This window comes from Schistosoma haematobium, chromosome 1, assembly GCF_000699445.3.
Source record: "Schistosoma haematobium chromosome 1, whole genome shotgun sequence".
Taxonomy (NCBI): Eukaryota; Metazoa; Platyhelminthes; class Trematoda; order Strigeidida; family Schistosomatidae; genus Schistosoma; species Schistosoma haematobium.
Window position 1 is genome coordinate 52,828,136 of NC_067196.1, and position 72,089 is coordinate 52,900,224.

At 32.4% G+C, this 72,089-nt stretch overlaps 1 protein-coding gene across 4 annotated transcripts; it reads left to right on the forward strand.

Moving 5' to 3' along the window:
* Window positions 1-13,590: 13,590 nt before the first annotated feature.
* On the forward strand, window positions 13,591-54,907 carry MS3_00001578 (uncharacterized protein; the record flags this gene model as incomplete). Of its 4 annotated transcripts, none has more annotated exons than XM_051209042.1 (6): window positions 13,591-13,767; window positions 20,051-20,141; window positions 39,126-39,239; window positions 47,510-47,666; window positions 48,998-49,099; window positions 50,219-51,390. In XM_051209042.1, the coding sequence occupies 6 exons, from the start codon at window positions 13,748-13,750 to the stop codon at window positions 50,245-50,247; spliced, it is 513 nt and encodes a 170-aa protein (XP_051074464.1). In that variant the 3' UTR covers window positions 50,248-51,390. The 4 variants fall into 4 exon arrangements, with proteins under 4 accessions (XP_051074464.1, XP_051074465.1, XP_012796019.2 ...); XM_012940565.3 differs by lacking the exon at window positions 50,219-51,390 and adding an exon at window positions 54,014-54,907 and having other exon boundaries at window positions 13,748-13,767; XM_051209044.1 differs by lacking the exons at window positions 39,126-39,239; window positions 50,219-51,390 and adding an exon at window positions 54,014-54,907 and having other exon boundaries at window positions 13,605-13,767.
* Between the last annotated feature and the right edge of the window lie 17,182 nt (window positions 54,908-72,089).

Here is a 72,089-nt window from a genome sequence, read left to right on the forward strand (position 1 = left end):
ATATCCGAAGTTCGAGTGGGAAGCAGTAACCAGTGGAGTAAAATTAGTGTTGGATGTGCGACAGTTACCTAACGAAGACGATGAAAGATGATCATACAATGTGGTGAATTAAATGAACATGAACATTAACACTGTTGAACACCAACTCAATGATCTAGATGTTGAGAATTCACATGAGAGACCGAAGTTGTTTTGTTTGATTTCCGGTTGTGGGACCGTGAATGCGCAATTCTGAGAAGTCCTACACTGGGAAAAAACGACAGTGTATTGCTCTCAGATTTTCAACAGTTATTTAACTCATATCAGCTCATGATTTCAGTGAAAGCATTTAAGTCATATTAGATGTTAAATTAACTTAATGCTATTCATTGATTCCCTTAGAAGTATGGATACAAGAGAAAAGTCTTCCTTAATTAGAAAAGTATTGATTACTACGATATTTGAAGAAAATCAATTGAATGCGATTGTAAATCGCACCGTTTTTTTGGAATTAGTTATTGTCGAACACTGAATAATTTGTCTAAATAAGCATAGGTTGACTGGTAGTTCATTTCGAAATGAATTCGTGATTGAAAAACAATTAAAAATGCTATGTTAATGAACTTTTGTCATACAGACGCTTGATAGTACATGTAGGTATCATTACCAAGGTTTGATTTGATAATTTCAAACAAAGTGAGTATTAGGTAGATTGTTATAAATAAATCATATATTTGTAATACCCCTGTTTGTAAAATCTCTATTTACTTTTAACGGGATGTTATGCAAACAAACTTACGGTGTAGCAATGGGATCCCCCTGTCCCCGATTGTACCAAACTTTTTATGACATACATAGAATCAAATATTTTCGTCAACGACGTTAAACCACGAATTTGGCTTAGATATGTATATGATACATTTGTCGTGATAAAAAAGACTCATCTAATATCTTTTTCAAAACGGATGAATACACTTTCATCTCACATCGAATTCACGGACGAGAATGAAAGTGAACATTGTGAGCTACCATTTTTAGATTGTTTAGTGAAAAGAAATCTAAATGGAATTCTAAATCTATCCATCTACCGAAAGCCTACACGCTCTAATATCTATATTGACCTCCATTCAGCACATCCTTTCAGTGCCAAAATCTCGCTGGCCCTAAATCTTTTTAGAAGAGCTAACAAGATCATCACATCAGAAGAAGATAAACAAAAAGAACGAAAGAATGCAATTAGCATCTTAAAAGTTAATAATTTTCCTATGAAGATTATTAGAAGTATATTAAAACAAAATGTTTCAGTGCGTAATAATGATAATTCGAATGAATTGCCATGAAATGGTACTGCAGTTTTACCATACCGTCATGGAACAACAGAAGAACTCCAAAGAATCTCAAAACAACACAGAATTAAATTATATTACAAAACAACGAACACACTTCAGAATACTTTAGTTCGCTCAAAAAAAATCACATTCATGTCAACACAGAACTACGTCTACAAATTAGGTTGTTTCGATTGTGATGCATTCTATATTGGAGAGTCATCTTGCGAAATCTTGACTAGAGTCAAAGAACATATTAGGTACACAAGGAAACCTCCTAACAATCCCGTAGAACTGGATAGACTTCAAATCTAATCGGCAGTGGCAGTTCACGCCATTTTCAACGCCCACCAAATCGATCTCAAAAATATCAAAATATTGCAAAAAGGCTTTACCAATTACAAAGAAAGGAGAGTAGCTGAAGCGTTCCATATAATGCTTAATCCTACTTCTCTCAATAGAAGAGAAGGCCTAACCATACATCCTACTTGGATATCTATCCTAGCCACATAGTCTAATATTATTTACAATTCACACTATTATCTTACAAATTAAACTCTATCCTTTCTCACCCTAAAGGTCACACAATTTTCATCATAAACAGTGCACACATACATACACACAAATTTACATACATGTCGCCCATACATCACCTTGACCGAAATGACATGACATTGGTTTATTCAGACCTGCTTTTTGATTGATCACATAATGTTCGTGTTGTTCTGTTGTACTATTTAAACCTGGATTAATTATAATTTGGCTATTTATTCTCTGAAGAAGTGGCTTACGCTAAGTCATGAAACGTCAGAAAATATAATTTTTTCTACTCATTGAGGTATTGCAAATATATCGTTTATTGATAATACATAGTTGAAAGTGAATAGAATTATTAAATAATTATTTTGAAGGCGAACTATGAAATGACAAGAGAAAAATCAAACATCGTCTACAAAATTAATTGTTCCGATTGTAAGAAACACTAAATCGAATAAAGTGGACGCCTTCTTCATATTCACTCTCAACTATTTGTCAAACTCTGTGACATATCTTCGCTTATATCAAAATACATGGACAATAACAGATGCACATTCGACTGGTAAAGTATTGAAATCTCGGATAAAGGAAGTATTTATAACACCAGAGCATTGTTAGAGGCTTTGGACTCAGGTTAATCAGTAATTAATAGACACATCAAAATCGATCCAATTTATCAATCAGTCAGAAAAATCATACAAAATATAGGATCAGGAATCAGTCCAAATAAGGAGACAGTCAGGATAAATGTGAAGACAATGGCAAGTCAAAGGTCAACAATAAACAACTACAATCAAGGTCGACAGAACAAGCTTATTGTCATAAGTAGAGAAATTTGAATACCTCACAGTTACCTAAATTTGTTGTTATAGAGTTGTTCAGAAGAACAGTAGACGCTTCATGATTCAACTATTCAGATCGAAAAACAAAAATTTCACCGAATACAACATGAAATAAATGTTGAATTATCCAACATAAATGAGAGTTGTTTTTTTCAACCCATAAATAACGAAATTTCTTCTAATGATGAAATAGTGTTAGATACGAAAATGTTTGGTTTTATTTGATTTGATTTTTAGGGTAATAAAATTATTACTAAAAATGAAATCTACTAATTGAACAAAGAATTCTACTTTTTAAAAAAGTAAATCAGAAACAGACGTAAAAAAAATATATTAGCCATCTGTATGTAAAAAGAAAAGATATTGATTTTAGGATAATTCACGGTAATTATTATGATAATCAGATGATATATTTCATTAAATTTGCATTGCTGTTAGATAATATAGTTTATCGATTTTATGACAAATCATTGAACGTTTAATTAGTGATAGTCCATATGATAGTGTGAAATCAGTCAGTGAACAAGTAACAACTTGAGAGCAAAGGATTTTTACATTGTCTTGGTTACAGACCCCACAGAGGTGATCATGCACAGACCACTATGAAATTCAACTCAGGACCTTCAGTACCGATAGCGAGTATATTGTTTATTATGATATAGCAATAATAACCATCCAGTACTGACAATTTCTACTTGTTTGGAAGTATAGATCACTAAATTCCATTTTTAATGACTTAAAGTAACCCTGTAACTTCAGGATCTAAGAGTCATTGATTTAATCTCTAGTAAGTTCGTAGATATGCATTGTTCAGTACTCTTGAACCAGGTATAAATGACGTTGTAGTGTTCACTAACTTAAAATACTTTCCGAGACGATATTAATCAAGAAAAAAAACATTACCAACTTCTAAATCCAAATAACTTACATTAAGCAGTCAACCATAGACATTTTGCAAAATTAGTTGAATGGAAAACTATTATTAATTTGAAGTCTGACAGTACATTTAACTTAAAAAATTTATTCTCTTAATCGAACTAGAAGTTATGGCGAGACTATAGTTTATGGACGAACCAATCACGTACAAGATAACAAGTCTCGGATTTTGGCGCTAAATTCACTCATTCATTCGGCTAAATAGAGTTTCGGTATTATAACTGATGTCAGTTCGGGATGAAAACCCTAAATCTAATTTCTAACCCTAATAATCAACTGCAATTCATAATTCTACTTCCTCACACAGGTTTATAACCCTCATTTGGTCCTGGTTATTAGGTAGACACTCTCAAGGTCAGTTTGACGTCGCTCAAAGGTCGTCCATAAATTATAGTCTCACCGAAGTTATGATTCGTTATATCTACATCTACATATCTATATCACCATACCATTTTTTAACAAGTTATTGATTATTAACTAACATATCCTTTAAAAACGTTTTTCATACTAAGGGGTGAACTATCGATTAATCAATCATAAAGTTCTAATGTTCGTAGGTGTACAAAGTTTTATTGTGGCGTTGTTAAATTTTACTTAGAATTATGGTTTGGATATCAGTGGACTCAAGTGAGAGAAACAAATAAAAGGGATTAAATTTGACCTTAAATCATGATAAAGATTTTAAGATGTCGATGTTATTGGTTAAAATTTGATTCATGTCTCAATCAATAACTTGAATATTCAACCACATTAAAATTAGTATCTGGAAAAAGAAATCTGTTCTCTAAGGTATTTTGACACAGATTTAGTGTTTACATCTAACATTTTATTTATTTATATACTTAAAGTGACAAGGAGAACAGCTCAGAATGAAATTTATGGGCTGAATTTAAAAAATCTCTATGAAATATCCAGGATGTTAACTGTAAATGTTTATTGAAATATACCCATAATTTGTGTAAAGTTCTAGTTAAGACTAGTCCAATACTTAAAGATGTAAGGTGTGGTTCAAAAATACTTTGTTTTATTGATAATATAATGGATGATTGTGTTGATAAGTATAAATTATATACAAAATGACAATAAAAGCTATAAAGATTTGAGTATTTTCCTGAAAAAGGAAATGAAAACATATTAATTTTATATTATTATTATAGCTATTAATGTTAAATTGAAAATTCAGTATGAGTATTTGTGGAGATTGTAATATTTTCACAGTTGAAATTACAAGTTAAAACACGATCGAAAACCTGGAAGCACTGGACGGCCGTTTCCTCCTGGTATAAAATTCAGCAGTGCACACCCACAATCTTTCACTTGGGACTTGGACCAAAGACCTTTGGTCTCGCAAGCGGACGCATAACCTCTAAATCACTGGGCCAGCATCCAACGGCATTAATATCTAATTTCAGTCGATCCATGATCTTGCGCAACCGTTCATCCATTGTCTGAGGTGAATAAGTGTCTCACATCCGTCACGGATTGAACTTCACTGGTCACAGCTTCTCAAAGGAACTCCAGGAGTTACATCTTGGAGCTAGTCACTAGTGAACACATGATTGTTATCGGTATGAAGATTTGTGGCGAATGCAGCGTTTTTACAGTTGTCACAGCCGTCTATTGCTTCGATGTTTCCAATGGTGATCTAACTTGGATCGACTCGTGATTTTAACTGTGGAAAACCTCAAATTTACCAGCTCATTCAATTATAATGCAGTTACAAACTTTTATGTATCAGTAATCCTGTAGTAAAATATTCTGTCCGTTTAATAGGAAATCATTTTAAACACTACAATTTCCAGATTTAATTATAGTTAGCGAATATTATTGAATAGTTTAGATGAAAATAAACGAACGGAAGTCACCATTATTTATTAACATTATTGTTTGTCGATTACTTTTAATACGATGACTAGGATAATTCACTAGTTAGTTTACTAAATTCTATTGAGGTCTCCAAACTTGGGCTAGAAGATACAGATTTAGTAGAAAATTAAGGTAGAACAACTTATCACTGCTAACTAACTGATATCTTGTTGCCGTTAACAAAAAAAGCCGTGAATTAGTATAAAGGGCATTTGATAAGGAACGAACTACAATGTGTTATTTCTATACTCAGCCAGCAAATTTTAAGATACTTAGATCGAAAAATATATTTGATGGGACTCCATGGACTAAAATATCCGTAAACGTCATGTTATCACGCTTGTTGTTTTCATATCTTTTCCAATGCAGTTTCCGCTTATTTAAAATGATGATGGGTTTTAACTGACCCTGGAAATTACATTATGCCAAAACAAAACATCTAAAACAACTTTATTACAGCAGTAACTAAATTCCAAATTATTTGCAATGAAGCAACTATATTTCTTTGTTACCATCATAGAAATTATGATCGTTAAATTGTCATAAATTAAGTTCCTATTTGTATGAATTCATTGGGTACTATTGTCTTTATTTCATTGTTACTTAGCAGGTAATTTGTAATCTTTGTTTTGTCATTGAGCCATGACTCGAGCACAACTCATCGCAGCATTTCAATCAAGTCATCTAGACCGACTAGGCCCTGGTGCGATCGAGAATGGGGAAAGCCAGCTCTCTCTCTTCAAATGCTCTCACATGGCCACGGGCATACAACCACTGTCACGGAAGTCCTACTCTCTGCCTTTTCGTTGCAGTGGTGTTGTTTACGAAATTGAGAGGGCCAAAAGCGAATGTTCGGAGCTTTAACCGGGTTGGTGGATATATGGAATCCTTCTAAGTGAGTTGGAAAACCCTGATCCCGAACCCATGGTGCACATGCGCTCCAGGATCCTGGAGGAACAGATGGTGTATGAATCAATTATCGATCACCGGCTACCATAGGACTACATCTCCTTACGTTGCTATACTGCCTTGTGGATTATACCTGTAGGTCGAAGGCTCTGGGTGTGTCTCTCTAAGAAAACCACATGCTTTAGTTTGGGCACTAGGGCATTATCCCAGCTTTTGCACAAAATCAAATGATTTATATGGCGCATATCTGTGCTGTGCCTCCTTGTAGCAATGTTTTTGTATTTAAATAAATAATAATCTTTATTTTAAATAATAATACCGCATGCAGTTTTGATGACTGATACTTTGTTTCTGCCTGATAATTTCCAACTGAAATATAAGGTAGTGTGAATCTCTTATAGTATACATTCCATAATAAGAAAAAAATTATTTTACTTCAAGTTAAAAATTCAGAACATTTATTGAAAATGCATTTCGAATTGTCTCTGGATACTGGTATTTCATATTTCTTAATGTTTTAATGAATATTTCACATTCAACACAACTATTAATATTTTAAAAAAAAACCGGTATGGTTTAACATGAATTACCAGATATTTTAAGCAACAACATTGTATATAATACTTCAGTATTTATAAATTATTAACATGGTATGGAATGGAATAATTGTTGATGACATAAATAAAACAATAAAAACACCATGCTGACAAGTGTCAAAAACAAGTCGCTTAGGTTCAGAGTTTCCTGGTGACTTTCTTCAACCACCACTTCATCTCAACACAATGCACGCGGTATAGAGTCACCTAGATTTAGCGACCATATTGCAACTTGGTCGATAGAATCCGGTCAAAATTAACAAAGACTGGGTATATATGACATTGGTCATTACCCAGTGGTCAATCAATTGTAACTATAACTCAGTCCTACAATAGGTCAGTTGCGACCCGGATAGCTCAGTGGTAACGTTTGTGACCGTGGATATGGATGACATGTGTTTTAATCCGTCAGGGAGTATCAGTTGCATCGAGGTTACAGGTGTACTTGCTGATGAGTGCCAAAAAACACAAAACCAAGGTCCATGATTCCCTGTTAACTACCCGCAATCACCGCCTCAAAATAAATACAAAAACACAATTAGTTATAAAAACATAAATTCCTGGAGTAGAATACACAGTTAATTAATTCCATTCTAATCAATATTTACAATAATAAAAAAACATTAATGTATTTGAAATCCACAAGAAATGAACCTTAAGAAATAACCCATGATATTATCAGTTAAGAATGATAGACATGGTATTTAAAACATTAATCTACAATGTTGTGTAGGTTTTCGCCTGCGATAACTTTGTAAACAACTTTAAAATGATTTTATCAGAAACAATAAAACACAGTGAATATCCATCTTATATTTATACGGATTATTAATATGGCTTAAAAATATAAATAAGAATGTTTTGTCATATATGTAATGATGAAAGTTTTGCTTACTTGATATTGATAATTGTATGACTTATAGATATTGTAAATGAAAGTTACTGAACTCAAGTTTCAGTTGTAAAGACTAACACTGTGATGAATGTACAACTAAAGATTGAGTCTAAAATTATGTTCTATTGGTCAAAAAAGAAATGGTTTATGTTAAAAATACTTTAAATATTAATTAAGATTATTAATTTTCATTAGACGAGTGAACTATAAATGAGTAAGCTCCTGATATTTGATGTTTTTATTACTAATCAATTAGTTTATCCCATAAACTATAAATGTTTGGGTAATCACAATTTTATCCAAAAGCTGTTTCGTGGATATTATAGTAATTTGATAGTTGAGTTCATGAGTCAATTAAAGATACACCATCATGAAAACCTTGGAGCACTGGACAACCGTTTCGTCTCAGTATGGGACTCCTCAGCAGTGCGCATCCACAATCCCACGTGTAGGACTCGAACCAGAGACCTATCGGTCTAGCGCGCGAACGCTTAACATCTAGACAACCGAGACGGCATCCAATGGTGTTAATGTCTAACTTCAACTAATCCACGAAATTGAGCGACACATCCACCATTATCATCAGTGATTTACTATCTCACAACAGACCCGGTTGAACTCCACTGGTCGCTGCTTCTCACTAGAACTCCAGGAAATACTTCTTGAATCCAGTCACTAGTGAGCATATGATGATTATTATGAGTAAGCAGATTTGTAGTAACTTAATAGTTGAGTTCATGAGTCAATTTTGTAAGAACACAAAAACATTATGCATAACTTTGCTAAAACATTACTTTCATAGTTTTAAAGAATCTTTAAACTATGTGAAATAATTATCATACTTTTCCCTGCTATCTACTGAACGACAGTTATCAAGTCATCACAGAAAAGCTTTGAATGGATATAAATTCAGTGAAAACAATAATACAGAGAATAAAATTAAATAACTTAAACACCAGGGATTCTTTTATTTTCCAGTCTTAACAATTTTTTGTTTTATCATTATTACAAAACAGATCCCTTTTGTACAAGCCATCAAGAAAGAAATACAAACAATAATAATTTATCAAACAAATAATTACATAATAGAAATACTACCAGTCTTTAAAACATTGAATTAGCTTGAAGGTATTTTTTACCTCATAGTCAAGTGTAAAAATCGTAGCGAAAAATATGTCTTAAAGATTTTTACTAGAAAATTACACAGTGATGTGTTCAACGAAATAAAGATGACTGACATTATTCTCAGTTTTATCAGCGATGACATTACAACTTCATCACGGAACATGTACATAAATGTCACAGCTAAGACTAGTTATAGTAACTAGTAAAACAACGCACGAGGTACATAAGACGCAGATCACAGAAGCGATGGACGTTTAAACAATATTCAACATTGTTTACGCGACTGGATTTTGAAGACTTCAACATCTGGGGGAAGCATGGGATACAGTGACAGCTAGGATGCAGCTGGATGATCTAGACTTCGCAGATGATCTAGCTCTTCTGTTGCACACACAACAGAAAATGCAGGAGAAGAAGACCAGTGTAGCAACAGCCTCGGCAGCAGTAGGTTTCAATATAAACAAAGGGAAAAGCAGGATTCTCCGATACAACACAGAATGCACCAATCCAATCACAATTGACGGAGAAGATTTGGAAGATGTAAAAACCTTTACATATTTGGGCAGCATCATTGATGAACAGGGTGGATCTGATGCAGATGTGAAGGCGCGGATCGGCAAAGCAAGAGCAGCATATTTACAACTGAGGAACATCTGGAACTCAAAGCAACTGTCAACCAACACCAAGGTCAGGATTTTCAATACAAATGTCAAGACAGTTCTACTGTATGGGGCAGAAACCTGGAGAACTACGAAAGCCATCATCCAGAGGACACAAGTGTTTATTAACAGTTGCCTACGCAAAATACGTAGGATCCGTTGACCAGACACTATCAGCAACAACCTACTGTGAGAGAGAACAATCCAGATCCCAGTGGAGGAAGAAATCAGGAAGAAACGCTGGAAGTGTATAGGATACACATTGAAGAAAGCACCCAACTGCGTCACAAGACAAGCCCTCACTTGGAACCCTCATGGTCAAAGGAGGAGAGGAAGACCAAAGAACACATTACGCCGAGAAATGGGGACAGATATGAGAAGAATGAACACCGATTGGTTAGGACTAGAAAGGAAGGCTCAGGACAGAGTGGGATGGAGTATGCTGGTCGGCGGCCTATGCTCCATTGGGAGTAACGGGCGTAAGTAAGTAAGTAGCATGTCAGTACTGCTTCAACCATTTTATTTCGTCTCATGAATTTGTTGAGAATGTGAGCTCAAATGAGTAAACAATATGTTCAAAGTGATATTAGAAACAATTTTCATAGATTATAAAATCTGAAAAAAATAATTATGGACTGAATAAACTGAATAAAATAATCAATAAACAATACACACAAAAATCTTTACCTGACATCATACTAGTGCAAAAAATATTATTCCAATCCAGTTGAGAATCCAATCTCTACTTTTTTATTACTCCGATTTAACAGAATAAATGTAGACATGATGCTGGTTCAAATGACAAAGCTTTTTTCTAAAAGGTGTTTGAAATAAACCCCCTGGAAAAGTAAAATACAAATTTGCTAAGTGATAACATTCCATAACTATCTTAAACTTTAAATAATTTAATTGTTCACTTGGAATTTCTGATTTTGTTTTGATGAAACGCATGTTAAAGTTTGCGTTTTCCATGAATATCATTTGAGCGTATGTAAATTCAATTTCTTTGATCAATAATTTTATTGAGAAAACATAAATATTGAATGGGAATTCTTTTTTGAGGCAGGTAGATTTTTCAAAGGGAATTATTCTCATTGTATTATTTATTCTTGGAACACCGAAGCATTAAAATTTCAACGACGTGAAGTATAAACACCAAGATTGATTCAAGTGAAGATTTATTAATCTTTAAACATGACAACAAACCTAAACGAAAATACACGTTATATATTGATTATACACCCATTTCGATTGTTAATTAGAAGTAAATCATATAGAGGAAAACTACTCAGAGTTATAACAAATCACACTCTGCATATCATATTGAGTATAGTTTCCGTCAATTTAATACAAGTATATCGTATATTAACTTGAATAAACATTACACTCCAATAGATTAATGTTATACCAAATGAAATACCATACTGGAAACCAAAACCGAATGCTACATTGAGTAATTAACACAGTGAATTAAAAGTGAAGTAATGTTGAATAACAATCGCAATGAGTAAAATAATGGAATTTGACTTTCTCATCACATCATATCAATTACAATATTGGGGAACACTATTTTGGAAAATCTTTATAACTGGGGTAATTTCTGACAAATCTTACCTTTTCATCACCACATAGATTCCATTTCTTCTAGTTCACAAAATAGTAAATTTTGGCATGATTGAATCACAATTTCTTCAGGGGTATATTATATTAAGGTTGAAGTTTTTAGATCAAGTTCAGAATTTATTCATTCATCAGTATATGAAGTACACTGAGGTGGTAGTTGGAGAAAATTGACATGAAACGCTGGACCTAAATTTCATGTTGTTTGGCACTCATCAGTAAGGTATACCCATGATGTTGATGGGACTGATGCTTCCTGGTGGATTCGATCCCATATCACCCACTTTCACAATCAGGTACGTTACCATTGAGCTATTTATGCAGTCAATCTTATGTAGGACTGAGATGTAGTTACAACTGATTGATCACTGAGTAGTAACTAATGTCATGTGAGTCAGGTCCTTTTTAGTGTTGATCGAATTTCTATCAACCAAGTTGCAATCTTACTACTAGTCTAAATGACTCGATATTCCATTTATTATTCTGAGATGTAAGGTATCAACTGGTAGTACTTGCTGCTCGACAGTGATAACAACTCTGATTGTGAATATGGGTGATATAGGATTGAATCCACCAGAAAGCATCATTCTCCTCAAGATCAATGGTACACCTTGCTAAAGAATGCCAAACAACACGAAACCTAGATCTGGAATATCCTGTTGGATACCTCACTGTCACTACCACCTCAAATCTATGCATAACAAATGGGATATTAAGTCATTAATACTATTTGCCAGATTGCAACTTGATCGATAGAATCCGATCAACATTAAAAAGGACTTATGATAGATGATATTTGTCAATACTTAGTGACTGGTTAATCATAAATGAGGTGCTTCATTTTTGTACTTTATTTATTTTTCATAACTTTAAGTATGAATCACTTAAAGGCTTAATAATATTTCTTATACAATTCCTAATAGACATTTTCAGACATAATCAATCATATGACGTAATTCATTCATGAACGTCTATTCACATAATGATATGAGAAATTCCAGATTTAAACGTTCTTAAGAAAATTATTACCGTTTTATTGTCTAAGAGTCATAGACTCTATAATAATGAAGTCGGTGCTTACATTTTCGTGACTGAAGTAATCACTTACACAATTATATTTTATTTTTCATTAATTTTTTTTGTGGTGGTTTTTTGGACAAAGCCACTTTTTATAATGAATGAATATTAGAAAATAATTAATCCGATTGCATGTTTACTTCTATCTCAACTTTACCTACAGGATACAAATTTAAATTAAACTAATATTTCACTCATATGAAGGATATAAAACTAATAGACTGAATAGCTGAAGTGCAGACGTACATGATATTAATTAATTAACTGTAGCATGTATATGAATAAGTAGTTGAGAATTCATTTATATCAGAAAGGTGATTTTGTGGATATTATAGTAATTTGATAGTTGAATTCATGAGTCAATTAAAGCTAGACCACTATGGAGAACCAGGAAGCACTGAACGGTCGTTTCGTCCTAGTGTAGGACTCTTCAACTGTGCGCCTTCCAAATAATGCCCACGGGATTAGAACCCAAGACCTGTCGGTCTCGCGCGCAAACGCTTAATCCCTAGACAACTGATCAGACAGTCAACGGTGTTAATGTCTAACTTTTACCAATCCACGAAATTGCGCCACTGTCCATTCATTTATATCCTAAATTTATTTCTTCACTATAGTGTAGTAAGTTATAAAGATACAATTATAGCATTAATTATTGTGACGAATCACTGTTGTCATGAATTAATACAAATAGTAGAAACTGTCAACAAATAAACTGTATTCTAGACTACGTTCCATCTTGCTTACTAATTACAATTCAAAAATAATAGCTTGAGTGATTTAACAATAAAACAACTTCCTGAAATTATCATTTTGATAATATCTACAAGACCAGTTATACGTTATCATTGTTTTACCTAGATTTCTTTAGATCAGTGTTTTAAAACGGAAGATATAAACATTGTTTTACAACTAAAAAGGCTTCACCATGGTAACCCAATAGTTCGGATATTTAAATTGTAAACAAACAATGAGTCTCATTACTATTACTTTTAAAAAAAGTAATAAGGATTCAGGTCTTTAGATTTTGATTCCTTTTATTCATGAACAGGTCTTAAGTACCACTCATCTTGTCCACTTTTTATAGATGCAGTTAAAACAAGTTGTTATGTTCCAGGAGACATCATAAATTGAAACAGATTTAAAGTTTTCCATTGGTTGAATAAAAAGCACCAATCAAAAGTTAGGAACGAATAAATTTTCTTTTTAAAACTCATTCACTAAATATACAGCATAAACATTTTAGAGAAAATGTGTTAAGTTCTTTTGGTACATGAAACAACAATCTAAACAAAAACTAAGAAATTTAGTTTTACACAACACAGCAAATAATATCAAATAGAATTCAGTGGTTCAAGCAGCCAATTCATATATCGACATGAAAGCCTTCATTGAACGGTAAGTTAAGTAGATTATTATGATTTTTATAAAATCTGAACCAGAAATACACACTAAACTAAATATGTATCAGGAAGACTAACAAAAGAGTTAGTATTTATTGAAAGGTTGATCACATCATCCGTTAACTATTGGTAATAAACTGAATAACTAAAATAGAGGGCTAACGACAATTCAGACATTTCGGCAGTAGCTCATTTGATTTTTATGCTGTCTTATCACCAATATCGTATGATATGCTTTACATGATTTTAGACATAATTATTAGTCACTTCTTTCCAACTTTGTCTTTTGTGTACAAAGCTTCTGATGGATTAAATGCTTATTTATCAAGCCGAGTTTTCTTTATCACCAGGGTTTTGTTATAGTTGATCAAAATAAGTATTATGACCTGTTGGTGTTGTCACAACAACACTTACAGTTGTGTCTTTTTATACCTCAGCACTACTGTGATATAATAATAGAAATTAAGTGACAACAATTTTTATTAATCCCTTTGTCTTACATATAACTACCATGATGTTCACATATTTAATTATCCTTGCTTAAGACAAAAAAGTTCGAGCTTACATGTTTACCGTTGCGTGGGTTGTTAACATTTAAAGAGTACTGGACATACGGATAAAATTCTAGCAAACTATGAGAAGTAATCTATGACAATCTAATTATTGATTATGCAGTACACAATGGATACATCAATAAGAACACACATTATGCTGTATTGAGTCTGTGTTACTAAGTGTTTAAGGTATTTTGAAATCAATGAGGTGTAATGGACCACTACTGAATGCGTATAACTGGTACAGTTTTTTCGCTCACATAATTTATTGAGACAGTCCGTATTTTGACTTATATTAATATATGCAAAGTAATTGTTTACAGGTTAAGCACTGTATAAATGGTAACTTTTGTGACCAATAGTCGATATTGAAAATTACTGACAAATTACATATCCATGTCTTAGGAACATTTATGTGTTTTGAGATATTGTTCGTCAATAAAAGTGATCCTACAATTGACATAACAATATACGAAGAGTGCCATTAAATTATTCTGAAATCAATGAACAGTTCAGTTGCTGATTAAATCAGAGTCACTAACAACAATAAATATATTTTTGTTATATTCCAATGAGTAGAAAAATTGTATTTCTGATGTTTCGTAACTTGCTGCAAGGCACCTCTTCAGAGTAAATAAATAATAGAAATATATTTATTGTTAACTCTCTAACCAATACTTAATTTATTCCAAACTACTGATAGTTTTACTCTCGTTTCACAACAGACATATATCACAACATTTAAGTTAGTCTCAAACTTCTCATTAAAATCATCCATCTAGCAATCTGACAACAGTATATTTTACAAGACATAATCGTCAAATGTTTTGTATAAGGTTTTTAGAAACTGAAGGGAATCAGTAGAAATCCCTATTCTGTTTTAAATGTACACTAACAGAGATAAGTCGTAGTCTTAAATAACATAGAAGCGTTATATATTTTATTCAACGAATCACTCAGTAAATTTGAAAAGATTGTTATTACTATGATTATTATGATTAATGGCCTTATTCAATATTATATTTTGGCACAATACATAATTCTCAGCATAAGATATTCCGACAAAATCTTTTGCAAAAATGAAAGAGCAACAACAAAAAAGGAAGGAAAAAGATTTGAATCTGTACAACTTTCCAAATTAGAGACTTGTTTAAGACTACAGGTTATTGACTACGTTAACTCTAACAACCTGTTAGTCATAGAGTATATTTGCTAGATAAGGTATGATGGAACTTTTATACCTTATTATACATTATACTTTATTCCTGATTCACTGTGAAAAAAAATTGTGTAGAAATCCAAAAAGTATAAATTGAATGTAGTTATCAAACTTTACAAATGTTAATCTTATTGTAATTTAGGCAAATATGTGGGAATAATGTTACACCATACGTTTACAGCATATAGTTAACAGACAGTCAGCTAACCTAAAAAAGTACTTTGGTATTTTATATTGTCCAAATAAATTTCAGTATGTTCTTATTATGTTGATTGTTATGAGATATCAATTTATAATTCTGGATCTAGGTTTTTTATCACTAATTACACGTTGCCAAGGCTTGACTTCAGTTCTGAGGGAACTGATGCCCTCCGTATTGTCATAATTCAATTCACCTTGTCATGTTTAGAGAAATTCTCACTGAACGATTCTAGCAATTTGTGTCTTACTGTAGAGCTGAGATATTTAAGATAGTTTTGTTCCATTGATCGGCTTCATATTGATTACTAACTGGTAATCAATAAGATTTTTTCTTAATAGCGGATAGTATTACTGCAGAATCATGATAGTTGTTATCTATTGGTAATGAGTTGTCGGTTTCACACATAAAACATCGAATAGATTAAATTAACATTGCAACTAGAATTGCATCTACAATGATGTTGATACTCTCCTCTTCTTAATAAAATGTCTATTACTTAAAAAACTACAAAATAGATCATAAAATTAGTTCAGATTTAATAAAATCTCATATTAACCAAGCAAAGAAGACACTCGTGATACGATAAACAATTTGTTGAACAAGATAAGTGTTGATATCTGATCACGAGGTTATTGATCAGTATTTGATTATAATTATTGTTAAACGCTAAGTGCTCGCGCGCGAAACCAGTAGGTCCTGGGTTTGAATCTCTCAGGGTGGCGAGGTCGTGGATGCGCACTGCTGAGGAGTCCCACTATAGGACGAAACGGCCGTCCAGTGCTTCCAGGCTTTCCATGGTGGTCTAGCTTCAACTGACTCATGATCTTAACCATTGAAATGTTAATAGTCTATCTTCAAAAATGTGTTCGTTTAATAGAATGAAAAGATAAAGCATAAATTTTGGACTAAATCAAAACCCGTTTTCTCATATTTACAATCATTCTGATAAGTATCATCAAAAGCAATAGGAAGTGATATTCGTGATTTATTGACTATGTTTTATTTTGATTTCATATATTTTTTTTAGCTAAAAATTAGGGATAATTATATTTGGCTTCTCTAAGTAAAGAATATGGGATGAAATTATGCTTTGTTACGGGTGAAATTAAAATTAAAGCTTAGAATATAATAGTGAATTTACTAAAATTAGAAATAAAAAAACTCCTATTAAGTGAAAACAATAGATTGTATATCATAAAGTGGAAAATTTTGATTATTTTTGGAGATAAAAATACCATTTGAAAGCGTTATCATGATGGTCATCTGAAGAAATGAATTTATTTTTAAGTTCGAGGTAAACGGGGTTCGCAAACATAGTTAGAATTGAATAGAGCCCGAAAGTAGGAAAAAGTTTGTAATGAACGAAAACACTGGTGAAGATAATCAATGTATTATATAACAAAATTACAGAATATCTTGTTAAAATATGAGAACCGTGCACTGAATACTTCATTTGCTAATTTCTGTACTTCAAATTCTGTATGATTCTTCCAGTTCACAATTCCTGTCTGTTTTTTCTTCTATTCTCTTCAACTTGATCTTCTTAGTCTCTGCTGCCAAGGTTTATACTTTCGTTTGGCTTTACATACTACTTATGTCGACAGATATAAGTAGAATAAACTACAGATTAACTTGCAATCCATGATGTCTACTTCATCAAACTCGACAGCGTTGTAAGAAAAGTGTCGATTTTTACAAGCTCGTTCAACCCTCGATATTGTTGGAACTAAAATTTAACCAAGTTAATGTTCAATATTTTCAGGTTTAATTATTGACATTCATAAGTTCACCATAATACAAAATAAAATAATCAAATTCGAGAAAATAATTGATTGGTTACATGTCATCGATTCATTTAGACCTGATTGAAAGCTTGAATGTAAATATCACTCTTCTTCAGGAGTGAAAGACTGGTTTATTCCAGTTAGTTAAAAACAAATTAACTAATCTCCATGGGTTTTATTCATTTAGAGGCATAAATGTTGGTACAAAGCGGCCCCACTATATACATGCACCATACAGATCATAAAGTTTGTGCGAGAGATGATATACTACCTAAGTGCCCAAAGCAATGCAGTTGGTTTTTTTAGGTGGCTAATCCTCGAAGCTTTGACCTAGGGGTCTAATCCATAAGGGACTGGAAGTACGGTCCTATGGTACCCAGTGACAAAGAATCGATACTATTTCATTCTGTAATTAGTTTCTAAATTGAAAACCTTATGAAGTTACATATATATGTCTTACAGATACAAATCGCCTTTACTTTAATATTAATATGTCTCAACATAAATGAAATTAAATCAACACAAACAAAGTTTATTAATCATAAAAAGAAAAAAAACAATGTTGACTTCATTAGACAAAGCTACGAATCAAGTTAAATAAAAGTCTCAGACCTGACAATTCAAATCCTATCAGCCAATTCACTTTCATGTGTATTAGTAACCAGTCGAAAATTATTCAATAAAATATGAATGACAAAAAATTCTTAATTTATTTAAAGAAATTTCCAGACGTCTCTTGAATGAAACGAAGTGATTTACAAATCTCAAGCAAATTCTAAACAATTTCTTGGTGATGTAGTGAAATTCATCTCATTTGTTAAACACATGTCCATCAATGAAACAAATGAGTAATCTTTTTAAAAAATACCCGATATAATGGTTATTAGTTTAACATCTAGCTATTTAGTAAAAATGTAATCATTTGTGATGACGATCAGTTTTAAAAATGTAGTGATTGGTTCAAGTACTGTCAAAATATGCGTTCAATACATTAAGGTGCATACTTTTACATCTATATACAGCATATCATCATCATCATCATTAAAATTAACGGTACGCTCACTTGATTTATAAAACATGATATGAAAAATTCGATAATTTGGAGGAAATGTATTATGGAACCGAAATAAAACTCGGCTCTGTTCGTAATAACATAAATCATTACAAAGTAACATTACATGTGATCAAATAATTTATCGGAACAATAAAACTTGCAGTTTAAAAGAAAATAAAATAAACTAGAAACTCTAATAGACAATATTTATGACCGTCAAATATTATTTTTAAAGAGAGCAACAATGAAGATTGATGCAGAATAAAATGAATAAAGGGAACTATGTATATGAAATATCAGTTTATTCATTTTAGGGAAGTAACAGCGTTCCATACGAAAAAACGTTATTCATTCAATAAGAAGCATTTTTAAAAATAATAGTTTACTTATATATATGTGTATGTATGTGAGGAATTCTTGCTTCCGAAATAGTCTCACAAACATTGGCTCTCCAAACTGTATATATATAGTTTTACAGTATACCTAACGTTTTTCAAGAAAGCTAGAAGTGATTGTCAGGACTTATTAAGTAACATAAATCATGAATGATATAGTCTGAACTAGAAAATTGGAATAAGTCTATTTCCCGGATTGTCAAGATTAAATAATACATTTTCTTTTTAGATAATTAAGTTGAAAAGTTATGAAAATGATCATTTCCTGTTTATGAAATGTGACAAAATTCCTAATAAACGAAGGTTATCATTACGAAGATTTTGTATTACAGTGTCGGTAATTAATCCTAAGTTATTCCAAATGTACTCTGATAATCATAATCTTATACTGTAGTGAACGAAAACACGGGTGAGGACAACCAATACAAAATTACAGAAAAAATTAGTAAAATTTGAGAACTATATTGTACATACTTCATTTGCAAAATGTTAATCAATTGTCTCAGACTTGATTATTCTTCCGTTTCCAAACCAATCATTCTCTGTTCTCGTTCTCTTCTTTTCGACTTTCTTAACCTTTTTCCGCCAGGCATTTCACATTCAATTGATGATACATACTACTTATATCTATCAACATCAGTAGCACACACATGATATTATTGAGTATATTCACATAAATCTTGAAAAACGCATTTAATACCCATCAGGACTATAAATTCCAAAATTTCATATAGATTGTTTTGCTTAAAGTGAAAACGAAAATTGTTTCCACATTATTCTCTATTACAAACACTAATGTATCATGCATAAATTTAAAATATAATATTCTACTTTGGATTATAGCGGGTTTAGTCAATGTATGCCGTTAAGACATGTGAAGTTACTGTCATAAAAGAAGTTTACACATAGCAAAATCACACCATAATTATACTATTATATCGTTGATAATAATAGTTGGCTCTTGATACTAAATTAAACTATGAAAAAGATATATTCATTAATTATATTCTGAAGTAATAAATGTTTGAAATTTTACCGTCAAAATATTGTTTTTTCCCGTTTTATTTCAGCAAAGAAAGTTCTTCGGATTTGCTGAGCAGATACAAAGCAAGAAAAATGTTAGGAGTTGGTGAATCGTCTGGTAATGTCGTTTCTTCAAAGGTAAGCATGTTAACTGATATCATTGGTATTAACAAAATAAAAAACCTGTACACTACTGCTTACCATGAAGTGGCTTTGTTTAGATAATTAGTGATTCTCATACAAAACTATAAACGTGCTTCATTTGATCAAATAAAACCTTGACAATTCTTGATCTTAACACAAAATGAGACCAGACCTGCATCACTATAGTTGGGCGATTTGTACTTCGGGATGTAACCCTTGGTTTAGCACCATAATAGCCACTTTTACCACTAAAACTGTAAGGTTTTCCAATGTAAGCATACATTTTTACTGCAACTATAGTGTTTTGTGCAGTTATTTCGCCTTACAAGTTTAGGCAGATCGAGAATAAAAATATTTGTAGGATAGGGTGGATTAACTGTACATTATGTTTTACTTCCAGCTACATAAAAGATGATTACTGTGGCTAGTTCAAAATATTGATATGAAACTTAAAAGTAATAAGTTGTTCTGAAAGTAAGCTTCTAACGATTACGATTTTATTAGTTTGAAATTGGTTTTACAAAACTGATAATCTTACAAAGACTCTGCTGTTATGAAACAGGATGGTTGTAGATTAGTCTTTCAAAAGTAATTTCTGAAAATAGTATGAAACTAAATAATCAATTAACTTCTTCAGATGGTAAACAAAGACAGATGTTCACTTTAGATAAGTAATTCAGTTGGACAGTAATTATGCATTCAAGTGTCTGAATAACAGTTTATTTGTTCATGAACATAAAACTACTCACTGATCAAACAATTATATTTTTTATGTGAGTATACAGGATATTTTCCATAATAATGTAGTGTCGGTTATTGTGTTAAGCCCATATACCTTATTCTTGCTTTCGCACAAGCCAGTCTATTCATTCTACTTGAGTTATATTTTGACCTTGTTGATTATTCCCTTATCAGTCTTGACTGTTATTATATGAGTGCATATGTGTGTACAATTCTTATCCCATTTATCACATGTCTGTAACTTATTATTGTGTGACTATAAATATTGATCAACACTTGACAAAAAGGAGTTGGCTAACATACCATTCCCACGGCGCATCGTTTCGCTTCATGTACAAAATATATATATTCAAAAGTCCGTTCTCGTTATTTGATTTATTTAATTCCGTTACTAACTAACGCGATTTAAGTCGATGATTATATACGAGGATAGGCGATAACAAACATTCATACGATCTACTTGGAGTCAGATCTCGGATCACTAAAGTGATGAGCCCATCGAAAATATCGTCCGATCTAAATGACGACAAAATAAAGGGCCCCACTAAAGTAATAAATGTTGTTTGCTTTAAGATTCACTTCATATTCATATTCACTTAAGAAATATTAAAAAAAACTAATTTCAGATTATTCATAAAGTTTTGAAGATTGTTTCTACGCTTTTCATAATCATTAAATATAGTTGACCTATTACATATTTGACTAAATCGTACAATATTTCCACATCGATTACATTAACCATGATAGTTGCTGTAGATGATTCTGTTTGAAAAATCTTTAATTAAATTAATATTGTTAAAAATATTTTTATTATATAATGATCTCAATTTCTTTCTTAAGTTAAAGATGATATTTTTGGACTGTTGTATTTAATAAGAAAAATTAGATTAAAAATATAAAAATAAAGGGAAGGATCATTTTTAGGATCATAACACATTTAGTAATGATTTTCATTGATCTTATATTACATATATTTCTGGGTGATATTAATGATTCACTTAAGAAGTAATTTCGAAATCAATTTCCGTTAAACATTCGATTTTCGTAGAATTTCGAACCTTTTGACCAAATAATTTTTTTCTTTCATTTTTCAATATCTTGTCACTTAATTTACATAATTTAAAAAAAAGTAATTTCGGTGAGGCTCTAATTTATGGACGACCTTTGAAAGAATCTCAAGTGACCTTGAGAAATATTAGCCAATCAGCAAACAGACAGTATAGAGTAAAAATATGCTATACAAAACCAAGGAAATAAAGTGGATACATTTCTTACATGTGTTTCAAAAACTCATCAAGGTTAGAAAGAGGTTAAGAGGTTCTAAAATCGTAATGCATGCAGTAGAGGGAATCATCCATACGGCTACAGAATAGTCGGCATCTGGAGCCATGATAAAGTCTCAAATATTCTTTCAGCCTCGACCACATAGCTTCAATATTGTTTATGGGCACTCCGGTTGTTGAGTGAACAAAATGCTACTTGTGGATAACGACGCGATGCACATAACCAAGCGTATGTAGGAGTCTGTACGCTGTCCAAACATCCGTATGTATTGTAGTACCTGGATGCAGTCAGTGTTACTGGTGCTTATATTATCCAGTTCTCAATAAATGTCGTAATTTGCCTTAGTTAGGAATTATACATGGGGTTTTCATCACGAACTGACATCAGCTATAATGCCATAAATTTATTTAGCCAAATGGATGCAAGATTATCGTGTTAAAATCCGAAATCTCTTATCTTGTACCTAATTGTTTCGCCCACAAATCATAGTCCCGCCGTTTTATTTGTTATAGCCGCTCAATTATCACGTTTTGTAAAAAAATTCCCTGTGAACCGGTCGTACGTTAGCAGTAAGCACTGAAATTGGCGCCGTAACCTTGAAATCTCTAAAACGCCTCTGATTGGCTCGTCCATAAATTAGAGTCTCACCGTAGTTTCTTTTCTTGTTTCTATTTGGTAAAATGTAGCTAATGATCTGTTCTAAAACAAAATGGAAAGAAACCTACAAAATACATTTGTATTAGTTGTTTGAATCATTTCATTAATGTTTCAGACTGTAATTAACCGATCTTAACAAAATAATTTTAAATTCATTCCTTTGAAATGAAAAGGCGAATTCTAAATTGTTTTTAGAAACTAAAGCTCTATCATGTTACTTACATATATTGGAGGTTTTCTATTTACTAATTAATGAGTTTAATCATTTAGCATTGTCTTGATATCGATATTTGACGTAACAAATCCATCTATAAGCTAAGCCTAATGTTTAGGAAGCGTATAATACTATCTAGATGTTTAAATACAGTAAATGAACTCTGCTTATAATAATGACAGTGAATATGAGAGTAGAAGAACAAGTCATTGAAACAGCTTTTTTTTCGTGGTCATCATAATCTTTATTCATACAAATCCCACCACTCTAGTAGACATTATCTTATACCATAGGATTTCCAAACCAAAAGCCTAAAGAATTCATCTCAAGGATAGGATTTTGCAAGAATGAATAATTATATATAGAGTAATGAAGATAATTTTGAAGTAATCCATTTTGATTATGTATTTGATATATACCCTAATCAACATTTATTTGCATCATAAAATGCTGGACTCAATCAATGTAGAAATTAATCATTAATTATTTATGTCCTGTTTGTATTTCTGTCATAAATTTACGAAACATTTTAAGCAAGCAAATATATATGTGTGTAAAAATGGATTGATGTATGTTGATTGATAGTAAAATATTTCTTGTTCTTGTTTTTCTTTATATTTTGTAACTTGTTAGTGCGGAAACAATTTGTTCAGTTAATTAGAAATTATTCTTTATAATGCTTAAATATTAAGTATGACAGTATTCCCTTAGTGTTTCATCGACAAAAAGATTATGTTTACTATTGCATATTTATAAACGGTTACTTATTTAAGAATTATTGTTCAGTGCTTCCAGGTTTTCCATGGTGGTCTAGCTTCAACTGGCTCATGATCTTAACCATTGAAATTACTATAATATCTACAAAACCCATCTGAAATTATTGTTAAATTAAAAAAACCCTCACTAACTTGAAAGTCTAAAGTGTTGTTCTCATAAGAGTGAAATGATACCCTAAATAGCCATTTTGATAAATATCAATCTAAATGACAGATAAAACTAATGATTGTCTGGATTAAATTATTTTCTGTATATTATCAAGTCAAGCACTTTATTATTCATCAGATTGGTTCATGGAATTATGACATTTGGAAAATCAATCAATGAAGTATGTGGCAAAAGCAGTATTAACGAGAATAAAGCTTATAGTTCTCAACAATGACCCGAATCAGTACATCAAAATAGATTCACAGTCTAAAAAAATAGTCATCAATAAAGTAGTTGGGAACTTCGTAAAGACAGTGAGCTTGCTGACCTTTAGCCTTCTAAATTTTTTCTCTGTATATAAGAGCATCATTTCCACCGGGATTTTATCTGAAGCTAGTTATATATGTCCCACACCATTACAACATATTCCAAATTGTTGAATGGACAAACAAATAAAAATCACAGCTTGGAGTGAAGTCCTTAGTGTAAATTATCCTCTTACAATCATCACTCATTAAATGAAGGTAAAAAAGGACAAAAAATGCCTGATACTACGCACATTTCGAACAATGAAAACCTGACATGGTATAAATCCACGAACATGTATCCCATCTTTTAATAACAACTCAAAGTTTTCAAAAAAGAACTAACACCAGCTTTACGTAAAAATAAATATGAGCAACTCATGATTGATGCTAACAGAAATGAACTAATAAAGTATAAAAAGTGAGCCAAACACGATTCATTGTAATTTCATATCTTGATTTTAACATATTTTCGCCATCAGGTAACATCACTTGTTTGTGTAAAATTAATAGAACATAGGAAAATAGTTTTTATACGTTCAAAGTATCAAGTAGCTGATAAACAATCCCTAATTTTTTATATGATTCAAACTCTTTTCTTATCAGAATTACTTTTGTAACAGAACATTGAACAAACTGAAACATGACCATTGTTCATAGAATATTGAAATATCATTTTTAAAAGTGACTGATGCCAAGTCATAGAGTTTAACCTTATAACTTGTTGCCACTTAACTTATTTAAACTAAACAGATACATTTGTCACTAAATAACCATCAAAGTTTTATACAATTTTTCTCATGGAAAAATTTAAATAGAGCAAGAACAACAAACGTTTATTATTCTTGATATATTTCAAACCATTAAAGTAATCGTCATTACTGATAACTGAAAACTACTCACTAATGCATACAATATACAGGTATTTTAAATAAATATAAATACAAACTCATACCGTATTACGGAAAAGAATTTTGATCGTGGTATAAAGTAAAATGATGACCTTTAATAAGATAGCCTCTATTTATACAAATCATTTATAAAATAACATCAGAAGTGGTTTTTGTGGATATTATAGTAACTTCAATAGTTGAGATCATGAGTCGTGGACGGCACTGCTGAGGAGTCCCACAATAGAACGAAACGGCCGTTTAGTGTTTCCAGGTCTTCCTTAGTAGTCTAGCTTCAATTGACTCATGATCGCAGCTATTGAAATTAATAAATTATTACTTTTCAATAGTATTGAGTTACTTAGTCGAAATTGCTGAAGGACTCTATCGACTTCCAAGAAGTATTCTTCTTCTTATAAGTCAATGAATAGTAGTAAATATTATATTGTTCAATCTACATCATTGACCAGATTCTACTAATCGATTTCTGACTATGAAACTTAGTTGCTATAAAAAATTGAAAACTTCATTTCATTACATAAATATTATTTTTATTTAATCCTAGAAAATTATTTAACAAGTAGAATTACATCTGTATCAGAAGTTTTTATGGATTATATTTGGAATTATATTTGTATAACCTAATTATTTTAAAAGAAAAGATAGTATACACTTACATTTTTTTGTTCCAGTAAACAAATATGTCCAATAAGCAGTTCATGTAAGTGAATAGAAACACATCATTTATAAATACAATTTGAAAAAATAATAATTCGAATTGTTATGAATGTTCACGTTATAACCTGGGAATTCATTATTATAACTATGATGATGATAATTGGCAGTGAAATAAAACAATTTGCTACACACATTTTGGTTAGTTACATTTATTCTATAAGAAATAATGGATAATTATAAAATGACATAAGGCGGTAGAAGAAAATGAATTTAAAAATAATAATCATTGATGGTAGTTTTTTTCGTTTCTGACTTCATTTCATTGTTTTGTCTTTTCTTACGGTTACTAAAATGAATTCTTTAAGAAAACATACTGTGTTAATCAACTAACTTGATAGCCATTAGCTTGTGCGATCGGGTGAAGTTTTAAATTCACTTGATGTTGTTCACTTGTATCTTCCCATTGTTATTTAGAACTGCAGTTGATCAGCCTCTTGTTGGTGGAGGTTACTGGGTTCGAGTCCTAGAGTGATCATCAACTCTGAGATGCAGGTACATATAGCTGATGGGTCTATAATAAGACGAAACAAGTGTCCTGGATTCCACTGCTGGCCACTATCCATCTTTGCTTATAAAAAGCTTGTGACCCAAAGCTATATCGAGGTAGTCCGTACAGGGTGCACATATGCTTACAAGAGACTGATCAATTGCAGTCCTAAATAACAATAGGAACATACAAGTAAAAAAAACACCAAGTGAATTTTAAGATTATTTGTTCTCTCATATTGTAAAATAAAACTTCGTGTGATGAAGGGAAACTCTGATAAATTCAAAGCCTTCATTCAAATGTTTTAAGAGATGAACAAAACCTATGCGTACATCATTTAATTATTTTAGATTAATATAATGTTACGAACTAAGAATCCCCAAAATAACGCAACTGAATCAAGAAGTACGACACAAGCACGAACGAATGTATTGTATTTAGAAATCAAAACTGAGCATTCAACAAGTACAAAGGTATCATTAGTTCATTCAAACACCACAATTAATCAATATTAGAAAAGAGCTATCCTATTTGATTTTGTCGATCAGATAATTGAATAATACTCCAAACTTGTTTGATTTTGTCTTCTACTGACAAAGGGATTCATTCCCAATTTATCTATAATAATGTCATTATCATTAAGCAAGAAAATAAGCTTTTCTATTTAATGTTTATAAAAAAACGTTTTAACGAATACATAATATGGTTGCAGCTGTTTCTTCACCAAACATCTTTTGATTTTCTGAACAGAATCTATTTCTGTGATCGTATTTACAATATACATACCATATGGTGATTAACTCTTTCTTCTCCATTATTCAAGCGCATAGAAATTGTGGACCTGTTAATATGCATAATACAGAAGTAAGACAATACTTAATCAGATAATAATCATCTATGGTAGAGAAATAACTGGCAGAGTAATTGAATATTTTGGTCTGTAAAATAGTATAATTAACAAATAGACAAAAAACAGCGTTAAGAACTGATGAAATTTATTACAGACATAATCAGGGTTTAAGAATCTTTCGATATAATAATCATGTAATTATATAATGTATGCTGTGAGTATTACAATTATATCTGTATATTCTAGCGTATTCTGAAATATCGAAATACAAATCAGGTAATAACTTTAATTAACCGCTTTTTCTCTCTTAAGTAATATGTTGTTCATATAGTTGAGTAGTATACGCTTTGTAACATGCCATCTTTGTATATAATACATGTGAATTAAGGCTATATCGAGGTAATACACACAGTATGCACAGATGCCAATAAGAGACTGATCAGTCACTGTCCTAAACATCAATGGGAATATTCAAACAAACAATACCAAGTGAATTCCTAAAGTTTGTTGTTTTAAAACTATACTATCCATGCATGTTGACCGTTTCCACGTTATGATTTACTGAATAATTTTAAGTAATAAAATATAAAAACCCAGTACAAACAGTTAAAAATGAAATATAAATTTGTATAATAATAATAATACAGATATATGAGCGGAAATATGAATGTTGATTAATTAGGGGAAAAAATGTTTATTACATCATTACGAGAGAAAAGAAGACATTTCTTGATTAATCTTTGTTAAATTTATTTATACATGAATTGAATAAATACGAAATTCATTCAAAGAACCCAGTTGTAGTTATTTATTAGTTTAGATTACAATAGTCAATCATTCTTGAAAAAAATTTCAGATTTTAATCTTATTATTTCAAAAAAACATTATCATTCACTCATGGTGGCTGGTTTGATTGATACCAAATTTATCTATTATGTTTACATTCAAACAATTACGTTATGCTAATGAATGCTTCACACTTACTGTGAGGATAAACTTGAAGAAACTATAAGAAGCTCAGAAAAGGCTGAAGATATTACATTCAATCATCTTTTGGAAAAATATTCCAGAAGCCCTACGTGTAGCTTCCCTATTGGACAAATGCTAATAGCCCTCTATATGAGGATTGGAGGACTATAATGATGATTTCATTTTTACTAAAAATTATGAATACCTGATAGTTCTGTACCATAATTGACACTGTTTGGAATAGCATCCATTTCGTTTGTCTTCTGTCTTCTCAGTTTCAACTTGGAGAGTTCTAGCGTTTGAGTGCTCTAGCTGAACGTGGTATGATAAGAAACTAAGCTCTAAATATAACACTTACCTTATTCTTTACTCACAAATAATAAATTAAGTGAATAATGTAAACGGATGTTTGTAAAGCTTTTCAACAACACTTAATAGCTTTAAATCAACTACGTTACTCTAAAACTATCGCAATTAAAAGGTTTAAACTAAGTTTATGTCCACTTGGTATTGTTTTACTTGAATCTTCCCACTGATGTTTTAGAACTGAAATTGATCAGTCCTGGATTCCACTGCTAGCCACTATGTGTTTATGTGTTTAAGAGGGAACAATTGTAAATCTCTTTCTGTCATGCTAATTTCTATTTCTTATCATTCACTTACATAATATATTATTTCATATTCATAATAACAAATCCTTTTTTTTTCATTTTCAGGTTTTATTAAACTTCACTTACCTTTTTATGTTACTCTATCGAATTTCCTGTTTGTTATTGCGTAACTCTAGCATTAATATTACTTTTTTTAAAAATGTGTTTCCACATATTTTAGAATTTCTTTTCTGGAATGTTTACAGTTAATGATATAAATATTTAACCACTTTCTAATACTTCCACATTTGTTATCATTATTCTACTAATCTTCATTACTATTATATAAAGTGTATAGATGAATAAAAATAATTATGACAATCGTTTCTACGTTATAAGTGGTTGATAAAAACTCACAAAATATGTGAAGTTAACTTATTTAGCTACGTTTGTTGTCCTTGCTTCTTTTCAAATTAAAATGAATTCATTTAACAATAATATATAATTAATGAGTTTTTTGTTATCAAGAAAAGAATGATGAGCTTATAGAAGCTTACTAAATGTCACTGATAGTGTATGTTTAGATGTGAAACAACTTTATATCTAGTTGAACATTATCTTTAAATAATATGATTAATTCATTTATATTAACCTATTCACAATCAGCTAAAATTATGAATTCATTATTCATGTATTAACTAACACTATCATACAGTTAGTGAATTATAAATTTTACAAAAATATTGGTGAAACTATAATTTATGAACGAACCAATAACAAATAAGTTAAAAGGTCTGGGATTTTGGTGCGAAATTCATTCACCCATTTGACTAAATAGAGTTTTAATATTATAGCTGATGTCATTTCGTGATAAAAATCATAAATTTAATTCTTAACTCTAACCATCAACTATAAATCATAAATCTTATTCTTCAAACTGCTTTATAACTCTCATTTAGCCATAGTAAGTATGTAGACACTCTCAAGGTTATTTTAGCGTCACTTAAATATCGTCCATAAATTATGATCTTACCAAAGTTTTAATTAATACTTGTATATATACTTAGAAAACTGAGTGATTGAGTAGGAGGGAAACTATGGTTAAACTTTAAAAAAAAATTTATTTATCCCATTCGTGATATGTTATGAACATCTTTAGATCACGAGCATTTAGGAAAACCAAAAAAAAGTAAAAGAAACGATCTGTTTATTTATTGTAATGAATAGAAATATAAATGAACTCTTTGATTTGTACAGCAACAACAACAACAAAAAATACGAATTACATGCATGATTTATTATTGAAAACAAAAACAACACATGAATAAATCAAAGAAAAAGAGGTAAATTAATGAATTCAATTATTTATTAGAGTATAGAATAGAAATGTAAGTTTATAAGTACAAATCATATTTGTTTAGTTATATATTAAACTAATCAAACAATCATTTTTTTGTTGTTTATTTGTGAAGTATTAGTACAATTTAAGGAAGGAATAAAAATACGTAGATTGATGTAAAAGAGTTTATAACAAAACTATAAAAAGTTTAAAGAAGTTAATTTAAAAACGCCCTAAATCAATTTTATCCCTAAGGAGTAAATGCAAAGTTTAATTCTTTCACTTCCTAGTAATAATAATAATAATAATAATAAATGAATTCAGTCTTCAGATTGCTAGCTGCTAATACAACCATAAGTATTATGATTTAAATTTATTGCTCCTGAAATGTTTTATAAAACGGACAGCTATAAATTAATGTCAATTAATACAAACATTTATCATTGAATGGAGTAGTGCAAAGGGTTTTAAATATCTTTATTGAAATGAAATATACATATCTAATCCTAGTCTGGAACTTGGGCAAAATTTATATTATCATTGGTAAGGGTTTTAATTATCCCCTTGTAGATGTAAAATACTGAATTTTGACAAATCTTTACTGGTATATTTTCATTCTGCATAGAATTCTTTGAAATAGCAATTTTCTCACAAGGTTTTAGTACAGGAGAATGATACTTAACAGTGGGGTCCAAGACATGCTTTCTGTTCTGTCTGGGATTCATTTCTCGAGTGGGAATAGTGTTTGAAGTTAAAGGTATTGTGTTAAGGTTGGGTTGCAGTCACATCTAGCCGGCGAGTTTAAAAAAGGATGAAAAACACGTCCTATATTACACTGCTAGTTATATTCCATATGTTCTAAAAACATGAATAAAAGTTTCTGGTGCTTTCTTAGATGTTTAAGTTAACTTGATCGAGTGACCTGATCAATAATAAAAATCCTGTGCTACCCAAGCCGCTGACTTTCTTCAAGACTAATACGTGTTATTTAGCATTAACCCTATAACTAACACATCTGACATAAAATCAAAGTGGTTCACAATGTCAACCTATTTAGCCTAGTGGCTACAATGTCGAAAGGAGTGATAAAATTATATCAGCACTCTATAACACGATATTGGCTACTAATTTATGTATGATTACTATAAATTTAAAGAATTCTTTATTTATATTTCGAGCTGATGTATTTTATTATGTTAACATATTGGAAAAACAAAGATCGAATCTTCAAAAATAATGTGTTACAGACTTCAAAACGGACAAATATTCATTTCAAGAAAGAACAATTAACTTTATTACTTATAATAATTAAGTAGGTATCATTACCAAAGTTTGATTTGATAATTTCGAATAAATTGAGCATTGGGTAGATTGTTATAAATAAATAGTATATTTGTAATATCCCAATAAGTAGAAAAATGAGATTTTCTGACGTTTCGTGGCTTAGTGTAAGTCACACCTTGCTGACGAGTGCCAAGTAGCACGAAACCCGGGTTCAGGGTTTCCTGTCGACTAACTCCAACCACCATCTAAACTCCTGAAAAGTATTTAACTCAATGTATTACTTTTATTTGAATTAAATTAGTACCGAATCTGTTCATTTTAATATCATAATGAGTAAACAATTTTGTTAGACATCAAAATTTACCATATTGGTTTAAAGTTTCATTTATAAACTATGTATAATTTATAGAAAACCCTATTGCATAATTTTATTTTTCTCAATCATACCATTTTTAAATTATTTCATGTGAACCATTTCATTTATGTTATGTAATATATTTCTGATATTGAACAAACGAGAATCAAAGTTATAGTGTTTTAATGTTCGTGATAAATAATTAACCTATAAAATATGTAAAAGTATTGTAAGTTAGTAGATTCTTCGTTGACTTCAAAGATAGTAACATATCTTGCATTGTTTACAGTGATTGATTTTCCATAAAATATAACCTTTTTTTCTCTTTGTGTTTTCAATTTTTGAACTAAATTTTACACCTTTATTTCTTTTTGAATCGAATCATTTGTAAACTGTGGATATAGGCGTACCTCTTTTTTTGATTACTTTTATTCAACTTATAGACAAATAGGGTTACATGCTTAAAACAAATTTTAAAAAAATAGGAAATAAGGAATTTTTGGCATTCTAAGATACTTTATTGGGTGTATATTTCTTAAAACAATGTGATATTTTAGTGTATCAGTAGTTTTCTCATAATTTATCTTTTATGTATGTACAAATAGTGGAAATAAAACAAGTAGAATTCGATATTTTGTTTTCACTTAGAAGATTCTTTATTTAGATTATAAGATAATAGGTTATTAGGAAAGTATAAAGAAAACAAGATGAACGAAACATTGAACCATTCTATTTCATAATTCAGTTGTTAAGCATTAGCAAGTAACACTCTCACTCACTTGATAAACTAAATTGAAGAAATTTGAAAAAAGTCATTGGTAAATACAACAATATGCATGATAACTTTTATTGATAAGACAATTTTGTAACATTGAAATCTTTTTCCTTTACTGATTAGAATTAAAAAGTAATTTATATAGATTTAAGTAACGTTACTTTATTAGAAAACTGATTACAGTTAAACATTCTCATTTAGTATCTACCTAAGTAATAGAAATACTGAAGCTAACTTAATTCAGATCTTCCAATAATCCTGACATCTTTGTAAGTGATAATTCAATTAAAAAGTTACTTATCTGCCTTTTTATTGAAGTTTTAGACTGACAGTAAGTGAATTTTAAGGTTATTTCATAAATTATGCTTATGAATTAGATCTGTTAAGACGTGCTATATTTTTGACTGAGTATAATATCTTATATAGCTGTCTAGTTATTAATGACAGTCATTCAAAAACTATCTAAATATATTGTTTATTAGAATTAACAAGAATTCTCACAAAAAAAACAATGGAATCAGAGTTGAATGATGGCTAGTGGTGGGATCCCGGCTGTGTGTTTCGCCCTATTATGGACTCGTCAGCTGGATGTAAAAACAGAGGATGGTTCGAAATAATTTATGTAAATTAACTATCACGGACGTAGCTTAGTAAATGTAAATTAGTATATATCATCTTAAAACGTTATGCTACACAATCTCGACTATGTATATCTTGAAACTATGAAAGAGTTGAAAGCTAAAAAGACATCCAGTACAAAGACAGTTATTGCATATTGATTTCTATGGAAAAAATTGCTTTACTGTTATACTAATAACAATTTTATTATGCATCTTGATGACATAAGAATAGATAATTATCATTATTTACTTACTTATGCCTGTTACTCCTAATGGAGGATAGGCCGACGACCACCATACTCCAACCCACTCTGTCCTGAGCATACCTTTCTAGTCCTATCAAATTGTTGTTCATTCTTCTCATATCTGTCTCCATTGCTCAGCATAATATAGTCTTTGGTCTTCCTCTTCTCCTTCGGCTTTGAGGATTCGAAGTGAGGGCTTGTCTTGTGACCAAGTTGGGTGCTTTCCTCAACGTGTGTCCTATCCACTTCCAGCGCTTCTCCCAGGGCAGAGTTTAAATGGTTTAAAATATTTTTTCTGCTTAGCGTTTTTTAGCGAGTTAGTTTTTTACAGGATGGGTTCCCTAATCCCATACTCAATCCTCCTCCTTAATCCGGGTTTGGGACCGGTAGTAGACCCAGAGGGGCTCAAGGCGGAGTTATAATTATTATTCGTTATATGCAATGTAGACTGAAAATCATACGAATGAAGAAAATGAGACGACACATTTTTTTAAACTGACTAATGAACAATAAAATAATCGATTAACTAAATGAGAATAGAAATAACGTATAGTTAATTTGACTCACTTTTTTCAAAACAAACAGTCATAACCAGATTGATATATGAGATTTTTCTTCATGGGAAATTGATTCCGCTTCAACAAATTATTTAACAGGTTCTTCGCTATGACAAAAATGGATATTAGTTAACATAGAATTAATAGATTGATTCTAAAATCATTAAGTGAAATCATGTGTGTTATTGTAAGTTAATATTTTGAAACTGTGATGTTTATTTTCAATATTTTGCTTTACGTTTTATTCCCATCCAAACTAATTAATAACTTGGAAATATATTCCTAGATTATGAGTTGATACAAATTAGGAATTTTCTGTACCAAGTTATATATTTCTTATGATGATTCATAAAATGTTCTACAGTCTATTACAATAACTTCAATCACCTACTTTATTCAACTAAAAATTGCCTGATTTATTTCCATGATTAGCTTTCAAAGTAAATGTAAGTTTCTGATATTTAAGGTGACGGTAATTATCCAATGATTGTTTTAATCATCTCAATACGTTTTTTTATAATAAAGTTGTTAACTAATGTTGTTCTAATCTTTCAATGATATTCTCAGTAAGAATAGTTAACTAGAGGTGGATAGATATCAAATTTATATTCTGTTAAGTAAGTATAGTCAATAGTTGAGATATTTTTACTGCTAATAAGGAACAGCAAAAATTAACTATTTCATACCATTGATAATAATGGTAGCGAAGTCATGGTAGTGTATATCTAGTTTCTTTGAGATTTTTGTTTATGTATTTAGTAGAGGAATAACAAAATATAGATCGATAAAGAACAAAACAGCATTTATAAAACCGTATATAACAACGGTTATAGGGTAAAATATTTGAAAATTATAACAAGGAATGTGGTATTAAAAGTTGATCTGACATAAATAAATAAGAGAAGACTATCTTATCATTCTCTTAAAATAAAACATGATTCCTGATTTATTATAACTAAGCTGAGAGAGGACACAAAAAAACCATTTCTGTCATATGGGCATCAACTTTACCATTCCTTACATACTAGCATTGCAATTAAATAACAGGCTTTGAGCTCAGTCTTTTCCGTTTATTTAAAAGTCTGCTGCTTCTACATAGACGAATAAATAGGCAGAACGACCCGCTAAACTTATCAAATGTAGTTACTCAATGTACTAAATAGGTGCGATTTGATATATCTTCACAGTGCTTTTATGGCAATTTTACATGAAGAATAAGTAAATTAAAATAAATTAAAGATCAAATAGAAAAATAATGACGATTTAATATGTGAAAGAGAGATGACATAATACAGGGATAAAAAGCTGTCTTTCCACCCCTGAGATTAAAATGGATTACACATTACCAGGCCAGACTCAGAGAGGTGAAAAGTTGTTTTTGTTCATCCTGAGCAAAGTTAACTTTAAGGAGATAGTTCGGGTAAGATCAAGTGACCAAAATTGTTAAGCCACTCAATAATGCGACTAATATTCTTTATAAATTCATTATCAGATAACCATGCAGGTAATGCTCGGAGATGCAATAAGAAAGAGTAGACTTTTTCAGGTCAATATGTACTGGAGGTCCTAAAAACGTAACTGCCTAAACTTCAAATGGCTTTTTGTAGCCAATAGCTTATTCGAGTAATGTCAGGTAAGGACTACCGAGTGCAGCCAAATTAATATATATCAACTAGTTAACTTGTTCTTGTGCAACGACTTTTAATGGCAAAACAAAGTACGCTCTTTCCAACCATCTACAAAACCTTAGGTATAGTATTTTGTCTCGTCCGTCACCTTATCGTGTATCTATTAGATAACATTAGTTAACGAATAAATACTGTATTTCACCTATCAGTATGTTGGTTTTTACATAAAACAAGACCGGATTTTCAGTTTTTAAATTTAATATAATACTTATTTGTGTTAGTATCTGGTTTATAATGATTTTTATTTAGAATCCACGAATTGTCTATCTTTCCTGACTGAGTCTTCAATCGTATGTATGTATATACTAGCCAAAAATGTAATTATGTCAAAAATTCCTTCTATTCGAAACTTTTCTTTCAATTTATTGAAATTAATCAATAAAACTGTCAAAGATTCGATAAAACAAATCGCTATTACTTACTGTGTAATAATATCACTATTATAAACGATTAGTTATTAGTATACAGTTAACATTATCTATCTTTACAGAAAAAACGTTTGCTAATGTATTACTTTTAATAAAAATAAAAGTATTTCTGTTGCTTAGATAAATCATTAATTCACTGTTCAGTTTCTTTCATTGTATTAAACAAAATATGTCATCACTCACTTTCCTATCAGTTGTTTGAATCCTCCCATTGAAGTTTAGGACTGAAATCGATCAGTCTCTTATTTGACATATGTGCATTATACACATATGATTGCCTCAATATTACCTTCAGTCACAGGCATTGTAAGTAGAGATGAATGAAGGCTAGCAATAGAATCCGGGACGCGCGTTTCGTTCTATTTGAAACTCGTTAGTTGGATGTACCTGCATCCCAGAGATGATGTTCATTTCGTGACTTGAACCCAGTAGCATTCACATTGGTATTTAAGAAGATTCGAACAGCCAACACAAAAGTGAATTTAAACTTCACCCCATCTCACAAGCTAACTGCCATCAAGACTCAGCAGTTAAGTGGATAACGTGATGGCGTTTGCAGAGAACGGTAATGAGCTCGAACCTCGGAGAGTACATCAACTTTGGGACGCAGATTCACAAATCTGACGAATCCCAAGTAGGATGAAACGCGTGTCCTGATTTCCACTGCTAGCCACTATCCATCTCTGCTTAAAATAGATCATCTGTTGTAGAGACTTTTATGTCTATAAGAATATTGAATACTTATTAGTAATACGTATATATATCAGATTGGGCGACAACAAACATATTCGCTTAACAAATCTTAAGGTATCACTAGACTTGTGTTTCTAAATCATTCATTTTATCGATCAGTTTAAAATAATGAAAATGATTTGGTTAACTAAAAAAATCCTATATTCATTATTATTGATACTAACCAGAAAATATATAAGTAGTCTCAATCATGTTAGATATATGATTACATCTTATTTGTAAACTGATTTCCTGTTTTAAAATAATAACAGAAAGCCACAAATATTCTGAGGTATCACAACACGTTTATTCGTTTTCAAAGCCTGATCGTTTTTCATGAAACACTGACCTATTTACCAAAAAACTACCCATTTATTTGTTATTGAGGATGTTTTCTCACAGTAAATACTTTGACTTAATTAATGTATTACTTTTCTATAATAGATTAAAAGAAGCAAACCAAATACGATAAACGTGTGCAAGTTACAATGAGTTCATTCTATATCTGTGTGTGCGTTTTCTTTTTCATAGCACATTATCGAGTAAATTTCATTAGTTCCAAATGCTAACTTACTTAAATACAAAGAAATCAATTAATCAACACGGAACAATAAATTATTTGACTAGTAAAATTCTGAAGAAATTTAAAGTAACAATGGTTTTTCTATTGAGACTTAAATGTAGCCAAATGTTGTAAGAGAAGACACGTTAACTACATTATTATAAACAATGTTTATTGAAAAAGCTTGATAAATTGAGATTAAAAACATTTTGAGTTAAATTCAAGTCTAACTATCATTAATTACTGATTAAAAATTATCGAGTCTTGAGTAATTATCTAGACTCCGCCTGGAGACCTTTTGGGGCTACTGCCGGTCTCAAGCCCGGATAAAGGAGAAGGGTTGGAGACGGGGTTAGCGACCCCATTCCGTAGAAAAATAACTCGCTAAAACACTAACCAGAAAAGATTATTCAAATTATGTAAACTCTACATGGGAGTTAGAAGGTCTTCATTTAGAAATGTTATATCGTCTCATGATAAAAGCTGAGTTCTTTCGGAAGTCACGAGGCTGACGCCCCTTTTGACAACCAGAGAAACTATTAATTTAGGTACGTGGAATGCTCGTACAATGTGTGAGACCGGGAGAGTCATCAAAATTGATGCAGAAATGAAAAGATACAACCTGGAGGTGCTGGGAATCAGTGAAACACTTTGGACGCAGGCTGGACAACAAGAACTATCTTCAACGGATCTGCTTTATAAAGTGCCCCACATACACAAGGAGTTGCACTGATGCTATCCAAACAAGCACCAATAGGGACAAAATTATTTATCTAACTTCTCAGAACCTTAATATGACAGAAATAAATTGTTTTTTAATTATTATTATGGTTTAATTATATCTTTGTACCATCATCCCGTTATATATTCATAAATGACTGTCAATTTAAGGTGTATGTTCCAATTATGTTAATATTTCAAGCTGTCTAAACTTATGAATTTGTAAGTATATTTGAAGAAAACAATCAAATACAATGAATTCAATGTATTTAGGAATCATTATTCATTCTATTTTATTTATATTACTGACGAAAATCAATTGTATAAAGTTTTGATCAAAATGTCAGCTAAATGATATATATATATATATATATATTGTCATACTCTAAAGAAGTGGCTTTCATTGAGTCACGAAACGACAGGAAGACAATTTCCTACTCATTGAGATATTATATATATATATATATATATATATATATATATATATCACTAACTCTCTACACAAGGCTCAATTTGTTTGAAATTATTAAGTCCAACCTTAGCAGTGATACCTAGAAAATCAGTTAAGTATTTGCCCCCTGAATAAAATTCTGCTTGTAAAGTAATAGAAGAAGAATTTCAAGCATTTAAACTTGAAAACTTGTTAAAAATATTTTCTTTTACCATTACTGAAATTTAAACCCCTGACACTGAATTACGAAGGAAATTTTTTGGTTAAATTAATGTATGAAATAGAAAACAAACATAAACGATTTTTTTACTCTGGAGATAGTTCTTCCTTAGTTTATTAAAGAAATAACTTGTTATTTACTGATTAGAGATAGTTTTATAGTTGTTGAGTGCTAAATACATTTCAACGTTTCTTCTGATATATAGTTCCGTGTAATGTATAAGGTAGTCACCTCGAGATTGATAGTGGTAAAATTAAAGAATGAATAAGGATTTTGTGATCTAAATCTTGAATATGACAAAATTATTTGTATGTATGTATGTTTACAGCTATACACATTTAATGTTTACACAGGTGACGCAACTACTTGGTGATTCCAATGAAGCAAAACTAGATATTCAAGATATTCCATGCATACACTGTTGGAATTATCTAATGGCTTTGTTGATATTATTCTTTGGATTACTAGTAAGTCATTGTATGCATATAATTATAGTCGTTTCGTTGATAGTTTATGATTACACATTAAACCTAGTAAATTCGAAAGGTTACACTTTAAGTTATATCACTGATTGAAGATGAAAAATATTGATAACATTTATACGGATATTACAACGATGAGAAAGATGTATTTGTTTTACACACGTGGTATACAAAGGAGTTCGAACGAACTAATGATTAGATGATCAATACAATTAAGTAAGAAATACATATATCTTTGTTAATAGTGTTAAGATTAGTTACAAACTTCACAAAGAAAATATTTCTTCAGTACAGAATATTTCTGTTTCAATGAAGTTGTTATGAATCTAATTTTCTTTCTTCAAAATTTGTTTTGAATAAGTTAATCATTACAAATTAAGAAATAAATCTTTTTTCTAAGTTAGAAGGAATTGGTAGTTTCAAACGTTTATTAGATTTCATCGAAAGATTTATGGTAATTCTATATGACCTATTGTAGATCGTTTTTCAATTGAATATGCTTTGAATTTCACTTTCGTTTTTATTTCTAATTTATGAAATTTAATATGTTTTGTTATATGAATGACATTTATGTGCATAGATATAATGTAGCGTTCTATGGTAGGTCATGTTTAACGTTATATATATATATATATATATATATATATATATATATATATATATATACTTTGAAAAACGTTTCTTTAAAGGTATGGAAAACTATTAAAAACAATATTATTGAAAATCATATATGTAAATAGAAATTATGATGAATAATAAATTATAATACATAACCGACCGTGGAATGTTAAATTAAATCCACATGCATAAATGTTATTTCTGTTCGGTAACGGAAAATGTCAAATCTAGCAAATCAGAGATCTGAAGTATGAGATTAAATGAACATTGCATATATATATAATGGCCCGGATCTGTCTTATATGAATGGTTGCTGTCGATATATATATATATATATATATATATATATATATATATATATATATCGTTAATCGTCGTATAATATTATCGACTTAACCCGCGTTAGTGAATAACGTAATTAAATAAGTCAAGTATGAGAATGAAGTTTAGAATACATATATATTGTACAATCATTGATCTGGACAGACAATCGCAACGAATGAAGCGAAGAGGAAAGAGCTAGACGAAACAAAAGGACGCTCTGTGGAGAAGGCGTGTGAGCCAACTCCATTTAACTAAGCGTTAATCAATATTTATAGTAACACAAAAATAAGCTACAAAGATGTGATGAGTAGGATAAGAAATGTGCACACATACGCTCATATAAGAACAGTCAAGGTTGATAAGTGAATAATTATGAAGGTCGAAACGTGAGTCAAGAAGAATGTATAAATTGTCCTGTCCAGAAGCTCGAATAAGGTATATGGGCTTAACATAGTAACCAACACTGCATATATATATATATATATATATATATATATATATATATATATATATATATATATATATATATATATATATATATATATATATATATATATATGAAGATCTGTCGCTATGCTTGGATTCTGTACATTTCAAACACAAGAAAAGTGTTATCATGATGTCCATTTATTTTTAACTCCAGTAAATGAATTTCAAAAAGTCAATTAAACGGCATAATTTATATTTTGATCACGTGGTTTTATGGATTTTATCATGTACACAAATTAGTGTTTCCATGCTTTTTAGTTTACCAACGTAGTGTAAATTAGTCATATAATATATAATAAAATGTAGCGAAGCGAGAATGTAAGTGTCAATATTTTAAGATGAATATTAAATCTTCACTAGTAATTCCAAAATTCGTGTATTTCGGTCCTTGATAAATTACAGTGAAGTTGCCTAAAACTGCTTTTTGAATGCTAGTAAAACTCACTTATTCATGGAATGAGATGTGACACTGAACACAATATTAAAACGTACAAATGGTTGTTAGACAATATTTCTATGAAGCGTTGTATACAGTAAAATACCTTAAAGAATTGTAGAAAAGTATTAAACATTTAACAGTGTAGTTGATGTTTGAAATTTAAAAGGGTGATTTCGAGAACATGTTTATTAAAGGTAACATGAAATTATGTACTGTCAAAAATGTAGTGGACAGCCACAAACTTACAAAATGTTCAAACCATTGTTAATTTGAGACTGGTAGAATATCATCTGGATACATAGCTAAAAATGTGATCCATATTTTCCAGCTTTATTTAATCCTCTATACAGCGAAACTTTTATTCAAACTCTCGTGAATGAATTAACCCAATTGAAGTCAGGCTTTAAAAAGTATGTTTAGCCATTACTTGTTATTTTTAAACATGTATAACATAAAACATTTCCACACACTAAATGAGTTTCTATGGGAGAAATATTGTTTATGACCATAGATGTCACCACGAATGATGTCGGTGAGATACTTACAAATCACTAGGAGCAATCAATTTATGAAATGTTTCATATAACAAAAAATTTACCATATTTCCCATTAATAACTATTTGATGATAGATAGGTCACTGTGCGCTCCTGTGAAGCTAAGGATATTGTCATTCATCAAGACCTATCATCTGTCACATTTGAATATATCTACCATCTTGATTCAGTATCGGATAAGTTAAATTTTTTTACATTCTCTATTCTAAGGTATATAACAAATTTAAATTTCTCGTTTATTATTATCTATGAAATTTAAGATGACAATTCTAAAGGTTTATGCCTAGTTTACTCTTACTTTCAGTATCGAAGTCATTTGAAATTGTGCTTACAGAAGCTAGTTATAAGATACTTATTGTTTCCATAGACTTTTTTTTCGTAAGATCTACACGAGTAATTGTCAATAGTAAGTATTATTATCAATGTTTGACATGATAATTTCGAATAAATTGATCACTGAGTATATTTTTAAGACACGAAACATTCATATTTATTTTAAACTTCGAGCGCTTTTTTTAAAAAGAAAATATTAATTCTATTATTTTATTAGGAATCTCTTCAATCTCACAATTATTGACCACCATACATATTATATACATTTTATCGTAAACTTTTGACTTACTATATTCTTAATCTTTTAGTTTACCCTGGTGATTAGGTGTTTTTAACTCTTTACAAATTTCATACACATAGTTCCCTTTATCATTTTGAAAAGAGCAAGAACGAACAGCCTAGCAGAATAGCATGAATTCATTTTTATCGCGTTGGCTCTCGTCAGCTGCTTACAACCTGTGATATTTAAACATCATAATTACATAATGGGTTTAAATTACTTACATGAGAGGGTTTAGTTGGAAGTTATATATTGAAGACATATTAGTATAGTATAGTAAGGGTATAAATAAATTTAATAGACTGAATATTGTAAATATATACCTTATGTGAAAGAACATTCTACAACATTGATTGTGACAACAGTTCAAACGGCTAGAAACAAGTGATTATATAATGAGTAAATATTGATAGGAATAAAATGAGTAGAGTTCAGTTGATAAAATAAGATTATTAATTTGGAAGATAGTCGGAATGAAACTCAATGATGTAATAAATGCAAGGGAGAGTTTAAAGAAAAAGAAAAAAACTATATTAAGATATAGCGAAGGAATATTAGTCACTAAGGGAAGGAAAGATTAATAAACATCTCCTTTTGAACACATAAGTCAGGTTTTTGGCGTTTGATAGCAACGGCTTCAGCAAACTTCAGAAGACTGGAGTTTGACTGTTTACTAATTGGTTAATAACTATTCATTTCACTAACATAATTAGTTCATTAATTTCCTAATCATAATTGACTATTATACTGAATAAGCATGCAAAATCTATATAGGCCTACTCAACTTGAAAATAAACTCAGTTTAAAGAGTTACATGATTGAACTGAATGCTATCTTGGTTTAACCTGAAATAAAAAAGAATGAGATGAGTCGTGTATATACTCTTAAAATCATATCTTAGTGAGTAAACTATCTAGCTCATTATAAGCTAAACTGTTATATTTCATTTTTTAAAAGTCTAAATAATATGATAAAACATTTGCTTGAGAAATATAACAGAAGTTGGATCTGTTGAATCGACTTTGGCTAGACAACCATTAAAAATACAGAAATCAATTAACAGATATTTCGTTCTAGCTTTTGATTCTAGATGAGGACTCTTATACCTGATAGCTTCCTGATTTTTAATGGTTGCTTAGTTAGAATCTGTTTGTATTCAGTATAAACTACATAAATCTCAGCGAACATTATGAATCAATAATTGAAAAGTAATTTTATTCAGTCTATTTCGTAATCTCTAATAAAAGCATTATTTTAACTTTAAAATATTTAAATAGGTAAGTTCATTTGTTCGTAAATAAAACGAGAATGTCCCATGTAAACAGCTTTAATCTACTAATAAATCGATCCCCATGCTAAATGTATTTATGGAAGTCCAAAATTAAAAGTGATCATTTATACACGTATGCATATAATGTATTATACAGACGTAGGAACTATACAGGAAATAGAAAAAAGCATTCTTTTACGTATTACCGACAGCTCATTTATATCTAGGGAATTTAAATATTTTTCCCTACACACTTCATAGACAAAAAAATAAAGGAAGCATCATATGAATTGAGTCGCCTGTCAAAAATATCTCTAGCAATTCAATACTAAATACAGTTCAATGAATCACTATATAAGTTAAAGGTAACTATGAAACAAAATGAGAATATGATAAATAAACAGGTTCAATGCTATTTCTTTTAAAAGACAAACGAAGATAACTAATTGTGAGACAGGTGATACAAAACAAAGTTGTTTCATATACAAAAATAATGATTTAAATCTAATGCGAGCCACTGTCACAGAAGGATTGATGCATTGATCTTTCGGTTACTAATCAATACAATATACTAGGTAAACAACAGGGCTTTGAGTGTAATATCAGATTTTTACTTGAACAACAAATACGAAATTGCAACCGATTTATCAGGAACGATATCTAATAGAGTTTTATCACATAGAAGTTTGGCTATTTTTAAAATTCTAAATAACCTTGTTTAGACAACAGTTCGACAAAATACTAGATGAAAAATTTGATTGTAAAAAGTAAGTAACAACAGAAGATCCAATCCAAAAATTTGTTATTCAAATATATAAATAACACTGGTTGAAATCATGAGTCAATTGAAGCTAGACCACCATGGAAAACCTGGAAGCACTGGACGGCCGTTTCGTCCTAGTATGGGACTCCTCAGTGGTCTAGCTTCAATTGACTCATGATTTCAACCAGTGAAATTTCTAAAAATCTCCGCAAAACCCATTCTGATAATATAAATAACGCTTGAAACAGGAACAGATTTCCTGAATTTAAGCTATGCATTTATGAATGCATCTGGTATAATAAAGCTATTTTTTAATAACTTATGGTAGAGAACAATTATTTCATAAACATGACTTCAAACTTACATATATTGGATTAGTGCATATAAACGTACAATACTGTTTTCCATTAGAATTACATCAAGCTCGACTCTGATAAACAAAATAATTTATACAAGTATATGGAAAATATTAGACTAATCAAGATAATTTATGAGTAAATCACAACAATAAAATAGATCGCGTAACTATTCATAATACGTAAAAGTACCGTTTGATAGTATGATGATAGGTAAAGTCGTAGTGATAAAAATAATAAAAGTCTAAAAATATTTATATAACTTTTCTTCTATACTTGAACGAATAGTTCCACAGTAGTTGTGCACCAAGTCAATGTAAGATATTAAGAATGAAAAACTATATTTGTAAAATATCATATCGTAAATCCAACATCGTAAAGGAATTTTGCAAATGGTCAGAAGAGCCTTAAATGATCAAAATATAAGAGAATTATTTCAAATAAACGTTATTTTAATCTCCAAACTAGTAAAAATCAAAGATTCAGTACGAAAATTGGGACAATGAAACTGCGTATATGAGATGAAATGTAGTAATTGTAATGCTGTATTATATGAAGGTGAGGCATTACGACAGTTTAATATGAGGTTAAAGGAATACAAACTTTGTTTGAAGTATATTCCTAAATCGCCGTATGACATGGAGAAAAAACTAAAAAACGGGCCGAAGATTGCATTACACTCAATAGAGTCTGGTCATACAATTGATTTAAAAGCCATGAGAATCTTTTAAAAAGGTTTTAGTTCTTACAGAGAAAGACTAACAGCTGAAGACCTACAGATATGTGCAAATCAAAGCGGTATTAATAGGAGAAGTGGCATAAAACTAGCTGTCTTATGTCAACTAATGTTTAATAAGTAAACCTGAACTCCGTATCCACTTGATCTATCAGTTATTATCTGAAAAACAACAACTACTTTCATCTGTTCTAATCAGTCGATTAATCTGAATATATGATGAACAGTTAACTTGATCAACACAATAACACAAACATTTATTTTAAGTTAATAACGCAATGGCGTTTGAAGTGAATAGTACTGGGTTTAAGTCCTAGAATGGACATTATATCTGGGATGCAGGTACATCCAACTAACGAGTTTCAAATAGAACGAAACGCGCGTCCCGGATTCTATTGCTAGCCTTCATTCATCCCTTCTTATAATGCTTGTGACTGAAGGTAATATTGAGGCAATCATATGTGTATAATGCACATATGTCATATAAGAGACTGATCGATTTCAGTCCTAAACTTCAATGGGAGGATTCAAGCAACCAGTACAAAAATGAAGTCATTTTTGTGTTTATTTATTTTTTTTATATTCACGATTGATATACTTAACTCATATCATCTATAAAATTGTCTGTGTTTATCGAGAAACTCACCGGTCACAAGCGTATTAGTCAATGAAGTTTTTTCTTTCACCTTAGATCTATTTACACATACATACAACTGTTAATTTAACATATTTCTTTTCATCAAATGTCTGATACTCACTATAGCAAATTCTTACCATCAACATTGTTAATATGATTGGATGATATGTTTGGTGTACAATTACTCGGAGAATCATGTACGTATTTATGTTCGATAATTCTTATAGTTGATCATACTTCCCTGAAAAAGAATTGACCAGATTGCCAAACGAAACGTGGGATTTACTTAAAATTTTAATCAATCTTTAACATTGGAAGCAGGCCAATAGTTGGAAAAAAATCGACATTAAAATAACAAATATTAAACATTATCAAAACTACATGGCAAAAAATGTTAGTTCGATAGTGAGGAAAAATAAACGAACAATTATGTGGAAAATAATTACGATAATAACAATAATAGGGAAAAAAGCGTTTGTTAAACTTTATCTTTTATAGCTGGTACTATATCAAACCCACATAGTTTATTCTAGCCTCTGGATAGACTAATCTATTCATTCTTCTCAAACCACATATTCGTCTTGTCACGTATTCGCTTGTTAATCCTTACTGTTTTTTATATGATCGTATGTGTTCTAATTACTTATCCTACTCATTATGTGTCTGCTACTTATTTTGGTTTGATTATAAATATCAATTTAGGCTTGACTAAATGGAGTTGGCTCATTCGCCTTCTCCACCATGAGTTATTTTGTTATGCTTCGCTTCACGATCAACAATTATACGAAATATACGTATCCAAAAATCCAATCTCGCATTTGACTCATTTAATTCCACTGTTCGCTAACATGATTTAAGTCGATGATTATATACGAGTTTAGCCCGGATGTATATTTCGACAGCAATCAGTCGATAACGATCATTCGTCAAATTTAACTCGAGTCAGCTATAAGGCCAGTAAAATCTGGTTAACGATAAATCACAGCCTGATCTAATGGATTTAGCTTAGTATACTTATGTTAATGATAAGGGAAACTCACGAACTGTGGAATCAACCAAGTAGTAAGTAAAGTAGTAATTCATTTATTGTATGACACGAAAAATTAACCATATGAGAAATCAACTGAATTTATATCTGTTAACAACTGAACAAGTCAGTCAATAATTGATATCGTACTATTCTCAAGACGTAAAGTTTTCTTTAGAAAGCATGATACTCTCGAACTAGTATGAAATAATCTTCTAGCTCTCTTTGGTCTGACATAATTTTCCAGTGAATGAAAGCTAATAAAAAATTGTTTTCAACATTTTATTATTTATGTTATGAACATTTTTAAACAGGTTAGTTTATGAAATGACAAGGAATTTTCTATTGAAATATGATGTTATATAGTTATACACTAAATTCTAATAACCTAATTCATCATTTTATAAAACGTTTCTCAAATTTCTCAGCTAATAGGATTTCCGACACCACATAGTAACTGGTTTCTTCAAAGATTATTTCCAATCTCAGATAACTATGATAATACAATATCAACTGAATCTTGCAGTGTCCCAAGAGAGTTTAATATTCAATTCATTTACAACCATCTTGGATGTTTACATCTAGGTAAGTTATATTACAACTATCTGATTTTCTCTTATTATTGTAGTGTGGCAATTAATGCTGCTTATTAAACATTTACTGATGACTTATTTTAATCATGACTACATTGAAAATTCTCTCCACGAATTAGTCAAAAAATTGTTTGAATGTTTAGAAAATTTAGTTATAATCATAGTACAAGTGCTTTTTGACTATGTCCTTCTTAATGGCATTAGTACACCTTATTACTCAACAGTCATTTTATCTTTGGTTGTCTATTCTAACCTCTTTCATCTTTCGTAATTATTTTTGATATCCAACTTTTTGAACCATTTACTAAATTTAGTATTTTTTTTTAAATGGTGGGGAAGATTTGTAGCTCAGGTTCATCCATGGATCAAACCATCCAGCTCAGAGAACAAAACTTCATCAAAATTAGTATTTTTTGAACAGTGTCTAATAGTGAACTCCAGGACGCAAGTCTCACTTAACTTGGAACTCATTAGATAGAATCAACTGGATCTCACTCTTGACTTTCATAATGTAACATAGACTAAGTACTTTCCACTTCGGTTCCTAACATATTATTCACTAAATTAGTGAACCCAACTACTCATTAGTTTATTCAGCGTATGTTACAATTTGTAAGGGTTTGTAATTTCCCTTTTTTGTTACCCATTATTGCATTTGATCATTCTTGGTCGATAAACGTTATTAGTTATCCTATGGTTTTTCAATTTATAACTATTCTTTTTTAAATTCATCTAATGAATATTACATGTGAATGTTTCTGTAAACTTTTCATTACTTTGTGAGTCATTCATTACTGTTTCCATAAAGACATGTAACTTTTTAGTATTGTTACATAGAATTCAAATTGAATGGAACTGATTATATTATTCATTGCAATACAGATATTAATTGAAAGAAAATGTTTCCACACTCTGTTCATCTTCTTCTAAAACTTTATGTGTACATTTTGACTTGACGTAAAATAAACATATCCCATTACTTTTAGAGATTGTTTTGTATTGCTACCTAATCAAATTCAATCGGACATAGACTGAATCTTGGACTTAAAAAATGGGCTTATTGAGAAAATGTAAAACTCACTGGATGTTTGAGTTCATCTAACTCGATACAAACGTCTTAGCATCCAATAACCTTTTTCTAAGGTTCTGAAATGTTGTTAAACATAGAACATATTATGATCGATTCGTCGACGATTTTACAAAAACCAATTTTTTGAAACTAGTCAATCGTTTCATACAAATAAGTCGACTTTATTTTTTCAATAGCAAGTTTTCTTTCTTCCTTAACTCACATTTTCACGTCTTATTCTTTTCCATTTTTAGTTATTGCTTCAGGTATGCTTTATTCTCTTTTGATGATAAAAATGAATGGAATCTATGTATCACAATTATTATCGTCTGCTTATTCAGTGACTTTTGTGACAGGTAAATCAAACAAGTTTAGTTTTAATGTTTTTAAGTAGACAGAATATACCCATTGAGACACTAGATACGAAAGATTGGTTTAGTGAAGAGTTCTCTATTCAGCAAACTCGCAAATCTGTACTTATTTTTCAAGATGATATTAATTAAAATAATAGTGATAATAGAATTCTACTAAACATGGTAATAGTGAAGTAGAATGAACATGGGTATTAAAATGTTATTTTTTTATCAGGGAAACTAATAATAGTTTTGTTGTTAAGAGCTTGAATATTCATCATGAAGATAGATAAAGAACTTATAATTGGGAAAGGATGGCTCAACACGATAAGATAAAATGTTGAAATTGAAATGAAGTGTAATCAAGAAGATCATGGAAACAGAAATAAACCAGTTCGAGGTAAAAGGTCCATAGAGAATATAGAAAAGGAAACAGATGATTGTGAGGGAATAAGAATGAAAATTATGAGAAATTAAGACCAAGTTCGAAGAAAAGATTGTACTGATTTCTTTTTGGACACATGATTTTGGTTCTTGAATTCTTTTGGATAAAGTATCCATCAAATGGCCTGTATACTTGGCTCCACATGAATGGGTAGATTGGTAAATGCATATACAGTTGGTCAAATGAGATAATTTGTCCTTAAGATCACTGATCAGCTGGAAAACATTAACACAAAGTCGCTGAGAAGAACATTCTTTTTAGAGAACCGGAAGTTCTTCTCTTTAGGACGCTTGTAACTCTATCAGTTCTGAAATCGATGTTCACATAAAGTGTCTTCTTTTCAACTGAGGTTAATTGTCCTTGAGGCAGTTTGGGTTTTAAATTCTTGTTGGTAAATATCGAAGAATATCCGTCTTCGATTAATATTGCCTTAAGGATGCTCAGTTCGTTGTCTATGACCTCGATACTATAAATTCTTCGTATTCGCGTATCGAGTGATGTGATTGAGTTCCTCTTTCGACCATTGGGGGCTCAGCTGTGGAAGCTTGATAGGTGACCAGTTTTTCTTATTTAATGTTTTTATCGTTTTTGTAAATGGTATTCAGCATAGATTGAAGCCATTTATGTTACCATTCAGAACCAGCAAGCAATACATGTCTACTTTTTCCCAATTACAGATTCCTCAGTTATGCACACCGAAGGCTAACCATATATTTAACCCAGAAAAATGCATGTTTTGTGTCTCCAGATTAATAGTTTGTTTTCTTAACTCGAATCAATTTACGATAACGCTCGATGATCAGCTGATGCCATCGATAGTGACTATCTTGATCCTAGCATGGTTGAACTCCATCAGTCATAAATCCCAAATAGAGTGTTGAAATTTTTCTTGAACCTCGTCTCTACTGAGCCGTCAATCATAAAACCAATATCGTTTTTATGGAAATTGTTTTGATTTATAGATAGTTTTTGTTTGTGATCGATATCAACTCAGGCAACATTATCTTGCTGCTTTTCAAGTAAACAATAGTTTCTGACATTGTATTTGCTTCTCAGACGAAGCATATTTAAAATGTATTTTCTGTGTTTTTTATCATATAAAAAACTACTAAGAAACACTTGGCATTTTTATAAATTACTCTAATGGATTTTCGTTTTCTGAGCTAGACAGCTTAGTCATAAAGCTTTCACTGTCCTTCTGAACAATATCATCAGCAAAAACTGACAACCCGTCCTGACTAACTTGATCTAGAATAGTTATTCTTGAACTTCTGATTTCGCGAATAAATCATTCTGCTAAGAGAACGAAACAAACAAAACCAACCGCCTGAGCTAAAAATCTCAACCATTTCAATTTACATTATACACCATGGTTTAGATCGGTGTGTATTTTGATTATGAAAATTCTGCCATAAAACATAAGGGAAAGACAGTCATATATGGTCATACCAATGATAGAAATAGTAAGAGATTATCAATCTCTATAAATAAATAAGATGAAAATAACTCAGTAGATGAAAATCAGTAGATTGCTAAAATAATTCAGTTATTTAATACTGTCAGTTTAGGGGTTGTGGAGATTGTTTAGTTTTTGATTGAGATCATGAGCCGCGACCAGTGGAGCTAATCCGTGTCGGGTAGAAACAGGTGTCTACCTCAGTACAATGGAAGATGGTCTCGCAACTTCGTGGATTGGTTGAGGTTAAACACTAACACCATTGAATGCCGGCTCAGTGGTCCAGTAGGTTATGCGTTCACGTGCGAGACTGGAGGCTCCCTGGTTTCGAATCCCGTGAGCGAGATCGTGGATGTGCACTTCTAAGGAGTCCCACGATAGGACGAAACGGCCATCCAGTGTTCCCAGGTTTCCAATGGTGGTCTAACATCAATCGGTTCATGATCTCGATCAAAAAATATTTAATACTGCCTTGTATTGAACTTTAGTTTTAACTTTACCGACTAACTTTTTCTAATATTTTATTTATTATCTTTTTTTTCTTTTGAAAACAGCTTGCTTTATACTGATAAAAATCCTGAAAAAAAACTTACATTCATTTTATTCCAAGAATTTTTCTATGTTTGCTCTAATGCTAACAACGAATGATTTTAGTCTACTAGTCTTCTCTTAAACTCACTATAACTCCCTTATATGATTTACGATCAGTTAAATAAATAATCAATTAATCTAAAATTAATAATTGACATTTCTTAGTTTTTTCGTGACTTGCAATACAATTGACAATTTATCTAAACAAGAAAGAAACTTACTTGTTTTATTTTATACGCTACAAATTTTTGAAAAAAAAATCTAAAATAAGAATGAGCATTTTTCTCTGTTGAATGAAATAAAAACAAACAAACTAGAAAATTTTTGTATTTAATTGATCTAGTTTTATATTTTATGATCAGAGAGAGAGAGTAAACGTTAAACTAACAATTGACTCATGATCTCAACTATTGAGATTACTATAATATCCATGAAGACCTCTGCTGATACTAATCAACATATGATCACTAGTGACTGGCTTCAAGAGGTATATCCTGGAGTTCTAGTGAGAAGCAGTGACCAGTGGAGTTCAACCGGGTCTGTTGTGAGATAGTAAATCACTGAAAACAAAGATGGTTGTGTCGTTCAATTTCGTGGATTAGTTGAAGTTCTACATTAACACCGTTGGATGCCGTCCCAGTGGTCTAGATGTTAAGCGTTTGCGAGTAAGACCGACAGGTCCTGGGTTCGAATCTCGCGGGGGGCGAGGTCGTGGATGCGCACTGCTGAGAAGTTGTACAATAGGACGAAACGACCGTCCAGTGCTTTCAGGTTTTCCATGGTGGTCTAGCTTCACTAACTCATGACCTCAATTATTGAAATAACAAACAAATATTGAATAGGTTTTTGAATAAGTATAGACAATTTAATATTTTTAAAATGCTACTCTTGTATATAAAGAAATTGTTTACAAGTATTATATAAAACGTAATTAATTGGGCTAATTTAAAACTGTTAGCGAGAAATCTTTTTCCAATCAACAGTGCCAAAGTAATAAACGAAAACTAAAACTATCAAAATGAGCAATTCTCTTACCACCAACTGTGAAATCATTACGAAACAGGAAGCACTTAACTGTTGTTCTGTACTAGTTTGTAGCTTCTCAACAATAAATGTTCACAAACACAAGTATAACTGAACTCAATGATTATCTTTTCCATGATAAAACTAACTTTAAATTGAACAGTTTGAACAAAGCCTTATTAAGACGCCAAAGAAATGAAGATGATACTATCATTATGTTGCTTTATAATCTAGGTATTTGCAATCAGCGCAACAATATACGAATGAGTTCTGTTTAGATGACCTACATAAACTACAATTACTCAACAGTTTACTTACTGGTACTCGTTCATTGAAAGCGTTACATCGTTAACTGTAATTAACAAATTGATACCACTGAACCAGCATCCAACAGTGTTAATGTCTAATTTTAACCAATCCGTGATATTAAGAGATTACTTTCGAACCTAGTCACTAGTGAGTACATGATAATTTTCAGTTTAAGGTGAGGTTGAAGCACGTTGGGTGAGAGACGATTACCCATCAAAGACAATGGAGAATATTTTCTCAATATCGTGGATTGGTTAAAGTTAGACATTAACACCGTCGGCTCAATGGCATAGAGATCAAGCGTTCGCGCGAGACTGATGGTCATTTGTTCGATCCTAGTGTGCGGGATCATGAATGTGCACTAATGAGGAGTCCCATACTAGGACGTCTAGTGCTTCCAGGTTTTCGATTGTGATCTAACATTGATCGGTTCATGATTTCAATGAAATTCAACAACCTACACAACCCCAAAACTGGAAGTTAGATTATTGGTTTAGCAATCAAAGTCACAGTTCCCAATCCTCGAACTTCAGATTCAAATACTGGTTAATTTTCATGTTGTACACTCTCTAAACAGTATGTCAGTTTCGTGTGTCCGTTTATTTATTTATCTATTGACTACTTTGATCTGTAAATAGTAATTATTTAATAACTTACTCATTCGGAACCTACTAATTTGCTCATATAATCATTTGTTCATATAATCTGTCACTGGTCAGATCATTTAATCCTTAGGCTTAGAAATAAAGGATTGCAAATAATTTCGTTTTTTTTTAATTACCTTGTTTTTATACCATAACTGAATTACCGAAAGTTGAGTCGATTGGCATAACCATTCAACTTATCAGATTATACTCAGTATTATTAATCTTTAAGAAAAATCTATTAACCAATAAGTCATACGTGAATGACTAATATGTACGTGTTGAATATTAACTATGCAACAGGGATTTATATTTGCTATTTATATACAGCCTTAATTATAAAATCACATTTAACTCATTTTCAATATTTTAGATATCTTAGTTCGATACTACTTTTTGATTTTATTTTTATTTTCAACTCATTCTTCGGTCTTTTTTCTCTCAAATAGTTCATCTTTTAACAAAACAATTGAATTGGACAGTTTACATATACACCTTTCTAACAATGATTACTATTATATTCCATGTAAAACTTTCAAAGATACAAGTCAAAGGATGGATGTTAACAGTGAAACAATATTTTCTTAATAAATTATCAATTACAAATACATATTATTCATCAAATGAAGCAACTAAAATAAATTGAAGATTGAACAATTATGGTATTTGTTTAAATAAACTTTCTAATCAATAAAAAAACAAGCAACGAAATAAACAATAGTCAATTAAATAATGACAATTTCTATTTACATAAATGGGTTATTTATTATAAATAATATGATTATATTGATGAGAAGGTAAATTATATACTTTTCTTAAACCGTTTGATCGCAGAGGTATAGAGAGAGAGGAGAAAAATGAAGTGGAAAATCATTAATATCTAATAAACATTTCATTTTTCATTCATATTGAAAACTATTGATCTTTCATTAATCATGAACTCATTCCTAAAGCTTTTATTCAATAAAGCGATCATTTAAAGAACTGTATCATAGTATGCCATTTTCTTTCACTTTTTTCAAAAATGAACAAAAGAATTTTGCCTTATCACCTTAAGCTTAAATGGAACCGATTGAAATGACATTTAAAAAAATAGATTGAACACTTGTATCCAAAAAAAAATTTTTTCGATAAATATTTCAATTTAAATGTTATTAGAAAACATCTAATGTGTTGTCGTTTGATATTTTGCTTTGTTTCACTTTCAACATTCACCTAATTTGTACGTAATTAACAAATATTTTCCATACCATAGTGATTAGCAACTCGTGTATTTGAACGAAAGATTTGTAACTAAAGTGATGTTGTCTTTTACAATTATGTCATAAAGTGTTTGAAAATTATCTTGCATTTACTTAAAGATACCTTTAATTGTTTTCAACCTTCAAAAATTACAGATAGAACGATATTATAAAAGGTTATTTTTTGACTGAATCGATAGGAAGTTTTTTTTATAAAGGTGTAAGTCTGACAGTAAAATCTAAACTCAGTGGGAATTATTCGTCAGGTCAGAATGAAATGTGTTTAGATAGAGAGTTACTTTAAAAGATTGTCGGTACCAAGATACTGAGTCAAGAGCTTAATATTTTCAAGCACTTGGGATATATCATTTCTTATATTTGCCAGGAATAAGACTAAATAAAAGTGTCCATCATATTAAGACAATGATGTGTCAGGGAAGAATATTCTTTCTGATAAATTCTCATCAGGTTCTACAATTATACAACTATATTAATGTTTTAAAAGAATAGTTGAGTTTAAAGTAAATAAATCATACACATAGTTCCCTTTATCATTTTGAAAAGAGCAAGAACAAAGATTCTAGCAGAATAGCATGAATTCATTTTATTTCGTAGGTTCTCGTCAGCTCATTACAACCTGTGATATTTAAAAAATCATAATTACATAATGGGTTTAAATTGCTAACTGAATATTGTAAATATATACCTGATGTGAAAGAATATTCTACAACATTAATTGTGACAACAGTTCAAAAGTGGGTTAGAAACAATCGATTACATAGTGAATAACATTGAAGGAATTTAGTGAGTAGAGTTCAGTTGAAAGATTATTAATTTGAAAGATAGTTGAAAAAATAAAATAGAGTCAATGATGTAATAAATGCAAAAGAAAAAAAGAAAAAAGAATTTTATGGTGCAGTGAAGGAATATTTGTCACCAAGGCAAGGAAAGATTATTCACCGTCTCCTTTTGAATACATAGGTCAGGTTTTTGACGCCTAATGGCAATGGCTTCAGCAAACTTCAGAAAACTGGAGTTTGGCTGCTTACTAATCACCCTAAAGAATTGTGAGGTATCTACCTGATGTCCTGTATCAAGGAGATGTTTGGTGATTGCACTGTTCAGAGTCTTTCTTTTCCTTGTTCTAAGACTTTTTGGAACATGTTCAAAAAATCAAAGATATGCTCTCCTTTCAGTTCGGCCGATGTAGCTGCTTTGGGAGGTACACGTAAATTTATAAATACAGTTGGCGGTAACCTGAAAGGGTTGCTTGTCGATTTCTGATTGGGTTATTGAGCATGTTGTTTTATAGAGAATTAAAAGTTTAGTAGCCGGATAACTTCTGGCTAGCGCTGTATTCAGTCTCTTGTTGGTAATTTGTGCGACGTCATCACCTTTAAAGTTGAGATTTATATATACTGGCTTTTTATTGACCATAGTTATTACCGTCTTCTTTTCCTTGGGCCTTTTATATTTGTCAATAAACTTTTGTGGATAAAAGTTTTCTTTTAGACATTTTTCTACGTTCATTAATTCTTCTTCCAGTTTGTCGGTGGTACATATCTTTTCTGCCCTGTAAAATAGTGTTTTAACCAACGCCTTCTTGTAACTAATTGGACAAAAACTATTGAAATTCAGGTAGAGGCCATTCCAATTACTTTTTCTATAAATTGAACGTTGGACTGTCCCGTCTCCCCTGCATTTTATGGCAACATCAAGAAAGTGGAACATGTCGTTCTGTTCGTGCTCCATAGTAAAATGTATGTTAGTATGAGCGTTATTGAAGAGTTTGAGCAGGCGGATTGCATGTTGTGTATTATCACAGATAATAAATGTGTCGTCCACATATCTTCAATGTTATTCATTATGTAATCGATTGTTTCTAACCCACTTTTGAACTGTTGTCACAATTAATGTTGTAGAATATTCTTTCACATCAGGTATATATTTACAATATTCAGTTAGCAATTTAAACCCATTATGTAATTATGATTTTTTAAATATCACAGGTTGTAATGAGCTGACGAGAACCTACGAAATAAAATGAATTCATGCTATTCTGCTAGAATCTTTGTTCTTGCTCTTTTCAAAAGTAAACATATCAATTAAAATCATAGTATATGAGTTTTAGGATTGTTTGTGGAATAAAATAGGACTCAGCCTAACTTGTAATGCTGACTTGGACAAATTTATAATCCAAATGAAAATGTGATATTGATGGTCAGAATAAAACAGATGACAAGAGTGAGAAAAAATATTATATTTATAAATGAAATCAAATGGTTAGTTGGAGATTACGCAATGTATGAAGTGATATGAATTCAGTGCGTGATAGTAAAAGGGGTTGATGTTACATCCAGACGGAGAATATGAATGGTTACTGCTAGGAATTACTCACGGATTATTATAACATATATTCTTGTTGGATAATTATTATGTAATCATATATATATATATATTCCTCTTATCATAAGCTCTCATTTGACCGATTAACTACTGTATGTCAGTTACAGCCTCCTATACTCACTCCCACTCTTGGCTTGATCTTGTACAACTATTATTTTTCATTTTAAGGTGCGATGCCGTCTGGTCCGCCCGTATATAAACCACATATGTCTGAAATATACGATTGATACAGTGGTGGTTGATATTTGTGTTCTGAACTGAAAGGGCAGGATAAGGCAAGAAGCTACTATACAAGGGATCAATAAGGACTCGGAGTTAACTGAAGGCTGCTATTACTGTTTGACACCTCATTGGTTTAGCACAGTAACAAGGTTATATAACACTAATAATAATATCGTTGTGTGGATATGATATGTAATAAGGGGGCTTTTATCAAGGTAGCTACGATAAAAAGGAATTCGTATGAATTGAAAAAGATGAATGGGCAGATTAAGAGAGATATAAACACAAAAGGAATTTGGAGGGGGTTACAGGTTCACAATATCCAGTCTAAGTATTTGGTGATCCAGTTGTGGGCCAAGGTGAACATGGAGGCTGGATATACTTCTTTTGGATAAATAAGTTTTCTGGAGTTCATCTAGATGATTTCAGCAATGTAGAGTGTTCGTAATCTAGCTCCTTAAGGTAACTTCTTCGGAACGTGATATAAAACAGGGAAAACTTCATATATTTTAGTATGATGTTCACTATCTGCCAAGTGAGGAAGGATGGTACTGCTTGTAGATTTAGTGATTCCTTTTCCCAACCACACTGGTACATGTTCACTAACACGCAGGGATAAAGTCCTCTGAGTACGGCTTATGTAACTAGGTCCACCGAAGCAGCTGAATTGGAATACACACATGGAGGAGTCCATCATCGGTAGCCTAAGCTTGATCTGTTGTCTAAGTGCTGGTTTTGTTAAGAAAATTATATGTGACCTGGCGATGTAAAATGTCTTTTCAACAGATTTTTTGAGTCGACGTGTTAAAATGTCACCTACTATATCTCCTTCAGATACAGGGTTTTTTTACTATACGAGTCACGGTTTCCTGTTCTTTCAGTGTCTTCTACTAGGAATTTTCCGACAGAATTATCTGGATAGCCGTTATTCGGCAATGTATTCTTTAGTGTATTTATTTCGCTATATACGCTCCCTTCAGAACATAACATTTTGATTCTGTGGCTGAGACATTTAACTAAATTTATTTTGTATTAAAGAGGTGTAAAGTTATGGAAATGGATATACCGGCCAGTAGTGCATTTTAACAGAAGCTCCTTTGTTTTATTTATTAGGACCGGTTTCTCTATTTTCTTTCCTAGCAATTGTTCACATACGTAAATAATGGCTTTAGTCGGTGAGATGTTAGTTAAAAAGAATGTTATATCTAATGATAACGTGTTTTTATCACTTGTAAATTTTGTTTTTTATCCACAATCACAAATACGTCTATAACGCTATACGTAACCGATTCCCAGTGTAAAGGTTTTAATAATTTCACCAACCATTTTGATGTTGAGTGAGTTTAAAGATGCTACAGGTATCCGGAATTTAACATCACCTTTACACGTAACACATTTATAATCGAAGTATGCCAACCTGGTCAAATCAGAAATGAAGAAGTCCGAAGATATATTTGTAAAGCTATTGATACGTCTGAAAGCATTCTCATTTTCTACTCTCGGAAAACTTACGTCTTTTAAATAGGACCAGGATGTCATTTGATGCGCCGTTGGCACGCTGCTGTAGACAACCGTTGGTTTCTTGACTGTCAAAACTTTCTGGACCTTAACGGATGACGAAAAGTCTATCGAGTGCAACTCTACATCGACCTCTTTGGATACCAACGACGATTCATTACTAAGAGTCTTTAAAGATACCATTTTTGGCTTTTCCTCAAGGCCTAACTTATCAGCGAGATCATCAACTATGAGTGAGGTATCTCACCCGCTGTCTAGAAAGGCGCAAGTCTAAATAATCTTCTCACCATTTTTTATCCATACAGGCACCACTGCAAATGCTACTCGTTGCTGTATACACTTAACGCCTTCCTCCGTAGAAAGCTGAGTATTAATGTAGGCATCCTTTAGCAGATTTAGTGGTAAGAATACGCTCATTTGATTTTAGTTTCCGGATAGCTTCTCGATGTTTGTCAGTCAATTATACTATTTTAGTGAATGAGGACACAAGTGGGGACAATCCAATGTATTTGAACAAAAAATTACAGAATATCCAAGTAAAATCTGAGAACCATACAGTAAATACTTAATTTGCAAAATGTCAATCAATTGTCTCAAACTTGACTGTTCCTTTTGCAAATATCAGTCAATCGTCTCAGACATGATTTTCTTTTTCGTTCTCATACCAATCCTTCTTTGTTCTCCTTCTCTTTCCTTCGATCTTCTAAACCTTCTGCCTCCAGGCATTTCACTCGATTGACGATAGGTACTACTAATATCTGTCGAAATTAGTAGCACACACCACACTAACTGCGTGATGCTTGTTGCGTTTAAATTGGTCAACCAAACTTCGTCTTTCAGTAAGTAAACTTTTATGAGTACCAGAATCGCCACTTCTATGTACAACTAGCTGCCTATGACCTGATAAAATACAAGACTAGCAGCATTCTCGTAGAATTCCTTCAAAACCGAATGACTAAAAGTACATTCCTTGTCACCTGTAGGGGCTAATTTTCTCTACATATGACTCCCATTAATAGTATCCCGTTAACCGAGTATTCAACACAGGCTGAAACTTATAGCAACTCACGTGCAATTGGGTTTATTCTCATTTAACTCAGTTAAGCCCTTTTGCTAACTTATTTAGCGGACAAAGTCGTCCGCACTATAACAATTTATTGTACCCTTATTATTATTTTGTGCTTGTATGAAATACGTATGCTTGAATATTGCTTACGGCCTACGCATTTATGTCACTCTGCTAGCCTCACTACTAACCGCTTATTTGATTCGATTACTCATTCATTTTACATGGTATATATATGTCCATGTTATTCATATTCACTCACTCACTCACTCACTCACTCACTCACTCACTCACTCACTCACTCACTCACTCACTCACTCACTCACTCACTCACTCACTCACTCACTCACTCACTCACTCACTCACTCACTCACTCACTCACTCACTCACTCACTCACTCACTCACTCACTCACTCACTCACTCACTCACTCACTCACTCACTCACCACTCACTCACTCACTCCTCACTCACTCACTCACTCACTCACTCACTCACTCACTCACTCACTCACTCACTCACTCACTCACTCACTCACTCACTCACTCACTCACTCACTCACTCACTCACTCACTCACTCACTCACTCACTCACTCACTCACTCACTCACTCACTCACTCACTCACTCACTCACTCACTCACTCACTCACTCACTCACACGCTCTCGTCTCGCTCTTGCTCTGGCTCTCGCTCGCTTGCTTGCCATTCGGCACAACTCTTCTATGCTTGTTTAACGCATCTGTACATTTGGATATATGTGTGTGGTCTCGTAATAAACGTAATCAACACTTCGTATTTGCCTTCTGATTAATAAACCGTTGGGAAGTTATATAGGACGGTTATCAAGACGAGCTGTATACGAAGTTTAAGGATTATATCGAATACTGACCACCACAAACTCCTAATAGAATTATGGATTTACTGAAAATTATTCAAAAGCCTGGACACCAGTTATAGAGATAGTTTATTGTTAGAGATTAGTAAAATCCACAAGCGTGCAGAGAGCAAGCACATAGGGAAACGAGTGTGTGTATGTGTGAGCGGTAAAAATCCATATATATTTATGAGTGTTAATTGATTGTGGATAAATTGTTGATCGTCTGTGTGCTAGAGCCAATAGGAGAATACGGACTGGACGTTTCTTTCAGGCCGAGGCCTTTAGTTATCTTTTTCTAGGATTCTCGCAGATCTGGATGGATTATTTTTTTCTTGGAATTATGGAAGATAATTCTGAACTATTAACATATAAACTGTGAATTTCATGCTATATGATAAGATCTGAGTTTAACTTATTCATGGTATTTATGACCATATTCATACAATAATTCATAGTCATATAATTACATATATTTATTTTGGCTTTACGACCAAACCATGCTCTGTCATTTTTGAAACCATATATAATCATATTCGACGAAGAATTGCATTTCATATCTGTATTCCATTCCTTAAGGAACATATGGTTATATCGTGTTTGGATGCTATAACCCACGTACTTTATGTATTAACAGGATCTATTCAAACCTCTACCTAATATTGAGAAATATATATAATCGTGTATGTTAAAGCACTGTACTCACTATTTAATGAACTACCATTTAAATCGATTTTGGATACTATAACTCATTTAATTTTCGAAATTACCTGTCCAATTCGGTGAGTCTGCCATAGTTTTTTGACAGTATTTTTATCCAAAAAGCTGTTTCATATATTTGTTCATAAAGCAACATAATAATCTTTTAAACTACTTATCTCTGCACCTCCCAATTTTACTAAAGCTTACTTTCAGTTTATATATGTATCACATACCGTACTCACTTTGAATGTTTGATACTAATTATCGACATTTCTAAATTTATTAAATAGGGCTATCTTTCGTGTATTATATATAGCGACTCCCGTGCAAATGGGTTTATTCTCATTTAACTCAGTTAAGCCCTTTTGCTAACTTATTTAGCGGACAAAGTCGTCCGCACTATAACAATTTATTGTACCCTTATTATTATTTTGTGCTTGTATGAAATACGTATGCTTGAATATTGCTTACGGCCTACGCATTTATGTCACTCTGCTAGCCTCACTACTAACCGCTTATTTGATTCGATTACTCATTAATTTCACATGCTATATATATGTCCACGTTATTCATATGGTTGACTCTGCTTTCTCGCTCGCTTGATTGTACTCGATTACTTACATTCGCTCAGTCGCTCGCTTGCCTGTTTGCCGTTCGACACAACTCTTAATGCTCGTTTAATGCATCTGTAATTTTGGACATCTGTGTGTGTGGTCTCGAAATAAACGTAATCAACGCTTCGTATTCGCCTTCTGAATAATATACCGTTGGGGTTAAATAGGACGGTTATCAAGACGAATTGTATACGAAGTTTAAGGGATATATCGAATACCGACCACCACATAATTGGCGATCCCGACGCGCGAACACGAAACAATCTTGAACGACATAATCCAATTCCTAAAATCCAACGTACTCGATTACAATTGTAACTATCATTTGGATTATAATCATAACTGTGGATTTATTATCTCATTATTTTAATTATACGTACGTTATCTCACAAACATTATAGAACATAACGATAATATTCATAATAAACAACGATATTTTTACAAACAATTGATATTTTGGTGCAATTTAGTAAGTCCGTTCTTTGTTATAAATTGTACCATTTGTTTTTATCATTGTTTTTATCGACTCACTTTTCTCTGTGACATTCGCATTATATTCGTGTACTTTTTGATCTTTATAAATATGTCTTTAAGTAACGATACAATGGAACTTTCCTAAACGCCGTCCGTGAGGTCCATTAATGTAACTATTCCTCCTTTTAAGGTTACAGATCCTCAACTTTGGTTTATCAGACTTGAACATTACTTTGTAGCTAATCGTGTTCATACACAGCGAGATAAATTTGGCCACGCGAGCTCGCTACTTCCAGATGAAGTAGCAGATAATGTACGAGAGATTTTAATCAAGCCAGACATAGAAAAGCCATACGACGCATTAAAACAGGCAGTGATTAAAGCCGTCTCATTAAGCGACCGGCAAGCCATCGAACAACTTCTCAGTCAAGTGCAGATAGGAGATAGGACTCCATCTCAACTAAAAACTACATGAGAAGCATAATCGATGACAGAAAAGTAGATAAAAACATATTTTATCAGTTGTGGTTACGACGACTTCCAGCGAACGTGCAGCAGATCCTTGCGGTTGAGGACAGCGATGTCCATATAGACAACATCGCTAAAATAGCCGATAGGATTTATGAGAGAATGAAGCAAACGAGTCCGCAAAGGCATAGTACCACAATAGATGGACGAATCGATGCATTACAAAAGGAGATTAATGTTTTATGCCACAAGCTGACGAAACTAAATCAGAGCGATACGCAAAGAGGATGGTCACGAAGTAGATCAAGGGAAAGAAGTCAATCACGTTCTAGGAGACGCTCAGCTCCTACAATATGTTGGTACCATCAAACTTTCGGCGATAAATCTCGAAACTGTAAATCACCATGTAAATTCAAACGAACACACCGATTGTCGATAACCGCCGCAACAACTACAACAGCTCCTAGAAACAGTCGTTTATTTTACGTTCAGGATAGGGTAACAGGCGCTCAATTCTTAGTGGATACGGGAGCAGAAGTAAGTGTCGTGCCTCCAGTAAGTAACGAAACACGAAATATCGATACAACGCTAACGCCTAAGGCAGCAAATAAATCCGATATAAAAACATATGGCAAGCGAAAAGTAACCTTGAATTTCGGTCGTACTACCTCATTCCGCTGGGAATTCATTATCTCAGATGTATCCGTACCTATAATTGGTATTGATTTCTTAAAGAATTTTGACTTACTAGTGGATACCCGACGAAACCGGCTCGTGAACGGCGACCATTCAGTAGTGATAAGAGGAGTGACGACTGATCACGCATCCATGAATTTAGTAGTGTCAAAAGACAAAAGCGAGCCATATAGATCGCTTCTAAACGAGTATGCCGATCTGATGAAGGTATCATACGATAACAGAGATCTTAAACATACGGTACAGCACCATATTATAACGAAAGGTCCACCGACTAAATCAAGACCACGAAGGCTAGACCCGAAAAGGTTGAATGTCGCGAAACGAGAGTTCGAAAAGTTGACGAAGCTTGGTATCATAAGACCTTCTAATAGTCCCTGGGCATCCCCATTGCATATGGTTTCGAAGAAGAATGGGGAAATCAGGCCATGCGGAGACTATAGAGCCCTTAACAAGCAAACGATAGCGGACAGATATCCGATACCACATATCCACGACATTACTACCAATATGGAAGGTGCCACGATATTTTCGAAAATCGATCTCGTTCGAGCTTATCACCATATTCCCGTAGCGGCAGAAGATATATCTAAAACGGCTATAACTACTCCATTTGGGTTATTCGAGTTTTTGCGAATGCCCTTCGGATTAACTAATGCAGCCCAAACCTTCCAACGATTCATCGATCAGGTCGTCAGGGGTTTGACAGGAGTTCACGCATATATCGATGATATACTAGTAGCTAGCTCTACCAGAGAAGAACATCTACAACATCTACGACAGTTGTTTACGAAACTTCAAGAGCACGGCGTCACTATTAACGTGGAAAAGTGTGAATTTGGAAAGGAATCATTGCAATTCCTAGGTCATATGATAAATTCACATGGTATCATGCCAGCCCCGATAGAAGTTGCTGCTATTCGTAATTATCCGTTGCCCAATTCACAAAGAAAATTACGAAGATTCTTGGGGCTAATAAGCTATTATAGACGATTTATCCCAAACTGCGCAGCAATATTACAGCCATTGACGGACGCCTTGCGAGGACATACTCGAACATTCCGTCTTTCAGCGGATGCTATACAGGCTTTTGAGAACGCTAAGCGAGAGCTAAACGAGAAGATGATGTTGGTACGACGAAAGAACGAAGCACCATTAGCCGTCATGACAGACGCATCGAACTTAGCAGTAGGAGCCGTTTTGCAGCAGTTAGTAAACGGTGCATGGGAGCCACTTTCATTTTTCTCGAAAAGATTAAATCCTACCCAAACGAGATATAGTACGTTTGGAAGAGAATTATTAACAATCTACTCAGCAATAAAACACTTCCGTCATATGATCGAAGGCATAAGTTTTACCGTCTATACAGACCACAAACCACTAACGAAAGCATTAAGCGCAAAGCAAGACAATTATTCCCCGAGAGAGATCCGACAACTAGAGTTCATTTCACAGTTCACGTCCGACATACAGTACGTTAAAGGACAAGGAAACGATGTGGCCGACGCATTGTCACGAGCAACGATAAGCACACTTATGGCAAGTGGAATTGATTATAATGGTCTAGCAAAGTTGCAGGAGAGAGACATCGAGCTAAATAAACTCAGATCCGGTGGTTCAACATCATTAGTACTCGAAGAGGTGCGGTTTGGTAACACGAAAGTATTTTGCGATACATCAACAGGCCGACCGCGACCATTTATCCCGAAAACGTTGCGACACAAAATATTCGAAAGCATGCACAACATGTCGCATCCAGGAACAAAAGCCACGATAAAGCTGATTAGTGAACGATTCGTATGGACAAACATGAATCACGATGTACGTAATTGGACACAAGCATGCATGAAGTGCCAAAAGTTAAGGTACATCGTCATACTAGCTCTGCAGTAGGTCCGTTTTCGCACCCAGACACTAGATTTGAACATATACACATCGATATTGTAGGACCACTGCCCGTTTCAAATGGATACAACTATATCTCTACATGCATCGATAGGTTTACACGATGGCCGGTAGCAGTGCCGATAAAAGACACCTCAGCTGAAACGGTAGCTGAAACCCTAGTTGAAAATTGGATTTCTTACTACGGTGTGCCAACGATTATCACAACTGATAGAGGAGCACAATTCGAAAGTCGACTCTTTCAGCAGCTTACAGAACTCCTCGGTATTAAACGAATCCGAACGACATCGTACCATCCAGTGGCAAACGGGATGGTCGAACGCCTACATAGGCAATTAAAAGCGTTCCTTACAGCCGTCATCGTTAACAACGATTGGTCTAATAAACTTCCTCTAGTAATGCTAGCCCTAAGAGCAACAATTAAACAAGACATGGGGTGTTGTCCAGCCGAGTTAGTATACGGAACTACTCTGCGATTACCCGGAGAATTTTTCAATTCAAGTAAAAATGTCCCGACTGATGTAACCGGCTATGTGCAACGCCTGAGAAAGCACATGAGCGATTTAAAAATAACACCTCCCAGACCACAACAACGACGGGTATTCATACCACAGGAACTGCATAACAGCTCTCACGTATTCATCAGAAGAGATAAAATACAACCACCTCTTCAACCGAGTTACGACGGCCCATTTAAAGTGATAGAGAGGACAAATAAAACGGTCACCATAGAAAAAGCTGGGAAGACAGATGTAATTAGCATCGATCGAGTAAAGCCAGCTTTCATCGATAGCGATAATCAATCAACAAGTACAGACTCATCTAAGATGGTCACACCAGCGAAACACGAGTCCCAAAAATCAACAACGTTAACGCAACAAAAAGACAAGAATCCGATAACGACAAGATCCGGCCGCAGAGTAAGATGGCCCCAACAATATGTCGCTACGATTTTTTATTAATGATCTACTATTTTAAATATTAATTATAACTTCATCTTAATTTTGTATAAGCCATTTTTTAAACAATTGAAACTACCCTACTCAGTCTACTATTTTTTATGCAAACACAGACATTTTCCATATATCTTTGTTTGCAGGGGAGCTATTATAGCGACTCACGTGCAATTGGGTTTATTCTCATTTAACTCAGTTAAGCCCTTTTGCTAACTTATTTAGCGGACAAAGTCGTCCGCACTATAACAATTTATTGTACCCTTATTATTATTTTGTGCTTGTATGAAATACGTATGCTTGAATATTGCTTACGGCCTACGCATTTATGTCACTCTGCTAGCCTCACTACTAACCGCTTATTTGATTCGATTACTCATTAATTTCACATGCTATATATATGTCCACGTTATTCATATGGTTGACTCTGCTTTCTCGCTCGCTTGATTGTACTCGATTACTTACATTCGCTCAGTCGCTCGCTTGCCTGTTTGCCGTTCGACACAACTCTTAATGCTCGTTTAATGCATCTGTAATTTTGGACATCTGTGTGTGTGGTCTCGAAATAAACGTAATCAACGCTTCGTATTCGCCTTCTGAATAATATACCGTTGGGGTTAAATAGGACGGTTATCAAGACGAATTGTATACGAAGTTTAAGGGATATATCGAATACCGACCACCACATATATATGTTAAAATTTACACAACGTGCTCCTTTATGTTCTGTTTAGCCTCCACACAGATACTGACATAAATACTTCATCTCCACTACTATCTTTCTGCCATTCTCATCTCTTGTTTTTGCACCTTCACTAATCCTCACGATACAATGACTCTTCGTTAAAACAGGTTTTGATTTCTAGACTAATTTGAGCCCTCGGAATTGATTTTTCACCCATTTGTATTTCCAATATTTTGTTCAATCCTTCTGCTATACGTCACTTCCTTATCATGCCACAAAAGAAAATGAAAACCGCTGTTTCCAGGCGTCCAGTCAAACGTAGGAAAACGACACAATTTAACACTACTACTGACACGATTTCCGACAGTTTCAACGAGACGAGCTACTCCGTTCATTCGGAAGCAGATATGGTGACATATACTCAGTGATTTTTGTAACAACAAAAATAAAAACCACATTTTTCTCTAATTTGACACACTTTACTTGTAAGCACATTTTTATTCAATATCTGTTGTTTTGCTGTATCACTTGTTAAAAAGACGATGATAATTGTTTCGATCAATGGTATACGATTTTGCTACCGCGTTGTTTAAAATATAGAACGCTATCTACGCCGTTTGTTCTTCTGTTTTATTGGCCACCATTTCGATTGAAGACTATAATAGTATTATAACATCATTATAGGCCTTCCGACTCTACGTTGGACTTTAGCGCGGATTACTATTATATAATACTATTGGACTCCGTCTTCCTCATTACGTCATTGGTGCAGTCACTTGCAGAGGAACCCATGTCAATCAAGTGAACTCAGTTTGTGGTTGTTGTTCTCACGAAGCAGCTCACAAGTAACATTCATTCTATAGTGACTGTTATTCTCTGTTTGTTTAATATACCTTTTGTATTTCTAATTGTATTTTGTTACCCTTGGTTTTACGGACAGACAGACATCTAGGGTCTTTACTATTAATTTTCGTGATATATCATTAATAACCTAGTGTGACGATATATTTTGTATAAGCTCCTTTTGTTTGGGAACCACCATACAGACAAGGTTTTACCAGTTGTCTCCACTCCAGACATGGTGAGAACTCTGTTGGTAAACATTGATGATAATCTCAACTGCAACCATATGGATGATATAAATAAGTTGCAAGTAGACATACACATTCTCAATCCGCTTAAATATCTCATCGACCCCAACCTCACAGAGACTCCACATCAAATGAATGACACAAATAATTTCTTAGATCGTGCTGCATCAGAGGTATTTGAGAGAATAAGTCGATCTAGCAATGCAATTGTGTTTAATAAACGGCACACGTATGCCCTTAAAAATATCAAATCTAGTCTGCTTAGAGCCAGCAATATGACACACGTACCATATGTATGCACAAGATTAAAAGAAGTCATCCTGGTATACACTCATCGATCTTGTTCAAATTCAACTCATCTGTAGACGCCAGTGAGTTTTTAACTTTCTCCAATTCATTGGGACAAAAGCAGATTTTCAAGGACATTAGGATTCTTCTAGATAGAACACCATGCCAGCGAAAAGCAGGAAGAGGTAGCTACAGACTACCGGCGTCAAACTCTCAAACGCATCATAATCCTAATGGTCGTAAAGTTAAGTCCGATCCTAAGAAGACGTCTAGCTTTACAAGTATGCCACCACCGAAAAACTTTTCTGAATCCCATAAAGTTCAAAACCCAGAAGAAAGTAATCCCGATGTAGGTGGTGTCCATCCTCTTAAGAATGTTGACTTAGATTCAGCCTGAAGTAGTTGTGCTGATGACGAATGGGATAACACAGTTCAAATCCCTGTTAGTGCAACACCCAGTCACAGTAACTGTGCAACGGATGACGGGAAAACTAATTATAACATTGATATAAATGACCACACACTGAACGTCGATATATTCGAACCTCGCAAACCATCGCAAGTAGGTTTAACAGCACACGATTCTCCCCAAATTATGAAGAAGTCGGAATTAACCACAAGCCTTGGAAATAAACGTCTGGAACATGTTACCCATACGTCAGGTATAAATAGTAATCTGAATTGTAAATGGCCACTTGGTCGCACACATAGACCTGATAGTCTTCTTGGTCCGGCTCCCAATATGTACACTATGCCTTTATCAGATGTTATATCCAGTAGCAATGAGAAGACGTTTTTTGTAACTCCGCCGGCTTTTCTGCCGGCAACGGTAAACATAGTTCAAATGATGACAAAGTGGTTGGATCTATTTCACCTCGCAACACAACTCTTACCTTAGCCAATCTTACGAGTATTCATGGAACTACCAATTGCGGTTTATACCCTAACCTGCTTCACCTTAGTAACTCTGAGTTTCTTATTCTTTCGTTCATTGCCCACTCTCCGTCCAATAAAACTATTCATCTTATAAATCTTTTATTTCTTGTAAATCCAACCATTGTACTTATTACGGAAACGGGGTGCAGTTCATCTATGTCCGATCACTTCTTGAATGTAGATAACTACGTTTTCTTTAGAATTGATAGATGTTATGGATTAGGAGGCGGTACAATTATTTATATCCGTTCAGACATTCAGGCGTGCAAAATTGAGGATAAATCTCTTGGTGCTGTAGACGTCTCCACTTGGGTTACTTTAAACTGTGGATCTCAAAATTATCTACCGGTGGGATGCATATACAGACCACCTCATGCGGATACTAAGTCTGACAAATTACTAACAAACATACTTTCCACTGCTTTCCACCAACCACATACTTTTAAAACCATCGGAGGTTATTTTGATGTGCCAAAAATTACATGGGGTTCGACACCGGTACCAGGTCGATATAACAAGCTAGTTGAAACACTAGAAATTTGTGGATGGGTTCAACAGGTCTGAAAACCGACTAGGGTGAATAATATACTTCATTTATTGTTTACAATCAATATAGACCCTATCTCAGTCCATACCAGTCATGAGTTTTTTATGAGTGATCATAGAGTTGTATTGAGTATTATTAATTCTTTAAACGCCATGAACTCTAAAGCTTCAAGGATGTAGCAGAGCAGATATTTTGATCAATAAACCTGGAAACGGACTGAATCTCTTATTTAATGTTTACTATGAGAAACGTATTTTACCACAAATAATGTTGACATTGCGCTTTCCAATCTTTACCACAACCTCGTATATTGCCTTGACTGAACTGCTCCAAATATTGGCCATGTAGCTTATAATGCTAATAAGGGCCAGAACACTTTTAAAACTTTTTAAAGAAAGCTGAGGAAATTAAAATGCCGCTACTAAAAGCACAATGACGTGTGTGCACTTCAGAGTATACTTAAATTATTCAACAGAAATGTTTCATCTAAACGCAAGTACTTTATGGATATAAAAATAAAGCCCTACGTAGTAAAAGCCCAGAATTATCAGTACTTCGGCTTTCTAAACCCCGTGTGAAGTCAAACTCTCTTGGTACGACTAAATTCTTCATAGTTAGCAGAAGCATTGTTGACGACCCCGATATTATGTGCGAACAATTCAGCAAGCACTTCTCGCAATGCTACAAAACTGGAACTGAAAGCTCTATCATTATATTTCCAATGCTGACATCCACGCATTTCATATCCTCCAACATCAAGCAAGCCATAGCTGCCCTGAAAAAGTCTTATGATGGTGGACCTGGCGGGATCCCTTCATCATTTGCGAAGTACGGAAGTAGAGAATTCCCACTATTTTGTTTGAAACTTTCCAACCTATCTATGGAATATGGGACCTATCCACCTGTATGGGAAACACCCCTTATCACCCCTAGATTCAAAACAGGATCACGTAGTGATATTGTTAACTATAGGCCAATTAATTTAACATCCGTGCTCTCAAGATCCATGGAAAAATCATCCACAAACAGCTAATATCATTTTTACTTTGGACTAGTTTGATTAGCCCATCCCAACACGGGTTTATGACTAAACGCTCATGCTTCACATCGCACCTGGAATTTTTGATCAAATAACCCAGAGAAGAGATGTTGGTCAGTCAGTGATAATTCTTTACTTCGATGTTAGTAAGGCTTTCGACAGTGTCTCACACAAACTTCTAAAACTCTCATCATTTGGCATACAGAATCCCCTTTCGTCTTGGTTCAAATCTTTTTAGAAGAACGTAGCCAAGTCGTTCGCTTTGGATCTTGCTACTCTCAACATGTGAATGTAGGCAGTGGGGTTCTACAAGGAAGTGTGATTGGTCCATTACTCTTTCTCCTTTTTATCAATGACGTGTGTTCCCTCTTTCAGTATGGTTAACCTTTCCTTTTTGCCTATGACCTAAAAGTAGTTTATTCATTCTCTTCTCCCACCAAAGAGAACTATATTTCGGAGGTAGTCCAAGAAGAAATAAACATGTTATACGAATGGACTGTTTCGTGGAATTCGCCACTTAAGGTTGTTAAAAGTGGATTCATTCACATTGACCGCTGCCTTAACTAAAATCTAACTATACACAAACATACACTTGTAGTGAACTACTTTTGTCAAGAGAACGCGATTGGTTTAATGGAAGCAATCACTATTATAGCCAGTTGTATCAGTGATTGTTTTATTGTACTTGTTCGTTTAACTGTACTAAAGACACCCATTATTCCTCCATACTTTCTTCCATTGATTGTGACCCTGCACGAATTCGGTTACGCTCAGTAACCGCACTTGTAACCTAGCACGATGT